A 57,018-nucleotide genomic window follows, 5' to 3' on the forward strand; every position below is an offset into this window, starting at 1 on the left:
CTAGCTATAAGATTAAACAAAGGAAGGGGCAAAAAGAGTTTAAGATGCAGCTTCACAAAGGGGAATCTCCTTCATAGTGGCTGTTCTGTACTCCCTCCATCTACATTTCAAACCTCCCAGATTTTAGCACTGGAGAGGCTGTGCCTGCTCTGGCAGCAGACTTGAGATCTGAGTAGGAAGGAGGGAGAGGATTTAAAAGTTCAAAGTTCTTTCCTTAAGAAACACAGTCAGCCTCATGAACAGCTCACTTCCAATCCCTACTGGGAACAGATAGTAATTTTGTCTAGGTGCTACAAGAGCATTTTGTTAGAAATCACAGCCAGAAAGAGAGACAGGTTAGATCTGTCAGAGTGTAAGGCACAGGGAGAGTTAGGGGACAAGGAAGTCAGATCACAGTACCTGAGCTCAGCACAGCTTCCTCAGTTAAAGGGGCAGTGTGCTGAAACTGTTTTAATGAGTTTTCTCACTGCAAATATTTCTTTTTTAACATGGATCCTAAAGCACTGATTTTTTTTTCCTTTTTAAACATGCTTGTCACAAAGTTGTATGTTTCTGTTGATCATTGTCTTTGTCACAGTCTTATCTCTATGTATTCTTAAATTGGACACTTGCCAAAAAAGGGAGGAGGGAGTTGGAAGATTGAACTTCCCACTGTCAAAAATCCTCAGCAGAGGAGAAAAGCAAATATCTGTTCAATGACTTTTTCTCTTTCTTCTTTTGGATGGGCCCCCAAAAGGGTGAAAAAGAGAAAAATTCAGAAGAGAAGAAAAGGGAGATTTTACTCCACAATTAGAAGCATTTTTCACTTAAGATTTAATTTTAAGGGTTGAGGATTGCTAATGATTTTTTTTATTTTAAACCCTTAACTTCTGTGTATTGACTTATAGGTGGAAGAATGGTAAGGGTAGGCAATGGGGGTCAAGTGACTTGCCCAGGGTCACACAGCTGGGAAGTGTCTGAGGCCGGACTTGAACCTAGGACCTTCCGTCTCTAGGCCTGGCTCTCAATCCACTGAGCTACCCAGCTGCCCCCAATTGCTAATGATTTTTGATATGATACAATGTAATTTTATTTATTGTGGTAACTGTCTGTCAGTTAAATGTGAAATATTAACCAGATTTTATTGAGCACAAAAACTCATGGTTAGAAGTGTGTTAAGCCTTGGTTTCAATGAATTGAGAATTGTCTAAATGTGGTTAATAGCCTGTCTGACACAGAGAGGGAATGTTTATTCTATAAGGACAGTAATTGTATTGGCTACTTTGTAGATGTAAAAGTCATTCAGAAAAAGTTGTAATGTTGTTATTGAGAACTTATTCTAGAATTTAAACTTGGGATTTTTCAAAATGAGATGTTCTTTTAATGTATGTGCTGTCAGAACTAGCAACAAGTAATCATATGACACACAAGTTTTTTTAAAGTGGTTAATCTGTGCAAGGGTTTTTAAAAATGTGTACAATATATAAGAAGGAATTCCTGATCTAGAGATTAACATGAATTTAGACTCAAATTGCTAGAAAGTAATGATGAATGAATACAAAATATGTATGCATTTGGACTATAAAGAGAATTAAGTTTTTCCCCTGAATAGATGAAGGATATATAATATGCAAACTGTATGAAATTAACAAAGAAAATTTGATCACCCCAGGAATCTAATAGGGGGTTACATGCAATTAAATATAGTACCTTTCCTCTTTTTGCAATAATGGTAAAGGAGAAGCCAGAGGAAATAAGAGTAATGGATAAAGAAATAATAGGTGTAAATTCTAGTGCAAAATAGATTCAACAAATTGGTAAATCAGAGTAATATTGATGGAATTTAATCAGTTATGTAGCAATGCTTTGAGGTAAAAAGAAACTAAACTGGAGGTTCTATTCTGTTTTAAACAGAGGTTTGAAAGGAATAAGAGTAAATGCTTTGAAATTCAGTTGTTTATATACTGAAAGATTACTAAAGGACTCAAAGTTATGTGAAGGTTGTGGAGTTCAAACTAAAATTTGTAGAGAATAATTTATTATGAAGATTTTGATACATGCAAAGTTTTAAATTGTGGTGATCTCACTTGTTAAAGAGGGATAAGAGGCAAGGTTTTTAGGTCATAAAAACCTGAACCAAGCCAAGCAGCCTTTGGATAAATTGCTCACAAACTAATAATCCCTTCCTTGCACACAGGAAGGAGAAAGAATTACTTATAATTGTTCCACATTGATACTTAGAGACTGACATAGCAACATAGCACATAAGTAAGATCTTAAAGAGTTTCAAGATGAGTATATTTTAATTGCATACTTCAGAGGTTTTAAGGAGATGTTCAAGAAAGTAAAAGTTGATAGAAAAGTCATGGATATCTTGTAAAACAGTTTTTTAGCAGTTTAGTCTGAAGAAGACTGCTTTCCATTCTTATCTATTTTTCCATCATATGAGGTTTAAAAAAATAGATTTAAGTGTTTGGATTTATCAAAAATGGTTTTTTTGTTTAAAATTATCATAAATGGTTTTTATCTCAGTGTATTAAAATTGACTAACTCTGTTATTACATTTGACTTCCTGGTCTTGAAAACAGATAAGCAGCCTGCTCATCAAAAGGCTTGCTTTAAGGTTTAGAGTGCTTAAAAGGTTTCAAATCTTGTCATTGGAAATAGACCCCGTAATACTACATGTTTTATGATATTCCTTTTAAATATGACTTTTATGTGAATTGCTGTTAAAACATGTGCTTTAAGTATTATTTGAATGTAAGCAAAAGCTCATTGTAAACCTGACTTACCACAGGTTTTGTTCAATCCTCAGTGGTTACCTCAGTTTACCAATTTGTACTATGAACTGAAACTTATAATTGATGAGCACTATGACAAAGGCACAGTGTCTCAATTCTTGGGAGTTATTGATTAGCATTTGAAGGGATACCATATAGTATGTTTATTTTTATGAGGGTAACAGAGAGTCAGAGAAAGTGAAGAGGTATGTTGTGTTTGAATACAGAAGAGAGAGAGACTTGATCTAATGTCCTGAGTATTCAGATCTGTGAGGGTAAATGGAAATTGTGTTCTGCTTTTTAAGCAGAGGGTTATTGAGGAAAAAAAAGAAAAAAGAGAGAGGGAGAAGGAGAAGGAGAGAGAAGGAGAGATGAAAGAGAACAGATAGGGAGGTGAAAGAGAACAGATAGATGTTCTACTCTTATAATTGGATCCTTAACCTAAGAATAATTTCTGAAATTGATGTATATGGTGTTGGGAAAAATCACAAATGATTCTGAAATTTCTCTGGAAAGTTACCCTGAAGAGATTCCTGTATGGCCTTGTCTTAGTCCTTCAGATGGCCCAGGTCTAGGAGATGATGCAGCCCTGATTTATATTTACTATGGAGCTACTCCATCCAGCACTCCTGTTCCTTAATTCAGATTTTGTGACTAAAGTGTGATATGTTAATTATTGCCAAAGTATGTAAGAATAACTGAGTGATCTGCCTTGTAGGGATGTGAAAGGCTTGTTTGAGGGTATGGAAATTGTTTCCAGACTGCTGCTTAGCAGAATTTCTCTGAGCTGTAATGGAAGGAGACGGCTTCTGGGATCCAATGGTGATATAGTGCAAAAGACAGAGAATGTTCTGTGATGGTTAGAGAGGCAAATCTAGGGCTCAACCTGGACTGGACCTCTTCTGACCATCTAGGCTACTAATCCTTGAGTGACACAACGATGGCATCAGCCGGTGACAGCTTTGGCCTGTACATGGAGCCCCTCACTGGGTGTCCCTTGGGATGTAAGGAAATGCTCTCCCTCTCTACCTTCCCTTTTTGGAGCAACTTCCCATAATCAGCACTCAATGCAAATTGTAAAATTAATGTTTCCATCTCCTGAAACAACCTGTTAGGTTAATAAATGAAAATTATCAAATTGTTAGGGAACACACTTTGAGAAGTAGGTGAAGTTTAGTAATAGATGACTTGTAAGAAGTGGGGAATGTTAGGCCTGGAAAGCCAACTGGTTATTTAAGAGCTGATAAAGATGGCAGCAAAACCAGTAACATCTGCTGAACGAATGAGAGGAAGACCCTCAAACAATAGCATCTGCTGAATAAAATAAACAGCAAACATCCAGCCCCCAAGTTCCCACTCAAACCATATAAGACTGGCTGGACCCCTCATTCACATGTTCCCATTTTGCCTTGGAGGCTGCCGGACCCAAGCTCAAGCTTGCAATAAAACAGTTCCTCTTGCTTTTACATTATCTGGTGCCCCTCCTAATTTGGGAAATCAGAACCAGGGTGAACAGCTGAGCATGGAAAGGGTCAGAAGCAGTGGGATTTTAGTCCACAGAACATCAAGCTTGGGTGTAGTTGTGGAGAAGAGAATGAGAGAGATAGGAGAACCCTGAGAAAAAGGGCTATCAGAGGGAGGAGAGCCCTTACCATGGAGCATATCAGAACTAGAAAGGCAGGGCAGCCTTGCTATGGGGGTCCCCCTGAAGGGATTCCTCCAAGCAGGTCCTGATTCTCCTGCATGGTCTTTACTCAGCAGGGCATCACAGTTTTCTTGGAGCTTAGAGCCATTTGGGGTATTTCAAACCGCTGGGTGAGTTCTGGAGCCAGAGATGCTCTGAGCCAGAGCCAGGTACAGCATCCCGTCTCCATGGCAACTACTGCCACTTGTCACCTGGTAGCCATTGCTTAGAGCATAAGTGGAGGCAGCCCTGGCCAGGCCGGGGCCCAGGGGCCGCCCAGCTCTCTGTAGCCAGAGCAGGGCCTTTCCAGGACCTCCAAGGAAATTCAGGGGTAGAGCCGGAGGAGGGGACACAAGGCAGAATAGAGGTTTACCCCAGGCAAGGCCAGTGAAGTTCTCCTTGCCTGCCCACTTGGAGCTCAGGAAAACCTGGGGTGAGGGGTGGCAAGAAGCAGGGCTCAGACCCAGGAATGGACAGAAGGTTGGAGTGAGGAGGAGCTCCCTTTCGGGATGGGGGGAGGGGGGAAGGAGGAAGAGGAAGAGGAGAGAAGGGGCAGGTTGGCATGACCCCCCTCAAGTTCTATTGATAATATTCTTAATGATAATGAGTTGGCCCCAAACCCCAAGGGGCTTGGAGAAAGCAGCGTCTCCTTTCCTCCTTGGCAAGCCCAAGTCCTGCTCATTTCTCATGAATTTAGAAAAGTTTCCCTCTGAGTCATTTATTCCAGTTTAACTTATTTACACATTGGTGAAGCTTTAAAAAAGACAACCAAACAAAGTCCCCCCTCCCCCACCCCATCTTCAACCACCCCAACTGAATAAAGGGCAGCAGTAAATGAATCCTTCATATTCCCATTTGAATGAAAGTATCTCCAAAAGTAGGGAAGGAGCATTTAGAACTGGGAAAGAATCTGAGCTCTGGGAGGAGCTCGGAAGGAGAGCTGTGGGAGGTTATTTGGAAGAGCCCCGAATGTCAGAAACAGGAGTGTCTTCAATAACACGGAATGTAATTTGCTTGGAGGGTCCTCAAAGGGGAAAAGATCATTTGATTTTATTATGTACTCTTAGTGAGCCCAAATTCTGGAGTTCAATGAACAGAAATAAAGTACATTTTCCCCATTAGAGGAATCATTTTTTTCCAGTTAAATGGATAGCAGCCCAGTGTTGACACCTTCAAAAAACCCCTAAAATGCTAAACCACCTGACCAAAAGAGTACTGTGAAAGCACCGTGCATTTGGGGGCTAGTGAAAACAATCCCCTCATCATCCAAAACCTTCCCAAGTTATCAAATGCAATTCCCTCCACGCCCCTCTATGGGAAAGATTGCTATTATTGTTACTATTTTTTTATTAAAAAAATTTTCTTTAAGCCCCTCACCTTCCGTCTTGGAGTCAATACTGTGTATTGGCTCCAAGGAAGAAGACTGGTAAGGGTAGACAATGGGGGTCGAGTGACTTGCCCAGGGTCACACAGCTGGGAAGTGTCTGAGGTCACATTTGAACCCAGGACCTCCTGTCTCTTGGCCTGGTTCTCAATCCACTGAGCTACCCAGTCACCCCCTATTATTGTTACTATTAATGACAATATAAAGGCATATTAGCAAAATGAAGTTTTTCTGTAGGGAGTATTTAAATGGGACAACTTATACATCAATAACATCAGATTGGCAATGCCCATCTCCATTGAAATAATAGCCAAAGAAATAAAAAAGAAAATCCTCAAAATTAATGCCAAGTGGAGCATTAAACCAAAATATATGAGGATTGGGAAGACCACTGAATGTTTTGGAATGCTTCCAGGTGCCTTTCAGGAGGGGATGTTGGAGGTTGTCAAGGTCTTGCGATTCAGCATTTCCTAGCTAGAGTATAAATCCTGCCTTTTCTATGTCCTAATTTGGAATGGCAAATGAAGCTAGAACATCAGGTCTGGAAGGGCACTTTCGAATCTAGAATGTCTGAGCTTGAAGGAAATATTGAGTGCAGAATCATCATGTAGATGAAGCTGTGGAAGTTAGAATGTCAGTTTGGGAGGGTCCAGAATAGAACAAGTAGGACATGTTCAAAGCCTAAGAATGGACCTTGTCAGAAACTGGGGGATTTCAGGACAAAGGACAATAGGACTTGAAATAACCATGGAGAGAGCAGATTGAGAGTTAGTAGAGCATTTAGAAGTAGGGATATCAGGAGGAGGAGATCTCTTAGAGTACAAAAGATGGAAACTTGGAGTATCCCCAAAACAAACAGTGATGGCAAACCTTTTAGAGACCAAGTGCCCAAGCAGCACCCTCACCCCAGACATGAGAGAGTGTAAGCACTCCCATTGGGCACAGGGGTGGGTGATGTGAAAAAAATGTCCTCAGATGTGGTGGAGAGGAGGAAGGGAGCAACCCCCTCTGGCATGTGTGCCATAAACTCGACAACATGGGCCTAGGAGGTATCTGAGAACATAAATCTTCAACTCTGGCAGGGCCCTCAAAAGGGAATATATCAGGGGCAGCTGGGTAGCTCGGTGGATGGAGAGCCAGGTCTAGAGATGGGAGGTCCCAGGTTCGAATCTAACCTCAGATACTTCCCAGCTGGGTGACCCTGGGCAAGTCACTTGACCCCCATTGCCTAGCTCTTACCACTCTTCTGCCTTGGAGCCAATACACAGTATTGACTCCAAGAAGGAAGGTGAGGGTTATAAAAAAAAACACAAATGTAATGATATATAGAAAGTGGGGGGGGAAAAACCTTTGGCTCGTTACAATAGAGTGAGGCCTTAGAACATCAAATGTCAGGATTGGAAGGTTCCTTAGAACACTGAATGTCTGGGTTTAGAAGTTCTTTTTAAGTAAGAAGCTTGGGGGTGGGAGAGTGCTTGGAATATAGTGTCACAGAGCTGGTAGGGCAGTGCAAGTTCCAAATGTTAGAAACTGGGATGTTTGTAAACATAAGCCAGAATAACTCCGCTGGGACGACACATAAAACAGGTATTGCCTGAGTGGTGCAGAATTTCCACTAGAACTTGGCCTAACAGCATCAGGAGGGAACTTGTAGAAGATAGCAAGTGAGAGATGTCCAGAGCCTGAAAGAAGAACATTCTAGAACCAGTAGGACTTTAGGATAGAGAAAGTCAGGACTGGGAAAAGCCATAGAGCAGAGAATGAGAGGAGTTTGGAGAGAACTTTAGAACAAAGGCCATTAGAGATAGGAGAATCTTTAGAACACAGAATTTCGGAAGTCAGAGAGGCCTTAAAAGCAGAGTGCTAGATGTGCCATGAGATGATAAATCTTCAGCTCTGGAACATAAAATATTATCTTTTTTCTTGGTTTCTTGGTTATGTGCTCAATGGGTCAAAATATGGGGAAGAACCAGATGACTTAAAAAAAAACCTAGGAGCCATTTTATTTTGGGGAAGAGTTTAATCATTATATCAATAACTTTTCTATCAGCAGAGCAGTGATGCTTTGAATGAAAGCCCAAAGCTGCAGAGACCCAGACAGTCTGACAAAATGAACGGTGCCTCATTTACCTGAAAACCATGAGGAAAAAAGGCAAGGCAAGGAAAACTTCCAACACTCTACAGTGCCATCAGGTAGGACAAGTATTATTATTCTTCTTAGCAATAGTGATTGTGGAGTATTGGGAGGGGGAGTAGGCGTTAAGGCTTTCGAATTAAAAGGAATATCATTTGTATGTTCAAGTCACTGTAATGATAATGCAGAAGGGAAAGAATTGAAAAGTGTAAAGGAATAAAAGAAACCTTGTAGGTCTGAGGAAGTTGAGGCCTGAGAAATTAGAACTCCAGCTATGGAAGTGTCCTTAGAACCTAGCATGTCTGGCCTTTGTGGTGATTTGGGGGAAGTCTATTGGAGATTGCAGAAAAAATAAAGTCCGTACTTTGCTAGCAAAGATGGAAGTCCCAGTATGAATGTCAGAACTCGAATAGGACAGAGAAGCAGATTAGATATAGGAGAACACGACCTTCAGGGAAATATCAAATCTAGAATCCTGGAATCGAGGAGGCCTTAGAACCTCAATATTAGTGTTAGGAAGGACTTTGGAGCAGCGAAAATGGGAAAAATGAAAAAGATGAGCATAGAAACTGTTAGAAGCAAGTGGGATTCTAGCACACAGATCAGACCTGGAAGTAGCCATGGAGAAACCTTTAGGAGAAAGGATATCATAAGAAAGAAAATGCTTATAACCCAGAAGATCAGAATTCGGGGTGTCCTAAAAAGTATCAGATGGGATAGCTGGAAGTGATTTGGGAATGTAAATCATAATGAAGGCTCTGGAAGGGGCCTTGGATTGGAAATGGCATAAATGATGAGGATTTATTTTCATATATATTTTTTGGTGAAACAAACTATTGGCTGATTCTTGGTTTTTTTTTAATATTTTTATTTTTAATTTGAATATTTTCCCCTAGTTATATGTTTCATGTTCTTTCCCTCTTCCCCAAACCCTCCTAACCCCCCTTAGCCGATGCACAATTCCACTGGGTTTTACATGTATCATTGATCAAGGCCTAATTCCATGTTATTGATAGTTGGACTAGTTATCGTTTAGTGTCTCCATCCCCAATAATATCCCCATCAGCCCATGTGTTCAAGCAATTGTTTTTCTTCTGTGTTTCTCCTCCCCCAGTTCTTCCTCCGAATGTGGCTGATTTTCTTTCTCATAAGTCCCTCAGCCTTGCTCTGGATCCTTGCATGGCTGCTAGTAGAGAAGTCTGTTGTATTCGATTGTACCACCGTTTATCATTGACTGATTCTTGCTAAAATAAAAAGGTAGGGGAGTAGTGACCCTTAGGAAATGGGAGGAATATGCAGACTAGAAGAGGGGCACCAGGTGGACTCCCCCCACTGCCTTGGACTTCACAAATAGCCCTCCTGGGGTCAGTTACGTGTGGGCTTTGGCAGCAGGCCACATTCATTCCTAGCATAGTTTCTGTTCTTTTCATTGGTCTTCCATGTTGGTGTTTACTGAGGCCTCTGGCGCTGCCTGACATGGAGACTGGATACCAGGAAGAGGGTGGGAAAGCCCTTCTGGGAGCAGCAAGCAAGCCCCATGATGTCTGGGGACAGTTTAAATGTCGAACTGGAAAAAAAAACACAGAACTGTTAAATAGTCAGAAAAACCACGTTTTCATTAAGGAGAAGGGGTGAGTGTTTAATTAGTCTCCAGACTCTGGCTGCTCTAACCACTGATCCCTTGGAGTGCCACTGTGCTAGCTAAATGGAAACACAAAAGAACAAGAGAATTTGGGGGACCTGTGTACCTTTTGGGGATACCTTCCAGGGGCAGGGAAAGGTGACTGATTGGCATGACCATGGCTACAAAGAAATGAGCATGTTCCAACTACACTGACAGGATACCATTGGCATGGACTACTTACAATGGATAATAAAGGGTAGTCCTTGCCCAGGTGTGGGTCTTCTTGGGAAAAGATCTCTGGTACAATGGGAGAAACTACTAGACCAGTGCTGGGCAAACTTTTTAAAAGAGGGGGCCAAAGGAAAGGAAATGCTCATCTGTCAGTCTGTTTCTAAGGCAACTCTTTGGAAGTTTCATTGTATTGTATTCTACTCATTATATTTGTCAGATTAGGAATAATGTCCCAGCAGGATAGAACATTTCAGGGAGCCACATCTGGCCTCTCGGGCAGTAGTTTGCCCATCGCTGGACTAGGGAAAAAGGGTGCTTAGCATTGGATGAAAATCTGTTAACTCCACCTAGCCAGGTCCATTAATTATCTTAAGGTCTATTATTCAGTCTGAAGATGCTAGTCTGAGACTCCCTTCAGGGTGGATTCTCACAGGAACAAGGACAAGCTTTGGGGTCACCATCTTTCAAGCTCTTAGATCCTATGGAGAGCCACAGCTGTGCGTGGAACAGGCCTTAGGGCTGATTTCATTTTGAAGGTGAGAGCCCCAAGATAGGACACTAGGCCAGGCCTTCTCCCTCCCACCTTGATAGTGTTGGGCCTAAAATATTTCCAGCCTGTTCAATAAGCTGCTTCCTGAGTCTCCTGGGAAAGCTCCTTTCTAGCCTTGTTCAGTCTCCTAAAATATTTCCCAGCACATAACTGCTTCCTTATATCCCCCCTATGATAAGCCTAAAATGTTTCCTAGCACTAACTGTCTTCCTTATCTCCCTTTTGATGGATAGTTACCAGATGCTTCCTAGCCCCTGACCCTGAAACCCCCTTAATGGATGGTTACCAGATGCTTCCTAACATCCCCCCTTGATGACCAGACCCCCTTCTCCAGAAACTCTATAAAAACCCTTGGCTAGGAACACCAAGGGGTCGGTCAGGCAAGTCTCTCTCTCTCTTTCTCTGCCTACTGACCCTAACTTCCTTGTTAGTCAATAAAGGAGCCTCTTCTTGCATATTGCATTGTCAGTGTGATTCCTCCAGCCACGACCGAATCTGGGCAGGACCTTAAAATCTGGGTCCAACAAAAGTTGGTGGGATATAGTCACGCCAACCCCACATTTCATTACTAAGTTGGCCCAGACTCCAATTCCAGTATCTGGATGTCTCAACCCTAGTTTGAGCTTAAGCTTCCCCTTTCTTTAGAGGGCATGGAGAAGCTGGTGCTGCTCCCCAAGTCCTAACCACCCCCTTCCTTACTCCCCAGGGCCCAGGGCTGGCACTGAATTCACTTTAATCACAGGTTCCATCCCCTTCCCTTAAGCAGGACTGGGTTCCAGGGGCCACACATAGGCCCCAGGCTCACTGCATTCCCTTTGCTTGAAAAGGCTTAAACAAGAAAGTCTAATTGAAAGGGGCATCTCTCTTGCCTCAGCAGCTGCCCTGGCCTGCCCAGCACCGGATCACGGGCTTAACTGAAAGAGGTTGAAGTGGGTTACCTCAAAAGGTGAGTCCAGACACCCAGAAGTTCAAATTAGTGGAACCAATATTTATTGATTAATCTATTGATTAATAAATGTACCTAACTGGCCAGGCCAACTTTCCTGATGAGAGCTGCCCTGAAGTGAAGTTACAGGCAGCTTGTGTAGGGTTACAAACGAGCACGAGGTGAAAATGTGACATGAGCTCCGACGAAGTCATGGCTCTAAAGTTTACAATAAGTGAAATGTGGCCTTACTGACTGGAGCAGAATGACCAGAGCAATCAGCCTTAGTGGACACAAGCCAGATGCACCCTAAAGCAGAGAGGACGGACATTCCTTTGTGCATCTTATCCTCCACCTGATTTCTCCGTCCTCGAGGGGCCATCCTCTGGTTGCACTGACCGTCTGTTGTTGCAGGCTGGGGAGGTACATTCCTTAAGCCTGCTTTCTATAAGGGAAAGTGTGCTTTATTGTTGACTACTTTTACCAATGGATCAAGGACTTCTTTTTACTCGATTTCAAGGTGAGAGCAAAAGATTTAATTTTGTGTGACCTTCCATAGCCTAGAGTGGCTCTCTCCCTTTGCCTCAAGGTTTACCACTACCACTTGTCACCCACCAGCCAGCCTACTGCCCTGTTGGGCCACGCCATGGGGATGCCAGACAGCCTGATCTGACCCAGCTCTGCACCTGGGTGCTTCCGTGAAGTCCCCTCTCATTCCTGGCTCATCCCTCGCACTCCCTCCCTACCACCAGGAGACACTTGAGCCATTTTTAAAATTGTAGCTTCCCCTGTCTTCGAGGTAGGCCTTAAGGTCTGGGGCAAAGCCTAGGAATATTCCTAGGAAGTCAGACCTCTGGGAGTGGAGCTCCCAGAGGGGCAAAATGATTTGCTTGGGGTCATACTGGTAGAACTGAAACTGGAACCCAGGACTCAATTTCAAGGGGATCAAAGCTGGGCTCCTACACCCTACAACAGTGATGGGCAAACTACGGCCTGCAGGCCAGATATGGCCCCCTGAAATGTTCTATCAGGTGTTATGATAAAAAATGATGATGGTCAAGATCAAAAGGGAGAATAGTATTTTAATAAAAGCCATGCTGATAGAGATAAACTGACCACACGCCTGTAAGAAACTTATTCCAACCTCACCTCAGCCATTTACCTTTACCTCTCTCTGCCAGCTCAGGTAGCTAAAGACTCTGGTAGCTCAAGAGGCAGGTAGCTAAAGAGGAAGTTCAAAGTCACTTCCCCCCTATTTAAAACAGTCCCTCACCTTGAATATGTCATCCAAAACAGGAAACCCATTAGGGATCACGGGAAATGTAGTTCCAAGTATCCCAAGTGATTTTAAAAGACACATAAGCCACTGGACATTCTTCCTGATCTGACGAATACAATGAGTAGGAGACAATACAATGAAACTTCCAAAGAGGTGCCCTAGAAACAGACTGACAGAGGAGCATTTCCTTTCCTTTGGCCCCTTCTCTCAAAAATTGGCCCATCACTGGCTAGAAGATAGTTGAGGGCAATGGCAGTGGGGCCTTTCAGGCTGCTGGGGAGAAATGAAAAGAGGAAGAAGAAAGGAAATCCCAGCAACTTCCCCTCTCCCCATTCCTTATGCTTTTGTGGGGAAAGGGGAGGAAGAAGAAGCAGACCAGCGGGGAGGGGAGATGAGTTACCCACACGTGACAATAAGTAACAAATCAAGAACAAGGGACTGCCCTTTGAGCAGTCCAAATCAGTGCAGAGGCTGCCATTTGTCCACTTGAATTAGAGGTAGATCATAGGAAATGATGAAAGACACTTTCTCTTCAAGTATGTTGGTATCTCCCTCTTACATTCCCCTCTCTCTCCTGGGGAAGGTACCCTGGAACAGCTTTGCACACTCCTTGGGTGGTAGAGGCCTGCCCTTGCCTGATGCTGGGAAGGAAGACTGCTTTTCCTTCCCCAGCCCCGACTTGTGAGGATGCTCAAAGCTGGAGCTCCCCCAACCCCAGCTTCCTTTGTTTTTAATATAAATAGTGTGTACAGATAGATGGAACTTGAAATAAACAGGAATGAAATATGGGAAAAAAAACTAAACTAAAAAGGCAGCTTTTAAATATGAGGCACTCGTTGACCCTGAGTTCATTTATATTGCCCAGTAGTTTGACCCCAGAGGGCTGACTATTTTTTGCCTAGCCAAACCCCATCTCCCTGCCCAAATCATGAAAGCCTAACCCTGTCCCCGGCCCCCCAACACAATACACACCCTATATTTCTTTCTTTGAGAAAGATTGCTATTGATATTGGTGATAAAAGCAGAGTATTTGGGGACAAAAGCCCCAAGATAGTACCTAGCAAGGTGTCCCAAATCCGTATATTGGCCATCATCTCAATCATCCAATGAGTCTAACCTAGACAAAATGACTTTAAGAATCATAGCATGAGGTGGCATTAGAACTCAGAATTTCGTGTCTCTGAAGGCCCTTCTGACGCCGTTTAGCTGGGCTTCCAAGGACTCTGTCTATGGGAACGGCAGAGATGGCTGAGAGCTTAAAATACAAAATACTTCCTAGCTGAGGGGTTCAATCTTCCCCCTGAATGAACAAATGAAGAATGGAGAGTGGGGCCAGGATTTTAGCTCAGGGAGGGCAGTTAGAACCTATAATGTCTGAGATCCAAGGAAATCCTGAATCTCAAATCCATTGCTGGAATGTCAGCATTGAGAGGGACTAGACTTGAGTAAGTAGGAGATCTTCTGAGGCTGAGAATGGAAACTGGTAGAAGCAGGGAATGCGAACCTTTGAAAACAGCCATGGCAAAGCGAAAGAGAAGAGAGAATTTAGAAGAAGGGATATCTATGTGAACTGGAAAGACCTCCAGGAATTGATGCGGAGCGAAAGGAGCAGAGCCAGAAGAACATTGTACACAGAGACTGATACACTGTGGTACAATCGAACATAACGGACTTCTCTACTAGCAGCAATGCAAGGATCCAGAGCAAGGCTGAGGGACTTATGAGAAAGAAAACTAGCCACATTCAGAGGAAGAACTGTGGGAGGAGAAACACAGAAGAAAAACAACTGCTTGAACACATGGGCTGATGGGGATATTATTGGGGATGGAGACACTAAACAATTACCCTAGTGCAATTATCAATAATATGGAATTAGGGGGGCAGCTGGGTGGCTCAGTGGATTGAGAGTTGGGCCTAGAGACGAGAGGTCCTGGGTTCAAATCCGGCCTCAGACACTTTCCAGCTGTGTGACCCTGGGCAAGTCACTTGACCCCCATGGCCCACCCTTACCACTCTTCCACCTAGGAGCGAATACACAGAAGTTAAGGGTTTAAAATTAATTAATTAATTAATTAATTAAAATATGGAATTAGATCTTGATCAAGGATACATGTAAAACCCAGTGGAATTGTGCGTCAGCTAAGTGGGGTTAGGGGGGTTTGGGGGAGAGGGAAAGAACATGAAACATGTCACTAGGGGGAAATATTCAAAATTAAAATTAAAAAAAGAAGAAGGGATATCTGAGCAAAGAGGCCCATACAACGGAAAAGGTCAGATCTCGGCATGTCCCCCAAAATGACCATATTTGATAGCTAGGAGGGTTCAGAGAATGGAATTCGGCTTCTTTGGAAGGGGCCTCAGAATGGAAAATCTCATGAATTGCAAAGATTGTTTTTCACTTATTCTTGGTGAGGCCAAATAGTGACCAATTCTAGACAATTTAAAAAACAACAAGAATGTAAATGTTTATGTGAGATCATTTATTAATTCCAGTTTAATTCATATTATTTGTGGATGATGCTTAAAACAAAAACAAACATGTGACATCTTCAACCACTGTCAAAAGGGTTTGGTAAGACTACTGCCTAATTTTCAGCCAAAAAACTCCACTAAAACCTGAACACTGAGAAAAATATTCCTTGTGGATCCTTCTTTGTAAAAACCACTGTCAATGACAATGAATGTAGATTATTTGGGGGCAAAAAAGCAAGGTGTTACTTAGGAATTAAAAGAACGATGGTTTATATTTCAAAATAAGTGTATCAGAGAGACTCTGATGTTCCTTGTTATGATCATCGAATCAATAACAAAATAACAAAATAAACTTTATATATCATAGTGGCTTTAGAACCAAAAATGTCACGTCTTGGAAGGTCCTTAGAAATCAAACATCTGGGCTTCTAGGTACCTTTCAAGGTGGAAAGTTGGAAGTAGGTGAGAGTTTAAAACACAGAATTTCCTAGCTAGAAGGTAAATCGTGCTTTTCAACATATCAATGTGGGGTAGAACATGAAGCATGAATATTAAAACAGAGAGGTGTTCTTAGAACCTAGAACAACTAAGCTTCAATTACATTTCTAATCCAGGGTAGGTTGATACTATAGAAACTGGAATGTCTTCGTTGGGACAGAGTTAAACAAAGAGTGTAGGAGATAGGGACTGAGAATGGCAATTTTCAGACACAGTGGGAATTTAACCCACATAATGTCAGAACTAGAGTAGCCATGGAGAAGAACTTGAGAAAGTACAGAGTTTTTAGAAGAAGAGATATCCGAGCAAGGAAAGCTCTTAGAACACAATAGGTTAGACCTAATGTGTCCTAAAAATATTCATATGCCATTCCTGAGAGGGCTTGGAGAACCTAGATCCATGTTGGCAAACCTATGGCATGCATGCCAGATGGGGCTGCTCCCTTCCCCCTCTCTGCCTCTCCTGAGGACATTACTATCATCACTGGCCCCTCTGCCCAGCAGTGCAATGGGAGCACTTCTACCCTCCCCTGACTGGAGTAAGGTTCAGGGCTCACATGCTGTGTGAGGGTTGCGGCTTGGGCACTCAGTCTCTAAAAGGTTCAACATCACTGATAGATCATCTACTTGGAAGGATCCTTAGAATGGAAAATAAAATAAATGTGAAAGATTTATTTTCATTTCTCATCTTAGTAATCAAAATATTGACAAGTTCTAGGTATTTTATAAAACAAGAATAAAGTTGATTTTTCTCTCACTTATTTGAATTTAATTTACATTATATAGTGGTAATACTTTTAAAAAGCTTCACATTCCCAAACACATGGCCCAAAGGATTTGGTGAAAGTATTATCTGTTTTTTTTAATTAGCTCAGATAATCCACCTATAACACAAAACTTTTCCAGGCAATTAAATGCAGTTCCTTCTATGGCAGAGACTCTATGCTCATTACTACTAATGATAAACAATATAAAGACTTTTTAGCAAAATTAAGTTGTTCTTTATAGAGTATTTAAATGGGTAAACTTATACTTCAGAAACATCATATTGGCAAGGAACACGAGCACTGTAATAATGCCCAAATAAATCCAGAATTGAAAAATAGAAGACCTTCAAGATTTGTGTCGGGGGGTAGAATTAAAAGAAAATATGTCAGGGCTAGCAGGGTCCTCAGAACACTGAATGCTATGTGATACTTCAGATACCTTTCAATGCTGGAGGAGGTGGAAAGTTCAGAATTTCTAGCTAGGAGGAAATACTTGTCTGTCGCAATTTGGAAAGGAAAGTGAAACTGGAGTATCATGTCTGGGAGAGTACTTAGAATCTAGAATGTCTGAGTTCAAAAGAAATTTTAAATCCAGAATCCTGAGCTGGATGAAACTTTAGAAGTTGGAATGTCAGAGTTAGGAGGGTCTAGAACAAAGAGAATAGAAGATAATCTTTTTTTTCCAAAAAAAGTATTTAATTAATTTAGAATATTTTTCCATGGTTACATGATTCATGTTCTTTCCCTCCCCTCCTTCCTCCTCTCTACCGGAGCCAATGAGCAATTCCACTGGGTTTTACATGTATCATCAATATCAACAGATCAAGACCTATTTCCATATTATTAATGTTTGCAAAAGAGTGATAATTTAAAGTCAACATCCTCAATCATATCCCCATGGAACCATGTGATCAATCATATGTTTTTCTTCTGCTTTTCTACTTGAATGGGAGATATTCTAAGGGCAAAAATGGAAATTATCAAAAGGATGAGCTTTTATGATACAGAATAACAGGACTTGGAATAGCCCTGGAGACCAGAATGAGAGAGTAAATAAGGCATTTAGACGTATTGTAAGAGGGGAAATTATATATATATTATATATATATTTAAGGTGTGCTCGCCAGGAATCAATCAGATTTAGATTGATTCCATAATTAAAAATAGACCCAAGTCAGGATGGCTTTTATGGAAGTTTATTTACAATTAGGAAGGTTGAAGGTAGGGAAAGAGAGAGAAAAAAGAGGCAAAGGCAGATGAGAGTTAAAAGATTACTTAAACTAGGCTACTAGACACAAGGCCTTAGCAATTAGAGAGGCAAAGAAGCCTCCTTGAGGTAGAGACTCTAGAAATGCCAAGGTAGGAGAAAGGAAGTCAGCCTAACTTACCCACGTGATAATTCAGAAGGGAAGTCACCTGCGGTCTCACCCGAGATCCTTCAGCACCAAGTTCAAAGTGCGAACTGCCCAACAGGAAGTTACCAACATACTTGAAGGACAGCAGCTTTCTTCACTTCCTGGAGGTCCACCTCTAATTCAAGCGGACAAATGGCAGCCTCTACACTGATTTGGACTGCCCAAAGGGCAGTCCCTTGTTCTTGATTTGTTACTTATTGTCACATATGGGTAACTCATCTCCCCTCCCCACTAAGGGAGGTGGGGATGACATTATCTCTGCTGGTGAGAGTTTTAACTATGAATGGGTTTGAGCTAATTCCATTTACACAGTATGGTTATAAGATGAGGTGATCTCTTAGAACACAAATGGGGAGAAAAACTGGAGTGTCCTAAATATAGGTGATACTCAGCAGGAACCTTAAAATAGAAAAGGTCATAAATTGCAAGAATTTCTTTCAATACATATTTTTATTGGGCCCAAGTACCAGCCATTTCTAAATAAATTTTGGGAAAAAACTCAAGAAGGTAGATTTTTATTGTCTGAGATTAATAATTTATTCCAATTTCATACACCTTGGGTAACTGTTTAGAAATAAATATCAGGGGCAGGTAGGTGGCTCAGTGGATTGAGAGCCAGGCCTAGAGACCTGGATTCAAATATGACCTCATGCAGTTGTGTGACCCTGGGCAAGTCACTTAATCCCCACTGACACTAGTCACTTACCACTCTTCTGCCTTGGAACTGTTGTGGGGGGCTTGAGGTGAACCCCTGGGTTCAGTAAGGGTACCTTTTGTAAGAATGCAAGACTCTGAAACTTAGCTTAAAAATAAAAAGAGAAATTTATTAATTTAGAAGGTAATGTTGAATCTGGCCAGGAGGACAGCATAGATAGAAAGCTGTCCCCCAGATGACATCAATTATATGGTCTTTATACTCTTTACAACAGTGAAGACATGACCCTGTGCCACTGTGAAGACGTGACTCTAGAGTGGTATGCATTGAGGCACAGGGGAAGAAGGTTTGCCTAAAGACATGGGGGGTGACCCTCATATTTTAGAGGACAGATGGATGTCTGAGATACAACTTGATGGTATCGAGGAGGTGTATCTCACTCTGTCCATCTCAAATGTAAATGACAATCCAAGGAGGATAATTCTTTCATGGTCTTATAGGAGTTATCAGATGTTTTGGGTTAGGAGTCACAAGAATAGAAGGGAGCAAAGGAATTTTCCTGCTTTGCCTGAAACACTCCTATATTTTGGTGGTACAATGCCCATGCCACTAGGACTTCTCATCTCTAAGATTGACTCTCAAACCACTGAGCCACCCAGCTGCCCCACAGGATGAGAGAAGTTTGGAGAGGACTTAGAACAAGGGTCATTAGAGCGAGGAGAGCCTTTAGAACACAGAATGTCAGAAGTCAGAGAGGCCTTAAAGGCAGAGAACGTCAGAGCTGGTGTAAAGATGGGATTAACTCTCCCCTGCCCATTTTTAGATTTAATCACCAGAAGTGTATCCTTAAGTGGGGGAGGTCTGTGACCCATGTGTGCAAAAGTGGGTGATGAATCAGAATTGACTGACTGCCCCCTGGGTAGTCCTAAGCAAAGCTTTAGCTGTAACTGGTCCACATAAAAGTTGAAGGAAGGCACAGGAAGTGACAAAAGGAATGATCTTTAAAAAGTGGCAAGACCGGAGGTCTTTCACCTCAACTTGACCCTGGGGGAGCTCTGGCTGAGAACCTTGGACTGCTTTTCTACTTTCCCTTAGAACTACCACATGGGTGAGTGAAAAAGACTGACTTCTTTCCTGGCTTGTTCTGGAGGTTCTAGCCTCCAGAGAGGCCCCTCTTCTTGGAGGAGGCCTCCTGGCTAAAACCCTTGTTTAATTTGCCTCTGGGCCCCTTTGTTGAGGCCTCTTAAGACCTGACTGGTTAGGACCAGGCCAGAGTAAATATCTACTCTCTCTGAATTTCTTTCACTCTTTCTCCTTTTGTAAATAAACTACCATAAAAATTAATTTGGAATTGAGTCATAATTCCTGGCAACCACACTCTTATAAATTTTGTCTAAGCCTTTAATATTTTACCCCTTACATTTTGGCCCTTACACTGGGTGTTCCATGAGATGATAAATCTTCAGCTCTGGATCATAAAATATTATCCCTGGGAAGGATGTTTGTTGGTTATGTGCTCAGTGAGCCAAAGAATGGAGAGAACCAGATAATTAAAAAAAAAAACAAGGAGCCATTATGTTTTGGGGAAGAGTTTAATGAGTATATCAATAAATTTTCTGCCAGCAGAGCAGTGATGCTTTGAATGAAATCCAAGGCTTTAAACCACCCAATCTTACAAGGTATCAGGAAGGTGCTTCATTTACCTGACAACAATAAGGATAAAATAAAGAAGGAAAAGAAAATCTTGTAACACCTCATAGTCCCTTCATCAGGTAACTCAAGTATTGATATTCTTCTTAATAATGATGATTATGGAGTATTTTTAGAAAAAATGGTGTTAAGTCATTGGAATTAATAAGTCAAAGGAACATGATTTGAGCTTTGTAGTCATTGTAATAATAATGAACTGAAAAGAATAGAATTGAAAATGTTATTTCTAGGTTTTCAGGTAGGCCTATGATTCTCAAATTGTCTCTCCTGGACCTGTTTTCCAAGTCATTTGTCTTCTCAATGAGATATTTCATGTTTCCTTTTAATTTAAGCTACCTGGGGGAAGACTTTGAAACAATGGGAGAAACTACTAGGACAAAAGAGTACTTAACCTCTGCTTAGGTCTACCTTTAAGTCTATTGTTCTGTATGAAATGGACTAGTCTAGGACTTCCCTCAGGGTGAGTTCTCAGGAGACAAGATCAGACTTGGGGCCTCCAGATTTCAAGTTGACACACCTCCCTTGTGGGCAAAGGCTGAACCCCATTGACTGCACCAAAAAGGACAAAAGGGTGTTGCCTAAGAGAGATGGACCCTGTTACTAAGGATGGAAAACATGGGGCATATGTATAGACAATGGCATTTTGGAGGCATTCGCCAAATGCTGGGCACATTGATGGGGCCAGAAGGCAGGCAATCTGCCTCTAGTAAAATTTTAACAAACAAAACACTACCCCATTTCCCCTAAAGTCTTTCAGTCTTCAGAATTCATTGGGTTCTGATGTAGGTTTCAGTGTCCTCTCTTTTGCAGACCTTTCATTTGTGTAGACAGTTTCATTGCTTCAAGAGAAAACATGAGAAATCTATAAACATATTCTCCTATAGGAATTGATTGACTCCCAGTACATTTGCTTGCTATTACACATAGAATTAAAATATGCAGCTAATCTTGGTCTGCTTTGAAATCTCATCAGTCTTTTAATTATTACTTGATACTGGTGCTTAGGACAACATTAAAAGTAAACTCATTGGCTAGTTTTTAACAACCTCTTATTATTTCTAGTAAAAATATTTATGCCAATTACAAATATACCCAAACTATATATTTGATCAGAAAAAGATTTGCCATACTCTACCAAAGTAATCATGTAGAAAAAGCAATATTAAAAATAGATACAAATTAAATTATAGAAATATGAAAGCAAAAATAAAATCCACATCACAAGTTCATTAAGGCTTGTAAATCTGAAAATGATCCTCCTCACTGTTTGTGGAAAAAAATAAAAGTATCATCTAATATTGAGTAAAATTCTAATTAAGTATCCTATTATAAACCCCCCAAACCATATTAAAAATGCTTGCATGACAATTTTAGCTATATAACAATTTTAAAAATTAAATTTAAAAAGTCTCAAAATTAAAATACTTCTAATTTTCCATAATTTCAACATTCTAACACCCCGCTTGTGGAGGCTGAGATGCTGAGGATGTAAAAACCTGTTTTTGTTCACTTTAAACTACTTATTTAACAACTCTAACCATGCTGAAATGGCTTAGACATTATTCCTATTAACTATTATTTAAATCCCTTTAACTCTTGTATACATACAGGAATGAAATACCATGAAAGAAATAATGTTGCAACTGAATCACAGCCAAAGAAAAAAGTCTGTATATAAAAATTATTGTGGAAATAATTCTCTTGTGGCAGTATCATGGACTACCCTAAATTAACCATGTTCTTGCCTTACTAAATTAATTTTTTGGGGACTCAATTTTCAATTTCCTGAGTATCTATTCATTGGCAATAAGGGCTATTTACCATTGATCTTAGGCCTAGTCTACATGTGATTTCATTAGTATTCCTAGGCACAAAAGGCTCCCTTCTTATCTCATTGTTTCCTGCCTTGAAGTTCAAAAATGTATAAACTTTACTGGCACCAGAGAAGCAATTTGACATTTTATCTGAATCCTGTTTATTAAAGATGTTGCTTAGAATTGACTATCTGTATGTACTGGTCCTCACTTTTTGACACTGATATCTGCTAGGTGTTTCCTATTTACTAAATTTTCCCTAATAATACCTCTGTTTAAAGCCTCAGGAAAAAGGAATTTCTTTATCTGTCTGTTCAATTCCTTTATTTTAGGATTTGCTAAAGCTTCCTATAGTATATGATTAGAGAAAACTTGCATTGTATCACTAACCAATTTTCTCCATAGCATTCTTTCCAGTAACCTTCCCATACAATTTAACCTTAAATGGCAATTCTCTCCAATCATATTCAAGATAAAGAATAACCTGTCTCCTGTTGTTAACAATTATTTCCATAAAATTATCAGGCTCCATTCCTCTTTAATAAATTCTTCTGATATCACCTTGAGAAAATTACATTCTGAGTGGGGCCAAGATGGAGGAGTAACTAGAAGGGCAGCACCATTTCACCATGAAAATCTTTTCCAAAAAAGAGTAAAATGTCACCACAAAATGAATACAGGAGTGAAGGAATCAACAAAGAGACAGAGTGAAACAACCCTCAAAAGAGCAGAAACCCAAAAAGTAGTCAGAGACCATCTGGGGAACTGGGATGAGAGGGGGGAAAAGCTAGCAGGAGGAATAGCAGCAGGTGAAGAGCAAGCCAACAGCAAGCCACACCCCACACCCCCACACAATTGTTCTCACAGGTTCCAAGCTTAAGCCCTACCTATCAGGCAGACTCTAAGATCCTGCCTGGGCAAGTAGTGGTCCAAGCCAACTCACATCCCTTGAAAATTCAAACCTGTGGAGAAGTCTGGAGTCCCAGCCCAGGGCAATCTGGGCTGAAGGGGGCTGATCCATGTGGGCCCAGAACAAATCCAGGAATCCCAATCTGGGCTTGGGATGAGGACATAATCCATGTTTTGGAGGTGAGGACACAGTTCTCAGGGGGAGCCTCCCTGGGCTCTTTTTGCCCAAAACTAAGGGTAGAGCTCTAGGACAGGACAATCAAGGGTGTGCCTGATTGAATCAAGAACACCTTGAGACCAAAAACTTGAGCCTAAGGCTGGGGCCTAGAATTTGATCAGCCCCTGACCTGATCAAGTTCAGATTGAGATCAAAATCTTACACCCAGGGGCAGCTGGGTAGCTCAGTGCATTGAAAGTCAGGCCTAGAAACAGGAGGTCCTAGGTTCAAAGCAGGCCTCAGACACTTCCCAGCTGTGTGACCCTGGGCAAGTGACTTGACACCCATTGCCCACCCTTGCCACTCTTCCACCTATGAGCCAATGCACAGAGGTTAAGGGTTTAAAAACAAAACAAAACAAAACAAAACCTTACACCCAAGCCTGAAGAAAATCTCTGAGCTATCACAATCTCAAGGGTCAATTGAATCAACATAGGTAGGGGACTATCAGAGCTCTTAGCCCCCAGACCATCTGGTAAACTAGTAACAACCCAGAAAATAAGCCAAAAATAGCACCAAGGAAGGACTGAAGTTTAAGAGGGTACCCCAACTTCCCAGAAAACAGAGCATACCTATAATTAGAAAGGAAAAATTAAAAAAACAACAACAAAAAGCACCTAATTTTAAAGACTTTTTATGAAGACAAAGAGCAAGGTGCAGACACAAAAGGGGACAGCAAAAGCAAAGGAAACACATGCAAAGTACAAAAGAAAAATATGGATCAGACACAGAGTCTAGAAGAGCTGAAAAAGGATTTCAAAATCAAATTAAGAGAGGTAGAGGAAAAATTGGGAAGAGAAATGAAAGTGATGCAAGGAGAAAGGAAAGTACTGCAAGAAGAAATGAAAATGTTGCAAGAATAAATGGGCCAATTGAAAAAGGAGAAACAAAAACTGAAAGAGGAAAACCAGGCCTTAAAAATCAGAATTGACCATCTAGAAACTAATGATTTCATAAGAAGTCAAGAAACAATAAAGCAGAATCAAAGGAATGAGAAAAACAGAGGAAAACATGAAATATCTTATTGAAAAAACAACTGACCTAGAAAACAGATATAGGAGAAACAATTTGAGAATTATTGAATTCTACCTGAAAGCCATTATGATGAAAAAACCTTGGATATCATATTACAAGAAATTATCAAAGATAACTGCCCAGAGATCCTTGAACAAGAAAATAAAATTGAAATTGAAAGAATTCGCAGATCACCTCCAGAAAGAAATCCTCAATTGACAACTTCCAGGAATGTAATGGCTAAATTCAAGAGCCACCAAGCCAAAAAAGAAATACTTCAAGCAGACAGAAAGAAACCATTTAAATACCATGGAGCTACGATCAGGATGACTCAGGACCTAGTGGCATCTACGTGACAGGTTCATAAGGCATGGAATATTATATTCAGGAAGGCAAAAGATTTGGGTTTACAACTCAGAGTCACCTATCCAGAAAAACTGAGTATATTCTTTTAGGGGAAAAATGATCATTTAGTAAGATAGAAGATTTCCAATATTCCTGAGGATTAAGCTAGACCTAAACAAAAAATTTGAAGGCCAAATACGAGACAGAAGAGAAACCCAGAAAGGTAAATAAGAAAGAGAAAATTTAAGGGACTCATTAAGGTAAAATGTTCATATGTCTATGTGGAAAGAAGATCTCTGTAATTCTCAAAAATTACTCTTAGTAGTAGAAAAGATAGAAGGAAATTACTCAGAAAGAGGGTGGAGAAGTAAGCTGGTTATGATAATATGAGGTATAAGGTGATATAGGATGATATGCCATATATGTAAATATGATGATTTGGAATGATATGTATGTATCATATGATATGTATGCATATGAATGACATTTAAAAAATCAATCAAGAGCTGAAAAAGAGGGCTGCATTGAGAGAAAAGGGAAGGGAGAGAGAAAATGGGGTAAATTATATCATATAAAGAGGAGAGAAAAGTCAATATAGAGAGGGGAGGATAAGGGTAGTGTTAGGCAATGCTTAAACTTTGCTCTCATTGTAACTGGCTTAGAGAGGGGAAAATGAGTGTACTCAGTGGAATATAAAATTCTATCACTCTACAGAGAAGAAGGAGAACAAGACAAGGGAAGGGGGTAATTGAAGGGAAGGGGACTTGGAGGGATAACATAAAGCAAAATATTGGTGAGGAAGAACAGAGTGAAAGGGAATAGAGCAGAATCTAAAGGGGATAATATTATAGAGGGCAATACATAGTTAATAATCATAATGCTAAATGTGAATTGGATGAATTCACCCATTAAATGGAAGCGGATAGCAGAATGGATTAAAAACCAGAATCCTATTATATGTTATTTACAAGAAATACATTTAAGGCAGATTCAAGGTAAAAGGCTGGAGCAGGATTTATTATGCATCATCTAAAGTAAAAAAGCAGGAGTAGCAATCATGAAACCAGACAAAACCAAAGTAGAAACTGATCTGATTAAAAGAGATAAGGAAGGAAATTACATTTTGCTAAAAGGTACTATAAACAATAAAGCAATATCAAAACTAAACATTTATGTACCAAATGGCATGGCATCTAGATTTCTAAAGGAAAAATTGAAGGAACTCAAGGAGGAAATATATAATAACCATATGATATATAATAACTACCAAAAAACTTTTTTATAGAATTAGAAAAAATTTTAACAAAGTTCATCTGGAAGAACAAAAGATCAAGGATATCAAGGGAAATAATGAAAAAAATGTGAAGGATGGGGGCCTAGCAGTACCAGATCTTAAACTGTACTATAAAGCAGTGGTCATCAAAGCAATATGATACTGGCTAAGAGACAGAAGTGTGGATCAATGGAATAGACTAGGGGTAAATGGCCTCAGTAAGCTAGTGTTCAATAAACCCAAAGACCCCAGCTTTTGGGATAAGAACTCACTATTTGATAAAAACTGCTGGGAAAAACTAGAAAACAGTATGGGAAAAATTAGGTTTAGATCAACATCTTACACCCTATACCAAGATAAATTCAAAATGGGTCAGTGATTTAACTATCAAGAGTGAAATCATAAATAAATTAGGTGAACACAGAATAGTATACCTGTCAAATCTGTGGGAAAGGAAGGAATTTAAGACCAAGCAAGAGATAGGGAATATTGCAAAATGTAAAATGAATGAGTTTGATTATATCAAATTAAAAAAGTTTTGTACAAACAAAGCCAATGCAACTAAAATTAGAAGGAAAGCAATGAACTGGGAGAACATTTTATAACAAATCTCTCTGACAAAGGTTTAATTTCCCAAATATATAAGGAACTAAGTCAAATCTACAAAAAAAATCAAAACATTCCCCAATCGACAACTGGTCAAGGGACATGAATAGACCATTTTCATAAAGAAAAGTTTTAAAGGACATGAATTATTTTTCAACACTGGTGTATCCATTGTGCTCTTGTATATTGAAAATAATTCAATCAACAAGAAAGGAGAAAAAACTACTAAAAAAACTTAATAAGTGGATACAGATTTAGAACCAACAGTATCACAACTGGAAAGGTCATAATAGCCTTAGAGAGCAAAGAAAGGTATTTCTTTATATCTAAAAAGGTCATGTCCAAGAAGTTTGGCTGTATGGAATGCCATTTTTGGAAGGGATTAGGACAGAGAGATTCAGTGGATGAGAAGGGAAATTGTCAAAAGAAGTGGCATTTTATCACCCAGAATATCAACCTTGGGAGTAGTCATGGAGAACAATATAAGAAATTTGGGGGAGGACACTTAGAAGAATGGATCTTACAGCAAAAAGCTCTTAGAACACAAAGGTTAGATCTTAGAATTGTCTTAAAAAATCACCATAATGGAAAGCTGGAAGGGTTTTGAAAACATAAATAATCTAATTTTTGAAAGGTTCCTATTGAAAAAAATTTTTTTAAGGAGGGCAGCTGTGTGACAGTGGATTGAGAGCCAGGTCTAGAGATGGAAAGTCCTGGTTTCAAATCTGACCTTGGACACTTCTAGCTGTGTGACCCTGGGCAAGTCACTCAACCTCTATTGCCTACATCCATGTTGACAAATCTATGGCACATATGCTGGAGGGGGATGTTCCCTTCTATCTCTTCACATGCACCTGAGGATATTTTTCATATCACCCACCCTTCTGCCCAGCAGTCCAAGGAGAGCACTTCCTCCCTCTCCTATCTGGGGTAAGGGGGCGCTCACATGTGGCATGAGGGTTGCAGTTTGGGTATTCAATCTCTAAAACAGTGGTTCCCAGACTTTTTTGGCCTACTTCCCCCTTTCCAGAAAAAAATATTATTTAGACCCCTGGAAACTAATTTTTTAAAAATTTTAATAGCAATGAATAGGAAAGATAAATGCACCTGTGGCCATCACCACCCCTCTGGATCGCTGCAGCACCCACCACGGGGTGGTAGCGCCCACTTTGGGAATCACTGCTCTAAAAGGTTAGCCATCACTGGCCTAGACCTTACTGCTCTTCTGCCTTCAAACTAATATCCAGTATTGATTCTAAGATGGAAGGTGCGGATTTAAAAAAATACATAAAATTTAAAAAAATTAATGCTTTCTTAGAATGTAACCTAACTAGCAAAGCTTTGTTTTAATATTCCTTCTTAGACAAAATATTGCCCAGTTCTAGATAATTTTTAAAAAACATGAAAGTAGACTAGTTTAATCTAGATTTGCCAAGTTTTGATGCTTGAAGAAAAAAATCTTATATCCTCAAACATAGAACCAAAAGGGTATGAGGAAAGTATTATTTATTTTTTGGCATCAAAATAGGGTCATGCACCAACAAAAATTTCTTCATTGATAGACTGCTCTTCATATTGCTAATAATCATAATGAATATAGTGTATATTTGGAAAATTGGGTTACATACATTGTTTTTAAAGGGATACTGACTGTGCTTTGAAATCATTAAATTATTAAAGCACATTTTATTGGTATAAGAAATGGGGAGAGGGAATGAGAGGCCTTTGAAAATTGAATGACTAGGTGTCCTCAAGCTTTTCAAGGATATTTGTTGAAAGTGTCCTAGAGCTTAGAACCCAGACTTTCCTAGCTATGAGTTAAGTCCTGACACTGAGTATCCAGATTTTGAAGGGAAAGCTTAGAGAAAGCATCAGATGGGGGATCACTCATGAAACAGAAGATCTGTGAGCTGGAAGGAAATTTCAAAATCAGGACCATGAGCTGAATGAGTCAATAAAAACTGTGAGGTCCAAATTGTGAGGGACCAGAACAGAGAGAGGGGGCGATGGAAAATTTCAGAAGCAGGATTTGATTAAACAAGAGTGTTAGCCTTGGCGGTTGCCATGGAAATGAAAATGAGAGTTAGCAGATGAGAAGAAAGAGATGTGCCTCCCTGGACCATAAAAGATCAGACGGTGCCATGTAATCAAAACCATTATATGTTGTGAAGTGGAGGGATTGAAAGAACATAAATGATGTGCTCAGGAAAGAGCCTTAGATGGAAAATCTCACAAATGGCCAGGATTTAGTCATATGTGTGTGTGTCTGTGTGTCTGTGTGTATGTATGTATGTATATATATACATATATACATATATATATATTTATTTATTTATACTTAATGAGTCCAAATAGTAGTCATTTTAAACTAAATTTAAATGTAAAAAGAAAGTAGATTTTTCATGTGAAATCATTCATTTCTTCCAGTATAAGCCATCAATGATGGGCATAAGAAAACCAGCAAAGCAAAAAAACATTAAAAATAAAAACCTTATTGCCAAAAGGCTTCTGTGAGATTGCTGTTGTTTGGTATTTTCAGACTCTTCATTACCTAATTGGTGGTATGGTGGTTGTTTTGGCAAAGATATGAGAGTGGTTTACTATTTCCTTCTCTAGCTCATTTTACAGGTGAGGAAATGGAGGCAAACAAGCTTAAGCAAATTGCTGAGAGAACCAGAGCTAATAAGTGGCTGAGTTCAGATTTGAATTCAAATCTTTCTGACTCCAGGCCTTAGACTCTGCTCTATCCACTAAACACTTAATTGGTGAGATTACTGTGAATTTTTTGGCTACCATACCCCTCCCCCCCAAAAAAAACCCTCAAAACACCACCTGTACACCAATGTCGTTCCATGTCGTTCCTTCTTTAATAAAGACTGCTTTTGCTCTTCCTGTAAATGAAAAGGGATATGGAGAAATTTTGGACAAAAACCAAGGGGTTAAGTACAGAGATCATAAAAGGGAGAAGACTTCTGTTTCAAAATCAGCCTATGTGTGACCCTGGGGAAGTCACTTGGCCCCCATTGCCTACCCTTACCAGTCTTCCACCAAGGAGCCAATACACAGAAGTTAAGGGTTAAAAATAAAAAATAAAAAATAAATCAGCCTATGGTTCAAATCCATTCTAGGCTGAAAAGAATCCAATGAACAACAAAGGAAAAGAATGACTTTTTACATTCCAGCATGATGTGGCTTTCTCACCAAAATGGTTTTTTTTGTGCTTTTTGAAAGAACATTTATTAAATTCTGTGTGGCTATGACAAAGAAAGTAAATGGATTATGAATATCTTTAAGATTTCCCCTACAATGATAATTAAGTATGTGTTTTACTGGGAAATTCTCTTAAAAATGTTTCTGACCCTTCAAATTTGTATCATAGTATATGAGGTACCAGTAAGGTTGATATCACCAAAGATGCCAAGCTTGATGATCTCACTGAAATTTTTCTTTCAATGATTGTATTACACCAAGTGGGCATCGTTGACAGCAACCTTAAAATGATCAGTCTCAACAGTAACTTGAGTTTTGAATGGTTTACCATCTCAAACTGGAACACAGTGTGTCTTTTCTCCTTTCCCCGGTTATTATCAGATTTTGAATTGCAAAAAATGATTTGTCCATTGTCCTCATTGAAGGGAGGATTGAAGTGGAAGGCCACACCATTCCTTTTCTTGAAATCTAAGACAAGTCTGCTCAAGAAGCTCCAAGGGCTCCCTATTGCTCTTAGGATAAGATGCTAATTCTTCTGTTTAGCTTTTAAGTCCTTCTAATCTGGTTTCTTAGATGCCCACCTATCTTAGATGGTCTTTAGAACCCTACAGTTCTTCGCTTCCTGGTCTCATTTCATGGGGGAGTATTGCAAGTAGGTGAGAAATTGAGGCCCAGAATGTCCTAACTAGGAATTAAGTGCTGCCTCTGAAGGTCCCAACATGGAGTAGAAAGTGAAGCCAAGATAGCAGTGTGTAAGGGCATCAAGGAAATTGAGGGAAATTTTGAATCCAGAATTCTGAGGTGGATTTAGCTATAAAACCCCAGATATCCCTGTTGGAAGAGACAAGATCAGGGAGAGGGGAAGATGCTCAGAGTCTGAGAATGGAGCTTGTCAGTAATAAAAGGGCTTTAGCACTTAGCATATTGTCTCAATGGCCAAGAAAAGGAAGGAGTTAGGAGAGTAATGAGAGAAGAAGGGATATAAGAGCCCAAAGTGCCAAAGATCAGATCTGAGAATGTCCTGAAAATCCCCAGGTGGTATTGCTAGGCCCATGTTGGTGAACCCATGGCACATGCACTAGAGGGGGCTGCTTCCGTCCCCCCTCTCCACATGCACCTGAGGACATTTCTCACATCACCCGCCTCTCTGCCCAGCAGCCCAATGGGAACGCTTTCTCCCTCCCTTATCTGGGGTGAGGGGGTAGCTCACATGCAGCATGAGGATGCAGTTTAGACACTTGGTCTCTAAAAGGTTTGCCATCATTGTGCTAGAGAACAGAAATCTCTGAGAATATAAATGACAGGATTTGAGATGAGCCTTAGAATTGAAAATTTCATAAATGGCAAGGATAAATTCTCATATATATCCTTGGTTGGCTTAAATAGTGGCTTGTACATCATGTAAAAAACCAGAAAAAAAAGATTTTTCCTCTTTTCCAATTCAACTCACAATATGCATTGGTGATGCAAAAAAAAAAAAATCTCACATCCTTAACCTAACTGACTTATGGGTATAATGAAAATATCTATTTTTTGGCCACCAAAAAAAGCAATAAAATTCCTAAAAATCTATACCTGAAAACCAATTCAATCCATAGAAATTCCTTCATTAATAATAATATAATTTCATTCCTTCATTAATAATAATAGCTATTGAGAGTAGTATTAGTGATAATGAATATTGTGAGTATTGTTAGCCATTAAAACATAATGCTGGGTAAAAAGGACTTATAAGAGGCTAAGTCTTACGTTTGGTCACCAGTACAATGGTTAGATAAGTGGATTGTGTTTTTTTTAACTTTATAGAACTTTGGAGGGTTTTTATTGTGTTAGATATGAGAATGCCATATCTGGAAAGGTCCTTAGAACAATGGATGGATGTCTGCTCTTTCCAGTACCATTCAAGGGGAAAGTTGGTGATGTACTCGGGGTTACAATAGAGAATTTCTCAGCATGACAGAAAGTCGCATTCTAAAGGAAACAATTTGGATATAGAATATGGAGCCAGAATTCTTGATCAGGTAGTTGATTTCCAACTGAGCATAGATGAGCTGGATGGAAATTAACCTCTAGAAGCCTCAACTGGATAAGTTTGGGAAGGACGAGAAAAGAGGGAGGGGAGATGTTCAGAGGCTGATTGAGGAAATTACCTAAAGAAATGGAATTTTATAAACAAAAAAGTGCTAGGAGACCATTTATAGAAGGGGATGTCCTATCCGGGGGAGAATTCCCAAAGGGTCAGGATCGGAGTGTCCTTCAAATTTCCATATCCATAGCTCTGAGGGCAGCTATGGATTGCATGTTTCAATGCAAAATGTCATCAGATTCAAGGTTTCATGAAAATATATTCTTAGTGGGCAAAAATATTGGCCAGTTTCAGTAAAGAAGGAAAGCAGGAGAATTTAGAATTTTTATATGAGATCAGGTGTTTATTTCATTTTTATTTGTTACACCATAATGATGCCTTTTAAAAACAACTCACAAGGGGGGCAGCTGGGTAGCTCAGTGGATTGAGAGTCAGGCCTAGAGACGGGAGGTCCTGGGTTCCAATCTGGCCTCAGACACTTCCCAGCTGTGTGACCCTGGGCAAGTCACTTGACCCCCATTGCCCACCCTTACCACTCTTCCACCTAGGAGCCAATACACAGAAGTTATGGGTTAAAACAAACAAACAAATAAATAAATAAAAACAACTCACAAACTTCTTTATACTGTCAAAAATTTGGTGAAAGCACTGATTATTCTTTGTCCGGCTCAAAATCTCCAGACAGTAGAGTATACCATCACCAGGAAACAAATGGAATTCCATCAAGATCCTTCCTTGGTAAACACTGCTAGTGATATGATTATTTCTGAAAAGCAGTATAGAGTATTTGGGGCATAAAAAACATCCAAGGTGTTACTTGCCAAGGCTTCACAAGAAACAGAAGTAATGTTTCCAGATAATGGTATCTGTGAGTAATTAAGTACATTGTAAGAAAATCCTTTGGAACAACTAGGTAGCTCAGTGGATAGGCCTAGAGATGGGAAGCCCTGGTTTCAAATCTAGCCTCAGGCACTTCCTAGTTGTATGACTGGGCAAGTCACTTAAGCCCAGTTGCCTTGCCCTCACCACTCTTACTTGGAACCAATGCTCAGTGTTGAGTCCAAGACAAAAGGTAAGGGCGTAAAAAGAAAAGAAAATGCACAGAAATATCAGTTGAAAATCCACATGAACGGTCATAGGGTAGTATTTCTTTAGAACCAACAATGTTATGAGTGTTTGGGCTATCTCATCCCATTCAAGGGCTAAATAGGGAGGGGGCTGAGGATATATAGAATTTCCTAGCTAGACATAAGCACCACCTCCAAATGTCTCACTTTTGTATATCAGAGCAAAGCAAAACCTGACAACACAAAATGTCAGACCTTTGAATGTGCTGCAAACTAGCCTCTTTGTGAGCTGAGTTCTCTGAGAATATGGACCCTGAGCTCTGGGAGGGACCTTAGAATGGAAAAATCTCAGAAGTGGCAGGCCTTCTTTTCCTCTCTATGCTATGAGAGCCAACATATTGGCCAGAACAAGGAGGAAGATTTTCGCCCAAGAGATCAGTCCTTGATTCGATGCTAATTGCTCTTCTGCAGTGGTGATACTTTGTGCCAATCTCCCAACCTCCACTACACAGCTAGAAAAGTCCAGGGAAAGTCCCGTGGATTTTGAGGCAAGCCAAACCAGTGGGCTAACTGAAAACCCTGGTACACCAAAGCCAGTGTAATTCCCTGAAGGCCCTTCTTTGATCAAAGTGCTCCTGCTATTTCTAAGAATGAAAATGAAGGCAGAGCATGTTTGGGCCCAAAGAGCAACTTATTCCAAAGACTTAGAAGAGACTCGAGTTCATTTTGGAATTGTGTTTATATGTGCCTCGCACTAATTATCCAATAAGAAAAGTTTAAAAGCATCCTTCTAGATCCCAAAGGATTTGGCCTTAGAATGCCGAAGATCAGTTCTTGGTAGCCCCATGGGACACTAAATGTCCAGGCTTCCCCATCCCATTCCAGGTTATGTGTTAGAGATGTCTGAAAGCTTAGAATACAGAATGTCTTAGCTAGGTTTTGCCTGTGAATGTGTAGATTTTGAGGGGAAAATTTAGAGAAAACATTACATGGGAGATCACTGATGGCATAGAGTGTATGAGGGGGAAGGAAATTTGGAATTCAGGAGCATGAGGTGGATGAGGATGTAGAAGTGCAGGACCAGAACAGAGGGGAGGGGGAGGATGGATAGAGTCTGGTGATGGAAAATTTCAGAAGCAGGATTTGAGTAAACAAGAGCATTAGCCTTGGCGGTTGCCATGGAGATGAAAATTAGAGTTAGCAGAGCACATAGGAGGATGTGAGAGAAAAGAGAGCCTCGCCTCCCTGGACCACAAAATGTCAGATCATGCAGTACACTCAAAACCACTATAAGCTATAGGTGGGAGGGTTCCCAGAACATAAATTATCTGCTGGGGAAGGGCCTTAGGGTGGAAAACTTCACAATGGGAAGGATTGATTTTCATACAGCTATCATTCATGGGCTCCAATATTGGCCATCTCAAGTTGATTTTAAAAATAAGAAGGTAGACCTTTTTGTAGGCCGTCATCATTTATTCCCAAAGAATGCATATTAAGTATCAGTGATGTTTCAAAAAAGAGAACAAAAACACAAGAACCAAGTTCATCTCTTTAATCATACTGCCAAAAGGATTTGGTGAGGTGATTCTCTATTTGGCTACCAACTGCCCCCTCCCTCCCCACAAAATAAACTGTGTACCCCCAAAATTGTAATTCCATGCACTTCCCTCTTTGGTAAAAACTTCTATTGATATTACTGTTAATGATCACAAATATAGAGTATTTTTTGGCCACTTAAACACAGGGTTAGGTTGAGGACTCATGAGGCAGAAGCCTTTCCTTTCGACACCATTATATCAGTAAGACGCATGGACATTTATATAATTTTTTTATATCTTTATTTTTATTTTGAGTATTTTCCCATAGTTATGTTTCATATTCTTTCCCTCTCCCCCAAACCTCCCTAACCCCCCTTAGCCAACACACAATTCCACTGGGTTTTACATGTATCACTGGTTAATATGGACATTTATATAATAATTCAATAAAAGAGTTGGAAAAATAACCTCGTTCATAGGAAGGTATGGTTTGTTGGAAGGCCCTTAGAACACTGAATGTGTTTCCTTCCCAAGTACCATTCCAGGGGAAGATTTGGAGGTGGCTGGGAGCTTAAATTACAGAGTTTCCTACCTAGCAGGTATGTCCTGATCCTGAGGGTTCCAGTTTCGGATAGAAGGTGAAGCCAGAATTTTAGATCAGAGAAGGAAGCTAGAGCCTGAAATAACCAAGCTTGGAAGAAGTTTCAATTCCAGAATCCTGAGCTACCTCATAGAACAACGGTCGGCAACCTTTTTGGCTGTGAGAACCATAAACGCCTGTGGAAGGAGGAGGNACCTGAGGAAAGTCTTTAAGATAGCAACATCTCAAGGGTCAATTGAATCAGCATGAGGGAGGGGATTATCAGAGCTCTCAGCCCCCAGACCATCTAGTAAACTAGTAACAACCCAGAAAATATGCCAAAAATAGCATCAAGGAAGGAATGAAGTTTAAGAGGATACAACAACTTCCCAGAAAACAGAGCATACCTCTGATTAGATAGGAAAAATAAGCAAACCACCAAATAAGCAGCTAACATTAAAGACTTTTTATGGAGGCAAAGAGCAAGGTGCAGACACAAAAGGGGACAGTGAAAGCAAAGGGAAACACATGCAAAGTCCAAAAAAATATGGAATGGACAAAGAGTCTGGAAGAGTTCAAAAAAGATTTCAAAAACCAACTAAGAGAGGTAGAGGAGAAGTGGGAGAAAGAAATGAAAGTGGTGCAAGGAGAAAGGAAAGTGATGCAAGAAGGAAGGAAAGTGATGCAAGAAGAAATGAAAGTGATACAAGAAGAAAGGAAAGTGATACAAAAAGAAATGGGCCAATTGAAAAAAGAGAACCAAAAACTGACAGAGGAAAACCAGGCCATAAAAATCAGAATTGACCATCTAGAAACTAATGATTTCATAAGAAATCAAGAAACAATAATGAAGAATCAAAGAATACAAAAACAAAGGAAAACATGAATTATCTTATTGAAAAAAACAAGAGACCTAGAAAACAGATCTAGGAGAAACAAGAGAATTATTGTACTACCTGAAAGCCACGATGATGACAAAAACCTTGGATATCATATTACAATCAAATGTAATAGACTTTTCTACTAGCAGCAATGCAATGACCCATGACAATCCAAAGGAACTTGTGAGAAAGAATGCTGTCCGCATCCAGAGAAAGAGCTGTGGAAACGGAAATGCATTAAAAAATATATGATTGATCATGTAATGTGATACGGATATGATTGGGGTTTTGATGTTAAAGAATCGCTCTACTGCAGATATGAATAACATGGAAATGGTTTTTGAACAATGATACATGTATAACCCAGTGGAACTGCTTGTCAGATTTGGGAGTGGGGAGGAAAGAGCTGGGGGAGGTCATGAATCATGTGACCATGGAAAAATATTCTAAATTTAAAAAGGGAAAAAAATAAAAATTTTAAAAAAGAATATTTTTCCATGTTTAAATATCCCAATTTCTAATGGAAAGTGGTGCTGGAATATTATATCAGAGAGGGTTCTTATATCCTCCAATATCCAAGCTTGGAGAAAATTTCAAATCCATAATGTTTAGCTGGATAAAACTATAGAAGTTAGAATGTCAGAGTTGGGAGGGACTTGAACAATGGGAAAAATTGAAATCCTGAGAAAAGAAATTGTTAGAAGCAACAAGAGGATTTTAGTATACATTATGTCAGGCTTGGGAGAAGCCATGAAGAAAAGAGTGAGAGATTTAGAAGAGCATCTAGTGGAAGAAGGTGGAAGACCTCTGAACATAAAAGGTCATTTTTGGAGGGTCATAAAAACCACCATACATAGTAGCCAGCAAAACTCAGAGAACATAAATAATAGGGTTTTATTTTCATACATATTCTTAGTGAGCCAAAATGTTGTCTAGCTCTAGGTAGTATAAAAAGGGTAGATTTTTCTTTTGAGAGTAATAACTGATTCCAATTTCATTTGCATTTTATAGTAGAAATTGTTTTCTTTAACCCTCAACTACAGCTCCAAAAGGGTAATGTGAAAGTGTTATTTTTTGGTTAACCTAAAACCACAAAACAAAAACAAAAATCTTCAAAGCTATATGTGAAAACAAATACAATCCCTTTCTTTTTTAATTGATATTCACATTACTATCAATGATAATGAATATAGACTATTTTTCACCAAAAAACTCCAAGATGATATATTTGAAGAATTATAAGGGATATTCCTCATTTTCTATTTCAATATTTCTGTAAAACCATGTACTTTGTAATAAATATGGGGAAAAAAGTGGGGGGGGGGGAAACCTTTCAGGTCATGGGAGAGGGCAGCCTTAACCAAAAATGTCAGTTCTTAGAGGGTCATTGGGACTAGGAATATCTGGATTTCTAGGTAAATTTCAAGGAATTATGTTGGAAGTGGCCTTGATCTTAGAATACAGAATTTCCTATCCTATTTTGCAGTGGAAAATAAGGCCAAAATTTTAGGTAAGAGTGGGGCTCACAGAATTTAGAACGTCTAAAGCTTAAAGGAAATTTCCAATCCTGAATCCTGAGCTGGATGTGACTCTAGAACAGTGATGGCAAACCTATGACACGCATATCAGCACTGACACATGTAGCCATTTTCAATGAAATGTGGCTGCATACAGAGAAGTACGGGGCTGTATGCCAAGGATGAAACATTTGCTGTTGTGTAGTGTAGACACTCTGTGCACTATAGATGACAATTCTGCCTGTATTAATTTACCTATTTTGGTTTATTAAATACAGATATTACAATTATACATTTTTGTTACATAAACTATAAATATCGCAAAATTATTTTTTTTCTCAAAGTGACGCACCACCCGAGTTAGGCTCGTTTTTTTGTGGTTTTTTTTTGGCGAATTTTGATACACCAAGCTCAAAAGGTTGCCCATCACTGCTCTAGAAGATGGAATGTCAGTATTGGGAAGGACTAGAACAGATGGATTAGGAGATGTTCACAGGTTGAGAATGGACATTGTCAAAAGCAGGAAGATTTTAACACACAGAATGTCAACCTTGGGAGTAGCCCTGGAGAAGACACTTAGGAAATCTTTTATAAGAAGGGATAGCAGAGCAAGGACAGCTACTTGCACACAAAGGGCTCAGATTCATTGAAACTAAAAACTTCCATAACTGGGAGTGCTTTGACAAAATAAAGTATTTCTTCTGGAAGGATTTTTAGAATAGAAAAGTTCATAAAATGCCAAGGATTTATTTCCATATATGTCCTTAGTGGCCAAAATATTGGCCAATTCCAGGCAATTTAAGAAATAAGAATGTATATTTTTCATATGAGATTAATCATTTATTCCAATTACTTTATATTACACAGTGGTGATACTTTAAAAAAATTTCATATCCTCAACCACACAGCCAAAATGGTGTGAATACTAATTCCCCATTACCAAAGAACTCCCCACAACCCTAGACAGAAAAGAGCAAGTGAGAAGAGATGTCCAGGGTCCTGAAATGAATGTTTTTAGTTCTAGAATTGAACATAAAGAATGTTAGGCTTTGGAGTAGCCAGAAAGAAGAGAATGAGAGAAATACAAGAAATATTTGTAAGAAGAAATATCAGAGCAAAATGGCCCGTCAGATCTTGGAATGTCCCCCATACTACCATATTTGATAGCAAGGACAGCTCTGAGAACATAAATCATGTGTTCTACAGGTAGCTTTAGAGCGGTAAATATTACCAATGATGGGATTTATTTCTGTATATATTCTTAGTAATCACTTCTCAGCCTTTTGGTTAAGATCAAGTGCATATATATTCTTAGTGGACCAAAATAGTGGCCATTTCTAGGTAATTTAGAAAAAAAAAAGAAAAGAATAAATTTTTCAAAGGAGATTTATAATTTATTTCAATTAGATATATACTACATATATATATAATAAATGTATCTATTAAGTATATTATATGTGTGTGTATGTGTATTAATTGTCCAGTGGCAATTTCTTTATTAAAAACCATTTTTCGGGGGCACCTAGGTGGCTCAGTGGATTGAGAGCCAGGCCCAGAGATGGGAGGTCCTGTGTTCAAGTCTGACCTCAGACACTTACTAGCTGTGTGAACCTGGGCAAGTCAATTAACCCCGGTTGCCCAGTCCTTGCTGCTCTTCTGCCTTAGTATTAATACACAGTATTGATTCTAAAACAGAAGGTAAGGGTTTAAAAAAACATTTCCAAATACATAGCCAAAAGCATATGGTGAAAGTACTGATTACTTTTTCACCAGCTTAAAAAAAACACAAAACATGGGAGCAGCTGGGTAGCTCAGTGGATTGAGAGCCAGGCCTAGAGACGGGAGGTCCTGGGTTCCAATCTGACCTCAGACACTTCCCAGCTGGGTGACCCTGGGCAAGTCACTTGACCCCCATTGCCTACCCTGACCACTCTTCTACCTATAAGCCAATACACAGAAGTTAAGGGTTTAAAAAAAAAACACAAAACAAAACCCTTTACACTAAAACAAAGATAATCCCAGGGAGTTCCTTCCTTTGTAAAGATTGCTAATGAGATCACTATTTATATGGAGAGAGTCATTTTGGACAAAAAGGAAGTGTGTCCCATTCTGTGGACTTATAAGGGACATGACTTTATGATTCAATATCATTATTTCAGTAAGAACCATGTGCATTGAATGTAATAAGAATCCAATTTGAAAAAAACATTTAATCTTCTAGATCAAAGATCTTTAGATCCAAAAAAGGTCAGGTTTGGAAAGTTTCTTAAATCACTAAATGTCTGGGCTTCCAAGTAACATTCAAGGAGGGAATAAAGAAGGTGACTGAGAGGCTAGAACACACCTAGTTAGGAGGTAAGTCTCATTTCACTGTCTTAATTTGTTTTAAAACAGGGAGGGCACTTAGGCCTGGGAATGTTTAAACTTGAAGGATATTTGAAATCCCCAATCCTGGGGTGAATGAAGCTGGAATGTCAGTGTTGGGAGGGTCTAGGGCAGGGACAGTGGGAGATGTTGCAAGAGACTGGGGCTTGCCAGGTAGGAAAGGATGAGAGGGGTAAGAACAATTTGGAAAAGGATTTTCAAGTCAAGGAGAGCTCTAAGAACACAAAAGTTCAGATCTTGGAATATCTTGAAAACTACCATATGTTACAGAGCCGAGGTAGGGAGCTCTGAGAACATAAATGATCTGCTCTGGGAGATTGCTCAGAAGATAAAAGCCAAAATATTAGCTAGCTCTCTTTAAATTAAAAAAATAAAATAGATTTTTTTCATACAAGGATAATCACTTATTGCAACTTTATTATAGATTAGCCTAGTGGTGATATTTTAATATTTTAATTTAAAATTTTAAAGTTTTTTAAAAATTTCATAGCCTCAACTACTCAAACAAAAGGGTATGGTGAAAGTACTGCTTATTTTTTTTGGCTATCCAAAGAAACTATCCCCCCAAAACACTACCAACGATGAGATTCCATGTAGTTCCTTCATTAATAAAGACTACTCTGGATATTGCTAATAATCCCAATGCATATAGCATATATTTGGAAAAAAATGTTGTCATGTAGATAAGTATATGTATTTCGAAATCATCGTATTGATAAGGGATATACGGACTGTTCGAAGGGGGAGGGAAATACCTAGTTGATCATAGTAATCATAGTAGGGTAAAGCCTCAGACCAAAAAAAGTCAGGAGTGGGAGGTTCCTAGAATAGTGAGTATCTGGTCCTAGAGATGCCCTTAAAGAGAGAAATTTGGAGGTAGGAAGGAGGTTAGAATGTAGCATTCAAGAGATAGTCTGGTAGTATGGGGTCTGTATAGCAGAATAGGGATTGTACCCGAAAGGATATCAGAAGTGGAAAGTCACTTAGAACAGGGATTGTCTGAGATTTGCATCATTTCAAAATCAAGAATGCCTGATGTGGATGGAGCCATTGATGTTAGGCCAAAGCCTAACAGCTTTGGGAGGGACGTTAGAAGACAGCATGCAAGAGATGTCCAAAGCTTGAGAAATCCCCAGAACCAGTGGGACCCCAAGACATGAAAGGTTAGGACTAAGAGGAGCCATGGAGTAGAGATTGGCAGAGATAGGAGAGGACAGAGAATAAGCAACATTGGAGCTGGGAGAGTCCTTAGAACCCAGAATGAATGGCCTTAAAGCCAAAGAATGTCAGAGTTGGGTATGCCATGAAAAGGTAAATCTAATATCATTGCTAGGAAGGAAATGTCTTGATCACATACAAAATGAGCCAAAGGGAAGGGCAAGATAATTTGAAAGACAGGAAGCCAATTTATTTTGGGGAAAAGAAGAGTCGTTCATATAAATGTAATTTATATCAGCACAGCAGTAATGCTTTGAATGCAAACCTAGGTCTTCTAACTCCCCGAAAAATGGGCAAGGGCAGTGGCCAATTTAGCTGAAATCAACTAGGAGGGAAAAAAAGAAATCAAAGAGTTATAATACTTTGTAGTCTCTTCATCAGGTAAAAACCAGTATTGATATTCCCCTTTATGACAATGACTATGGACGATTTTTGAACAAAATTTAGATGTTAAGTCTACAGAATGAAAAGAGAATTGATTGTGCTTTGAAATCAGTGTAATGATAGACACAAGTGAACTGTACTGAAATCAATAGAATTGGCAAAAATGAAAAGAATAAATGAACCCTTTGTAGATCCAAGAGTCTTAGTCACTAGAATGCCAGGTCTAGAAGTCTCCTTAGAGGGTGACATATCTTGGCTTCCAGATAATTTTCAGGGAAGAATTTGGGGGATGGCAGAGGTCTTCGACTACAGACTTTCCACACTGAAAGTCAGAATGTAGGTTGAACAGAGAAGCCAGAATATCAGATCTGGAAAAGAGTCTAGAATGACTAAACCTGATGAAAATAGTGAATCCATAATTCAGAGCTAAACAAGGCTTTAAAATCTCCAATATGAGGGATTTTAGAACTGAGAAAATGGGAGAAATTAATAGGCTGAGAATAGTAATTGCCAGAACCAGGGTAATTTTAGTACTAAGAATGTCAGACTTGAGTAGACATGGAAAAGAGAATGAATGAGGTAGATGATGAGTCCTTAGAAGAAGGGATATCAGAGCAAGGAAAGTCCTTAGAACATAAAAGGTCAGAACATGGAGGGTTTGATAGCGGAGCCTGGGCATAGAAAGTCTGAGAGCATAAATCATCAGCCCCAGAAGGAGCAATTAATGGAAAATACCATTAGTAAATACTGATTTATTTAAATATATACTCTTAACTATCCAAAATATTGGCCAGATCTAGTTAATTTAATAAAATATGAAGAAAGACTTTTCCTCTGAGACTAATAATTTATTGAAATTTATTATAGATTAACCCAGTGGCGATGCTTTGAAAAAAAACTCACCTCAACCACACAGCCAAAGGATTTAGTTCAAATAGTGACTATTTGGGGCTATGGGGGGGGGGAAGTCTCTAAATCCAAAACACTTGTTTCCGTGTCCTTTCAAGAAGGAATGTTGGAGGTTGCTGAGTTTAGATTTCAGAATTTCTCACGTAGGGATAATTCCTGCCTTCGAATGTCCCAATTTGGAATGAAAAGTGAAGCCAGAATGTTAGTTCAAAGTGAATACTTGAAACCTAGAATGTCTGAGCTTGAAAGGAATTTCTAATTCAGAATCCAGAGCTGAATGAGGTTTTAGAAGCTGGAATGTCAGTGTTGGGAGAGACTGGAACAGAGAGAGTTAGAAGATGTTCAGAGCCTGAGAATGGAAATTGTCAAGAAGCAGAAGGATTTTATGAAACAAAATGTCAGGCTTCAGAGTAGCTATGGAGAAGAGAGTAAGAGATTTAGAAGAACCTTGAATGTAATGGTGCACTTCCAGGTAACTTTTACAAGGGAACAGCTAAAAATTCAGAATTTCCTAGCCAGGAAGCTAAGTGCCACCTCTGAATTTGGGATGAAAAGTTAAGCCAGAATAACAGATCACAGAGGGCGCTTAGAACCTAGAAAAATAAGTACACGAATGCACTGTTGGTGGAGTTATAATCTATTCCAACCATTCTGGAGAATAATTTGGAACTATGGCCAAAGGTCTATAAAAGTATACATACCCTTTAACCCAGCAATGCCACTACTAGATCTGTTTACCAAAGAGATCAAAGAAATAGGGGAAAGACCTGTATGTACAAAAATGTTTATAACAATTCTATTTGTGGTGGTGGCAAAGAATTGGAAATTGAAGGGATGTCCCTTAATTGGGGAATGGATGAACAAATTGTGGTTTGTAATCATGATGGAATAGTATCACACTATAAGAAATGTCGAGAAGGATGGTTTCAGAAGAACTCATATGACCCGATGCAAAGTTAAGTGAGCAGAATCAGGAGAACATTGTGCATAGTAACAGATGCTGTAACAATGATCAACACAGTAATGCAAGACAATTCCAAAGGATTCATGATGAATTCATACTGTCAACTTCCAGAGAAAGAACTTATGAACTCAGACTAAAGATTGAAGCATCCTTTTTTCAATTTATTTTTTTGAAACATAGCTAATATGTAAATATGTTTCATATGACTAATGACTAGAATGGCAAGAGTGGGAAATGTTCAGAGGCCGAAAATGGAAATAGAAGTAGGAGAATATAAGTATACAGAATGGAAGACTTTGGAGTAGCCATGGGAAAGAGCATGAGAGAGATCAGAGGTTCTTTAGAAGACCAGTTATCAGTGAACCAAAATATTAGTCAGTTCTAGGTAATTTAAAAAAGCAAAAAGATAAATTTTTTTGTATGAGATCAAGACTTATTCCCATTTAATTTACATAGTCTGATGCTCTAAAAAACTCACTTCCTCAGCTATTCAACTTAAAGAATATGGCGAAAGTACTGTTTATTTTTTGGCCAGCCAAATTCCCTTTCCAAATGAAATTCCATGCAGTCCATTCTTTGGTAAAGACTATCATGACTATTTGTTTGTTTGTTTGTTTGTTTTTAAACCTTAACTTCTGTGTATTGGCTCCTAGGTGGAAGAGTGGTAAGGGTAGGCAATGGGGGTCAAGTGACTTGCCCAGGGTCACACAGCTGGGAAGTGTCTGAGGCTGGATCTGAACCTAGGACCTCCCGTCTCTAGGCCTGGCTCTCAATCCACTGAGCTACCCAGCTGCCCCAATCATGACTATTTATATTAGTGATAATGACTATCAAGCCTATTTGCACACAACAAAATTAAATGTTACATAAAGAGGAATTATAAAGAACTGCATTTATGTTTAAATATCAGCATATCAGTTAGACCCATGTGCATTGTGATGATAATCATTGTTGGGAGGGTCTAGAACAGAGAGTGGTAGACGTTCATGGGTTGAGAATAGAAATTGTGTAGTGCCATTTTAGCAAATAGAATGTTAGGCCAGGGCTAGGAAGTAGCCATGGAGAAGAAAATGATAGAGTCAGGAGACCACTTAGAAAAAGAGATGTCAGAAAGAGGAGAACCATTAGAACCTAGTTTATCAGACATAGAAATGTCCTCAATAGCATATGTGATTGCAGGGAAGGACTTTAGAAGATAAAATAAAAAAAATCATCAGTTCTAGAGAGTTACTAGGATAGAAAATCTCATAAATTAGAAAGTTTTATTATATATTATTATTGGCCCCAAATAATGGCCAATTCTAATTAAATTTAAAAAAGAAGAAAGTTCATTTTTCATATGTCAGCAATTGTACGGATATATATGTATACACACACACACACACACACATATATGTACATACACATATACATATACAATTTGGCAACAATTGGTGGTGATTTTTTTTTAATCTCATGTTCTCAACCATAATATCTAAAGAGTGTGGTGAAAGTACGGTTATCCCTTCCACATCATGACTTTCACCATCTTGGCTTTGCTATATTGTGGGTTGGCATAAGAAATTAAATGAGAATTTGGGGGGAGTTTTGTGGAAGCCGCAGATGACACAGAAAAAGCTCAGATACTCAGACTTGCCTATTTAACCCCAAATCTACAACAAGGTACTGCAAAACAGCCCATAAAAGAAAAAGAAACAATTCAGACGTCTTCTCTGGTACGAAGGGAGAAACAAAACATTTTATGAGGATTTTCCTGATGGCAGGGGGCACTGTGCCTCTAGCCCCCATGATGTAGAAAGGATAACTATACTGATTATTTAATGGCCAGTCAGGAAAAAAATCCCAAACTCAAAAACCTGTACATGGAAAATAATCTAACTCCATTTAATTTTTTTTACTAAAGACTGCTATCAATATTACTGTTAATAATAATTAGTTTCAAGTATTTTTTGGCTACAAAGACATGTTGTGGGAAGCTAGGTGGCTCAAAGGATAGAGAGCCAAGCTGGAGATGAGAGGTTCTGGGTTCAAATACAGCCTCGTGTACTTTCTAGCTATGTAACCCTGGATAAGTCACTTAACCCTCACTGCCTAGCCCTTACTGCTCTTCTGACTTGGAGCCAATACCTAGCATTGATTCTAAGATGGAGGGTGAGGGTTTAAAAAAAAACAACTTCAGATATTATGTATTAAGGTCATATACAAGGGTGGGAGACTTCTGTTTAGAAATCATAATATCAGTAAGATGCATGTGCATTTTCATAACAATCCAATAGAATTTAAAAACTAAAAAAATTATAGATTATATGAGGCTTTGGTCTTAGAACCAAAAAGTATCTTGGAATGGCCTTAGAATACTGAATGTTTGGTCTTTGTTTTCCAGGCACCATTCAAGAGGAAAAGGTGGAGTTGGTAGGATGCAGAATACAGAATTTCCGAGCTAAGAGGCAAGACCTGTGTCTGAAAATACAAATATGGTGTGGAAAGTAAAGCCAAAATATTAGACTGGGAAGGTCACTTAGAAACAAGAATATCTGAACTTGCAGGTAATTTCTGATCCAGATTTTCCTGAGGCCATAGAAGGTACCAGGTTAGTGTTGAGAGAGACTTAGAACAGAGAGAGAAGGAGATATTTGGAGACTAAGAATAGAAATTGTCTTAACGATGGGATTTTAGGACTCAGAATGTCAGGCCTGGCAGTAGCCATGGAGAAGAGAATGAGAGAGGTAGGAGAGCACTTAGAAGAAAGGTTATCAGAGCAGCAAGAGACCTTAGAACACAAAGTGTTCAGATCTTGAATGTCCTAAAAACTTTATATGCCATAACTAGGAGTTCTCGCAGAACATAAATCATCTGATTGAGAAGGAAATAGAATAGATAATTTGGAATGGAAAGTAAAGCTGGAATATTAAATCAGGGAGAGCACACTTAGAACCTAGAATGTCTGCAATGGAAGGAAATTCAGAATCTAGAATTTTAGGAACTGTAGAAGGTGGAATGTCAGAATTGGGAGCAAATGTCAGAGTTGTTCCGAGGCTGAGAATCAAAATTGTCAGAAACAATGGGATTTTACTACAGAGAATGACAGGTTTTGGAGAAGCCAAGGAGAAGATAATGAGAAAGAGGGAACATTTCAAAGAAGGGATTTTAGAGGAAGGAAACCCTTTAGAACACAAAAGGTCAGATCTTAGTATGTCCTAAAAATTTTTGTATCTTGTAGCTGAGAGGGCTCTGAGAACATAAATCATCTGCTCTAGAAGAAGGGCTGAAGCCGTCCAGCAGCTTCACGAAGATTCCTCGTGGGTTGGACACTTAGAAAGGGGAACCAAGGACTGAGTGAAAATGGGTTACGGGTTAAGGATTAATGGAAAGAGAACATAAGGTGAGAATAAAGATACACAGACACAGAAAGTTTTGGCATAAGGTAGACAGACAGCGAGTAAGCTCTGATGGTCAAGAGCTTCATGGTTAGGAGCTCTGATGGTTGAGAGCTCTCTTGCCAACTGATGTCTTGTCACTTTTATTGGGGTTACAACAGTATGGGGGGAAGGGGAGAGGCTGGTGGCCTGATACATTAACATTATGAGGTAAAAAACATAAAATGCAAACTGCCAAAACCTAAAACAATAAGTAGAGCTAAGATCAGGATCCAGATCAGATATGCCTAAGGCATCTACTGATGTTTGATACCTATGTTAACTGATCATTGAAGGAAAAGTAAGGAGACTGAGATAACTGACTCTCTTCTGGGGTGTAGCCTTAGGGAAGGGCTAGGGATTTGGCAAGGTCCACGTTCAATTTGACTCAAGATTGCAGGGATCAATCATTAGCAGTATAAGAGTTAAGTTTTTGAATACTTCTTAAAATAATATCACAATTAATGTATACCTGGATTGCTACAGGGGCTAGGATGGAAAATCTAATAAATGACAAAGATTTATTTTCATATATATTATTAATGTACTAAATATTGGCCAGATCTAGTTAAATAAAAAAAAACACAAGAAGAAAATCAATTTTATGTGACTTTAATAATTTGACCCCTTAACAAAACCCCCAAATCTCACATTTTCAACCATACAGCCAAAAAAGTATAGTAAAAGTAATTTCTGTTTTTTGACCAGCCAAAAATGCCCCCCACAAATTTAAAACAAACAAACAAACTTCATATAGAAACAATGTAATTCCTTCCTTGGTAAAGACTCCTACTGATACTAGTATTATTGATAACGATTATAGAAATATTTCTGATCACAAAAACAAATTTTTATATAAAGAGGACTTATGACAGGGGCTAAGACTTGTGTTTCAAAATGGATACATCAGTAAAAAACACGTGCACTGTAATAACAATCCAATAATCTAAAATTTAAGAAACAAAAAATACCATAATCTTATAGATCACAGGAAGGTATTTCTTTAGATTTAAAAATGACATGTCTTGAAATATCCTTAGTACACTGAATTTCTGGGCTTTCAGTGACCATTCGAGGGGGAAATTGGGATGTATCTGGGAGCTCAGAATATAGCATTTCCAAGCTAAGAGACTCTGACTATCCTAACTGTGAGTGAAAAGTGAACTAAAATTGATGCCAGAATTGATGAGGGGGAAGGTACTTAGAACCTAAAATTTTTGAGGTCGAAGGAAATTTCTAATCTGGAATCCTAAAGTAGACGAGGCTATAAACTCCAGTGTCTGAAATGTGAGTGACTAGAACAGAGAAAGCCAGTGATGTTCTGAGGGAGTGGAATTTTAGAATACAGAATGTCAGGCCTAACAGTAGCCATGAAGAAGAAAAAATAGCATGGTTATAAAAGCACTTAAAGGAAGGGATATCAGAGAGCAAAGCTCTTAGAATGCAAAAGGCCAGATCTTGAAGTCTCCTAAAAACCATCATATGTGATAGCTGGAAGGACTCAGAACATATATCATCAGCTCTGGAAAGGTCCTTGTGAATATTTTGGCCCACTAAGAAAATCTCTTAGATGGCAAGGATTTATATTCATATATATTCTTAGTGGGCCAAAATATTCACAAGTGCCTAGTTTTTCACTCAGAGACAGAGAAGAGGCTTTATGTTTGGTACATGGAATTTGGAATATGGTTACAGAATAAAGGCACTTGCAGAGGAAAATCAAATATAAAATACAGGATTAAGAATTCTCTTACTTCCAAGGAAGAAAATTGGTGGCGGCCAGGAGTGCCAAATATAGAATTTCTCATTAGGATATAAGTCCCACCTCTAAATGTCCCAATGTGAAATGGAAAGTGAGGCCAAAGTATTAGACAAGGCAGGGGCTTAGAACCTAGAATATCTGTTGTTTGGTCATTCAGTTGTGTCTGACAGTTCATGATAGAGAGCCAGGCCTGGAGAATGGGAGGTCTCGAGTTCAAATCTGACCTCAAACAATTCCTAATCAACTAAAAAGCTAGTGGAAATAATCAACAACTTTAGCAAAGTTGCAGGATACAAAATAAACCTACATAAATCATCATCATTTCTCTATATTTCCAACACATCACAGCAGCAAGAGGTAGACAGAGAAACACCATTTAAAATCACCCTAGACAGTATAAAATACTTAGGAATCTATCTGCCAAGACAAACACAGGAATTATACGAATACAACTATGAAACCCTTTCCACACAATTAAAACTAGATCTAAACAATAGGAAAAATATTAATTACTCATGGGTAGCATGAGCTAACATAATAAAAATGACCATCCTACCCAAATTAATTTACTTATTTAGTGCCATACCTATCAAAGTACCAAAAAACTTTTTTACTGAACTAGAAAAAATATAACAAAGCTCATTTGGAAGAACAAAAGATCAAGGAAAATAATGAAAAAAAATGTGAAGGAGGGGGACCTAGCAGTACCAGATCTTGAACTGTACTATAAAGCAGCAGTCATCAAAACAATATGGTACTGGCAAAGAGACAGAAAGGAGGATCAGTGGAATAGACTTGGGTAAGGTACCTCAGCAAGACAGTATATGATAAACCCAAAGAGCCCAGCTTTTGGGACCAAAACCCACTATTTGACAAAAACTGCTGGGAAAATTGGAAAACAGTATGGAAGAGATTGGGTTTAGATCAACATCTCACACCCTATACCAAGATAAATTCAGAATGGTTGAATGACCTGAATATAAAGAAGGAAACTATAAGTAAATTAGGTAAGCACAGAATAGTATACTTGTCAGATCTTTGGGAGGGGAGGGATTTTAAAACCAAGCAAGAGTTAGAAAAAATTACAAAATGTAAAATAAATAATTTTGATTATATTAAATTAAAAGGGTTTTGTACAAACAAAACCAATGCAGCCAAAATTAGAAGGGAAGCAACAAATTAGGAAAAAATCTTTATAATAAAAATCTCTGACAAAGGTCTAACTACTCAAATATATAAGGAGCTAAATCAATTGTATAAAAAACCTAGTCATTCCCCAATTGATAAATGGGCAAGGGGCATGAATAGATAATTTTCAGATAAAGAAATCAAAACTATCAACAAACACATGAAAAAGTGTTCTCAATTGCTTATAATTAGAGAAATGCAAATCAAAACAGGTCTGAGATACCACCTCACACCTAGCAGATTAGCTAACATGACAGCAAAGTGGTGAATGTTGGAGGGGATGTGGCCAAATTGGGACACTAATGCATTGCTAGTAGAGTTGTGAATTGATCCAACCATTCTGGATGGCAATTTGGAACTATGCTCAAAGGGCTATAAAAGACTGTCTGCCCTTTGATCCAGCCATACCACTGCTGGGTTTATACCCCAAAGAGATCATAAGGAAAAAGACTTGCACAAAAATATTTATAACCACGCTCTTCATGGTGACAAAATATTGGAAAATGAGGGGATGCCCTTCAATTGGGGAATGGCTGAACAAATTGTGGTATATGCTGGTGATGGAATACTATTGTGCTCAAAGGAATAATAAACTGGAGGAATTCCATGTGAACTGGAAAGACCTCCAGGAATTGATGCAGAATGAAAGGAGCAGAACCAGGAGAACATTGTACACTGATACACTGTGGCACAATCGAACATAATGGTGTTCTCTACTAGCAGCCATGCAAGAATCCAGAGCAAGGGTGAGGGACTTATGAGAAAGAAAACTAGCCACATTCAGAGGAAGAACTGTGGGAGTAGAAACACAGAAGAAAAACAACTGCTTGGACACATGGGTTGATGGGGACATGATTGGGGATGTGGACGCTAAACAATCACCCTAGTGCAACTATCAATAATATGGAAATAGGTCTTGATCAACGATACATGTAAAACCTAGTGGAATTGCATGTTGGCTACGGGGGGGGGGGCTGTTTGGGGAGAGGGAAAGAACATGAATCATGTAACCATGGGAAAATATTCTAAATAAAAAAAATAATAAACAAAAAAACCCCCACAATTCCTAATACTGTGACCCTGGGCAAGTCACTTACCTCTTACCACTCAGTATTGATTCTAACACAGAAGGTAATGGTTTTTTAAAAAAAGGCAGTAGGATTTTAGTAAGACTTGGGAGTAGCCATGGAAAAGAGAATGAGAAAGTGATAATGGCACTCAGAAGGGATATCAGAGCATGGATAATTCTTAGAACACAAAAGGTCAGAGCTTAGAATGTCCTAAAAACCCCCATATGTGATGGCTGGAGGAGCTCTGAGAATATAAATCATCTTCTCTGGAAAATCCTTTAGAATGTAAAATATCTTAAATGAGAAGGATTTATTTTAATAATATTCTTAGTAGGCCAAAATATCATTCAGTTCTTATAAATTAAAAAAGAAGAAAGTAGACTTTTCATATAAGACCAACAATTTATTGCAATTTAATACAGATTAGCCTGGGGGTGATTTTAGAAAAAAAAAAAAAAAAAAACCTCTTACATCTTCAATCACATAGTCAGAAGGGTATGGTGAAAGCACTGTTTATTTTTGGCTACCAAAATAACCCCAAAGATATACCACCAACAATACAATTTCATGCAGTTTCTTCCTTGACAAAAACTGTTCTTGATATTGCTGCTAATCATAATAGAAATGGTATATTTTTAGAAAAAAATGTGTTGTTATGTTCACAGGCTTTAAAGGGACACCAATTGTGCTTTGAAGTCATTGTTTTGATAAAGCAGATGTGTATTGTTAAAAGAAAGGGAAGAAAAAGTCTGGCCTGTCATAACAGGATGAGGCCTTTCCAGTGATGGTGAACCTTTTAGAGACCAAGCGCCCAAACTGCAATCCTCATACTACATGTGAGCCCCTCGCTTTACCCCAGTCAGGGAAGGGAGGAAGCGCTCCCACTGGGCTGCTGGGCAGAGGGGCAGGTCTTGTGAGAAATGTCCTCAGGCATACATGGAGAGGGAGAAGGGAGCAGCCTCCTCAGGCATGTATGCCATAGGTTCACTAGCATGGCCTTAGAGCATAAAATGTTAGAACTTAAAGGTTACTAGGACGTGGAACACCTGGTCTTGTGCCCTTTAAGGGAAAATTTTGAGGTGGGAGAGAATTTAGAATATAGGATTTAAGAGGTGGTCTGGCAATGTGGATTCCGAATGTCAGAACAAGGATTGTACGTAGAAGTCAGAATATCAGAATTGGGAGGTGGATTCCAACAGCTTTTATTTGAGTTGTATGGGATTTCCAAACCAAGTTGGGGACACTAGAACATGTCCTAGATGCATGTAGAATATAGCAAGTGATAGATACCCAGAGGCTGAGAAAAGACGTTTTCAAATCCAGTGGGATGCTGAGACAGAGAAGGTCAGGACTGGGAAGAGCCATAGAACAGAGAATGACAGAGAATTGGGTGTGCCAAGAAATGGTGAATCTTTAGCTCTCTATTACCACTGGGAAGGAAGTTTCTTGGTTATGTATAAAATGGATTGAAGTATAGAGAAGGAGCAAATCATTTAAAAGCCATTATATATTTTAGGGAAGAGAAAAATCATTTGTATAATATAATTCATATTAGCACAGCAGTGATGTTTTGAATGCAGACTCAGGTCTTCAAACTCACAGATAAATAGGCATGGTTCAAGGACGGTGCCTTATTTAGCTAAAATCAAGAAAGAGAAAAGAAAGAAAACAAAGTTATAATACTCTATAGTCCCTTGATCAGGTAAGACAAGTACTGCTATACCTCTCCATGACAGTGATTGTGGAGAATTTTTGGACAAAATTTAGGTGTTAAGTCCACAGAATTAAAAGGAAAATGATTGTGTTTTGACATCAGTGTAATGATGATCAGGCATAAGTGAATCGTACTGAAATCAGTAGAATTGGAACAAGTGAAAAGAATAAGCAAACCCTAGAAGGTTGTAGCCTTAGATGCTAGAATGTCAGGTCTGAAAGTGATCTTAGAACCTAGCATGCCTGAGCTTCAAGCTGATTTTCAGAGAGGAATATGGAAGATGGCAGAGATCTTAGAATACAGACTTTCCTAAGTAGGATGGACATAGCGAATGTTAGAAGGAGGGCTGGACAGAAAAAGCCAGAATATCGGATATGAAAGAACACACAGAACCTACAATGTTTGAGCTTGAGGAAAATATCAAATCCAGAATCCTGAGCTGAATGTGGTTTTAGAACCTCCCATGTCAGAATTAGAGAGATTTTAGAATAGAGAAGAGAATGGGAGAAATTCAGAGGCTGAGAATGAAACCAGCTAGAAACAATGGGATTTTAGCAAACAGAATGCCAGCCAGGCAGTAGGCATGAAAAAGAGAATGAGAGAGTGAGAGAGACCTCTTAGAAGAAGAGATATCAGCGCAAGGAGAGCCTTTAGAGCCTGAAAGGTCAGAAATTAGATTTTCCTCAAAAGAAAAAAAAATGTGGTAGCTGAGGGACTCTGAGAACATAAATTGTCAGTTCCGCAAGGGACTTAATAAGGGAAATGCCATAAATGGCAAGTATTTACTTAAATATATACCTTTAATGGCCAAAAATATCGGGCAGTTCTGGTTAATTAAAAATAAAGGGAGGGGCAGCTGGGTAGCTCAGTGGATTGAGAGCCAGGCCTAGAGATGGGAGGTCCTAGGTTCAAATCCGGCCCCAGCCACTTCCCAACTGTGTGATCCTGGGCAAGTCACTTGACCCCCATTGCCTACCCTTATCACTCTTCCACCTATAAGTCAATACACAGAAGTTAAGGGTTTAAAATAAAAAAAATAAAGGGAGAGGGGGCAGCTAGGGAGCTCAGTGGATTGAGAGCCAGGCCTAGAGAAGGAGGTCCTGGGTTCAAATCTGACCTTAGACACTGTCGACAAGGAATCTAGAGACCCCAAACTTGTAGCTTAGTGAGGTATGATGAACCCCAAGTTTAGAAATAGTTTGTAGGTTGGAGACCCCCAAAAGCTTGTGCTTGTTCCCTGTTCCCCTGAGAATCCACCCAGAAGGGAATCTCAGGCTAGCAGTTGCAGACTGAATAATGGACCCCAGGGTAAATGCTAAATACCCTTTTGTCTTGGGTAGTCTTCCCCATTGTATCAAAGACCCTTCCCAGGAAGACACACCTGGGCAGAGACCATTACTTTAGAATCCATTGTGTAAGCAGTCCCTTTCCCTACACCCTAGCCTCTAGCTATGATCCCTTTCTCTAGCTTGATTGTATCCTGTCAGTATAATGTCAATCATCTTCCCCAGCCCCTGGATCTTCCCAAATGGTATATAAGTTCCCCAATTTCCTTTGTTCCTGGGAGTGGTCATCTAGCGCGGTGGCACTCCCAGGGGGATCAGGGAGCAGAGCGAAGCAGTGTTCCTTTAGGCTCTGCCCAAGGCGCAGCTCTGCAGAAGAGGCCAGGTAGCCCTGCTCCCCCTTTCCTTTGATTAAAGAGTGGTTTTAGGATTATTTAATAGTTCTGTGTTTTTCTAAGTTAACAAATGGAGGGTCCCCAGCGAGATTCGAAGTCCCAGCGGCCTGAGCCGCCTGCTAACAAGGACTCCAAGACGTGAGGTACCCACACAGCCCATTTGGGATTGAGTCAGGAGTCCGCTTAGCGGAGTGACCAGGCAAGTGGCTCTCGGAGCAAAGGACTGGGTCGCTCATATTTGGGGCGATCCACTCTTTGATTAAGGGGGTTGTAAGCAACAGTCCGTGGACCTACGGAGAGTTGCAGAACCAGAACCAGCCCGGGGGTGTCTGGAATCATGGGAAACAGTAAATCTGTAGGCCCAGGAGGTGGAAATAACCAACAGTCCGAAGAACCACCTACCAATACGGAGGCAAGAGATATGTTTTCAAAGTATGGCCCTAATGCATGCTAATATCTAGATAAATGGCAAACGGCGACAAAGCCCAATCCCAAGGTAAGCTGGCCAAAATGGAGTCTAGTTCAACCCACTACAAGCTCCGAGTGTGACCAGGTATTAGAGTGTGTGTGTTGTTGCATGGAAAGTGGGTGAAGCATGTCTGGAGTAGAAAAGCAAGGAGAGGATTTCAGAGGTGTGAATGGCGGCTGAAAGCTTTGAATGGGAAGCTGAGCTGGAGTGGGGGAGCCTGAAGGTACATTTAAGTGGATTAAATGGAGAAAGTTGCTTCATGAACTGAAAAGCCCAGGTTTAAGGGTTTAAAGTTTTAAATGGCTGTAAATTTTTTCAAAAGAGCGTTCAGAAGTAAAGACGGTTCATTTTTGGTCACTGTGTCATTGTAAAATGACAAGATATGGTTAGGGAAAGGCTTGGTTTTGAATGGGAAGGAAACTGAAGGATTTTAAACTGACCAACAATTTTCCTCTTTAGGCCAAAAGGAAGGCTTTTGAGGCCAGGCTGAGAGAAAGGTAATTTGGAGCCAAGGACAGAGTAAGAAGATAGAAGGGAATGGGACAGGTACTCTGATTTAAAGGTAATTTTAGCTTTTCCCTAGTAATCCAAAGTTTTGGGTCGAGAGAAGTTTTATGGGTTTTAAAAGGAATCATGAAATATAACTTGATTTTTGGAGGGGTTTTTTTTAGGTAAATTTCCAGAGTGCAACCATTACAATAGATTAGTTTTTGTTTTTAAAAGTCCAGGGAATCCTAGTTCCTATATATAGGGAATTGAGTTTTACTTTTTGAGTGGAGAGAACTAATCCGATTTGGCATTTATTTATTTTGTGAGCATTATTTTTCTGATAGATGGTCATGGGCACATGACCGATATTAGAGAAAGGAATTTCTCACCTGGGAAAATTCTTAAGAAATTTCTAGGAATGCCCTGCATTTTACTACCCCAGTTCTGGAGTGTGGGAGAAGTGATTAGAACTTATTAAGGTCAAGTTTGCTATAAGGCTTGTCAAAGGGATTTTATTCACAACCCCTGGAGCACCTTTATCTAAAGACTAGGAACCAACTAGGTACGTAGGAGCCAAAAGCATGGACAAGATTCAGAATCCGAATCTGAAAGATTCTCTGAAGAAGACAACTATGAGAAATTCGAACGAGCCCCAAGATGCCACTGGAACTGATAAGTATCACCTTTCTTAATTGCTCTCATTTGGCCTTTCAAATTTCTGTAGCCGTTAAAACTTTGCCATTTTATTTACCCTAAGAATTATACTTGCCCCTAAGCAAAGACTCTTAAGTAAATTTAGCTAAAGTAGGGAAAGTTTAAAATGGTAGCATTTTACTTTAAGAGGCTTGAGAGTAGTAATAACTGCTAGATTTGAGAATTCACAGCAGATTCCAAAGTGCTAGTTCAGTATTACAGAACGTGTTTGTCTCAAAGTAGTATCAGAAGAATTCAGGAAAGAAATGATGGAGCCTAGAAATTTGTTAATAAGCAAAGAAAGTTCATTTTAAACCCTGAGCATGGCTAGAGAGAATCTCCATCTAAGGAGAATTGTATGGGAAGGAAGATAATTGGGAACAGAAATGCTATGGAGGAAATTGGTTATGGATGCAGTCACAAGGCGAATGGAAGGGCTGAGAAATGGCTAAGCTAAGTTTCTGTCAAGTTCTACAGGTGACTGACTGCCAATCATGACCAATTTATGCATGGCATTAATCCAAATTATGGGAGCCTCTCCCTCATTTTAAGTTACTTCCCGCTTTTCTCCTGTTTTAGCAATTTTCTGTAATCATGATGAAGGAAGCCTTAGAAAGGCAAGGCCTAGAATATGGAAATTGTGAAGGCAAATGGAAAATATTTGGCCATTGTGAATGAGGTTAGCAGATTAGAGGTCCCTTTTCCTAAAAGGAGGAAGAATTTAGGTGATAAGGGAAATCTGGAAAAATATTAGTGTCAATGAGAAAGGGAAGGGAAAGGGAAGCAAAACACATAAATAGTAGATTCTAAGCAGTATTTTTAATAAACAGGGTTCAGAAAGAACACTGACTTTCTCCCCAGTAACAGTAAAGTTTATACATCAAGAAGACTAAAGGCAGAAAACGAATGAGATAAGGAAACTTTTGTGACTAGGGAATGCTACTCAAATCACCTACTGACTAGGTCTAAGTTCAATGGTAAAGGAGCCTTATTGCCAATGAATAGATACTTGAGGAAATCGAAAAATGTACCCCAAACTAATTTGGTTAAGGAAATCTCAAGTTAACTGCCTAAGCAAGAGAATTATTTTCACAAGAATTTTTTTATCTACAGACTTTACATTAGCTGACTCAGTTACAACATTTTTTTCCTACAAAGTAATAGGCATGATAATTTAAGTAGTTAAGAGGTGAATGAAAAACTTTTTAAATCCCCAGCATCTCAACCTCCCCAAAAGAGGGTGTGTGAGAGGTTTTGAAATTAGGAAAATTTAGAAGCATTTTCAATCTTGAGAATTTTTGGAGTTAATTTTAAATTGAGATTTTTAAAAATTGTTTTGAAGTTAACATTGTCAGTTTTTCATATGTCATCATAGAATATTTAATTAGAATTTTTCCTTGAATTAGATGATATTTTGATTTTTGGTCACTGAATGGAGGAGAGACTACTTTCAGATTTACAAGCCCTGATTAACCTGTGATGTGGATTTATTTTTGCTTTTATATTTCTATAGTTTGTAGGGTTGATTTTTATATA

General features: G+C 39.2%; 1 long non-coding RNA gene across 1 annotated transcript; it reads left to right on the forward strand.

Annotated features, from left to right (window-relative positions):
• The first annotated feature begins 7,892 nt into the window (after nucleotides 1-7,892).
• LOC123253403 lies at nucleotides 7,893-45,543 on the forward strand. The gene is made up of 3 exons (XR_006506608.1): nucleotides 7,893-8,020; nucleotides 20,003-20,148; nucleotides 45,387-45,543. It is a non-coding gene; the product is annotated as an uncharacterized LOC123253403 (long non-coding RNA).
• Nucleotides 45,544-57,018: the final 11,475 nt, after the last annotated feature.

Source organism: Gracilinanus agilis, chromosome X (assembly GCF_016433145.1).
Source record: "Gracilinanus agilis isolate LMUSP501 chromosome X, AgileGrace, whole genome shotgun sequence".
In the NCBI taxonomy this organism is placed as follows: Eukaryota; Metazoa; Chordata; class Mammalia; order Didelphimorphia; family Didelphidae; genus Gracilinanus; species Gracilinanus agilis.